Raw genomic sequence first — 71378 nt, forward strand, 5'->3', positions numbered from 1 at the left:
AGGTTCGCGCCACCGGAGCGGAAGCTCGAGCGGGGGATAATCGTGGCGGGACGGACGGTGTCTGCGTGAAGCGAATGATGAGATCGAAGAAGAAGAAGGAGAGTACCTCGGTATGGTTGCCGACGTCTTCCTCATCTTCCTTATTGCTCGAAGGTTTTCGCGAATCAGATCAAGGTTTATGTCTACCCGATCGAGCGATTCCTTCGACTGAGCTTGGTAAAAGGCGATCCGGCTTCGAGCATCGTCGACAGCCCACCTTTCTTGACGTCGAACGTCGTCGAACGTCAATCTTGTTTTGCGGCTTCGATCGTCGTCGACAGCCGACCTTCTGCAATACATCGATCTTCACAAGCTCTAGGCTCTGATACCAACTAATGTAGTGGATCGTCGGAAGATCAAACCTGCAAGAAGGATTTCAAGGAGTTTCCCAATCCAGGGAATAAGAATAGAGCTTTCTCAAAGCTTCAAAAGAGTTTATATCATTCAATGCCTCAAAAACCATACATTATACCTATTTAAGGGAGCAAATAGAAGACTCTAGACTAAAGGAGATAAACTAGTCCCTAAGCATAAGATAGACTAAAATGTTCCCACATCACAATCTATTTCCAATTGAAAGATCATAAAAGAATCCTCTTGTCTTTCTAGAATTCAACAAAATGATTGAGAGAACTTGAGCATGATTCAACATGCAACTAACTAATTATGGTCGGACTTAAATCAGCCTTGAATTGAAGCTTGTTAATCTTGAAGCATTTATTTGGGACGGGTATAGCTTTTTATAAAGTTGGTTGTGAACTTTCTATGGACAAAACAACTTAAATACTCTGGTTGTTTAAAAACTAGATTTTCAAAACAAAAATTTTTGAAAAGCAATGAAAAATCAACAAGAAAGTAGTAGTTAAATGAAATTATAGTAGTTGTTTAAAAAAGCAAAGCAACAAAAAAGTTATTCCAAAGATACCCTAAGTCACTTGAAAGCCTCATGCTTTATAGGGCAACAAATAATGTAATTGCATAAAAATGAACCATTACTCTCAACTCTTAGTATTGAGTTATTAAGGGCATCTCCAACCGAAAAACTCATTTTTCACTCCAAAATGCAGTAATACATCAAAATGCAGTAATTTGTCTACAACCGAACTCCATTTTCTAACACCAAAAAAAGAATATTCCTTAATCATTAATATTATTTATCGAATTTTTGAATTAAATCTAATATAATTAAAATAAATATTTTTTGCTCTATAAAATAATTTGGAATATAAATATGTCATAATTTTTAAATCTTTTATGTATGAGAATTTTATCTTAATGTTAACTTACATTAATTAATTTTGTAAAAAAAAATTTAGATTACTAAAAATAAGATATTTCTAATTTATTATTTTAATTAATAAAAAAATTCTAATTTTTAATTTTAAAATTAATAATTAAGTGGCGGGTGAACAAAAAATTTAAAACAAAAAATTCTAATTTATTATTTTAAACTTAATTTCAAATTAAAAAAAAGGCAAATGGCGGGTGAACAGTGCGACGCCAAATATGGCGTCGCACTGTTCATCGGCGACCGTTTGCCGTAGAAAATAGCGCTCCACTGGAGCGATGTCAAGCACGGCAAACAATCGTTTGCAGATCCATTGGAGATGCCCTAAACTCGTTCACCAAACTCATCCGCAATTTTTAATTATCAAACAATTAACTACATTTGATATATTTATTTAAAACAGTACGATATTTAATAAAAAAAAAAGAGAAATAATCAAATATTATCGCAAGATAAATAAGAATTTTGAGTTGAAAATTCTGATACTTAATTTCTAAATAAAAATTTTATAATTCAACCAAATATCCCATCCTCCTAAATCTAATAATACATTTTTGAACTAAAGTACCTAATGCATTATTTTTTTCCCCCAAAGGGATATTAGTGATAGGCCGAAATCTCAAAGCCATAAAATGAGAGGCCTAAATTTATCTTCTCATTTTGTTCCTCTTTCTCTCTCTTCTCCACTCCCCCCCCACACGCCCCCTCTGAATTCTAAACACCTAAAACGCAGAAGACCCCATAAAACCTTATCTTCTATCCTCTTCTCTTATCATCTGCCCTCTCCTCCCTCTTCCAATCCCCATATGTGAACTTCTCAGTTCTCTCTTCTTCCCATTGCCATTCCCATCTACGTATTTGCTGACCACCAAGCAGGAAGGTAAAAGAAGCAATTTTTCATGGCGCCCAAAGCTGGGAAGGCCAAGCCCCATAAGGCTAAGGGCGAGAAGAAGAAGAAAGAAGAAAAAGGTTTTTCTTTTATCGGCGCCTATTATTGCTCTCTGTTTTAGTTCCGCATATCTTCTCTCATTTGTTTTCCTTAATTTCTGCGCACCCAATTCGCAGTTCTCCCCACCATCGTCGACATTACCGTCCAGGCGCCAGACTTCTCTCACCTGACGCTCAAGGTACCTCTCGCCTCCGTTTCCCTCCCTCTTTTTCCACCGACTAGCAGATTTCTCTGCACCTGCCTCCACCTATAAAACTCAGTAGCGATAGCGATAGCGATGATGAAATTTGGGTCAGTGATAGCCTCAGACTATTAGTATTATGGAAGGGAAGATAAAGTTTGAATGTTCTCATTTAAACTCGATCAGAATTGCGTAATATAAATTTTATTTAATTGATTACGGAATGCTCTTTTTTTTTTTTTTCCTCCAAGTTAATATAATGATTTTTAGAATTATTCTGGTTGAATATTGGAAAAAAAATGTTCCTTTTTCTCGTCATAAATGCTAATTTTAAACGAGAATACGACTAAGGTAGTATGGTTTATTATTAAGCACACTGAATTTGCATAAAATATTGATGAAATAACAATTTCAAGGTTATAAGTTTTTTCTCTTTTTCTCTGTCTGTTATTAATGTCAAAACATCAAGATTTTTTTTTAAAAAAAATTTGGAAGGTATGAAGGTGACGACATAAAAGGAAGATATTATGGCCAAATTTTAGATTTATTTTTAGGTAAGTATAATTAGTTATATATTATAATCATTTTAAAATAAATTTAGTTATTTTAATTTTAATCATAATATCTTGATAATTGTATTTTAATATTATTTATAATAGTATAAATTAAAATTTGATATATTTCATTCATCTTCAATTAAATTTTAATTATTTTTAAACTCTTCAATTTGATTATCTTTTTTCTTAAATATTATTTATAGTAGCACAATAGCTAATCGATGCTGGTTGTTGGATGTTTCTTTGAAGGGGATATCTACGGACAGAATTCTCGATGTGCGAAAGCTTCTGGCCGTACACGTGGACGCTTGCCATGTGACTTGCTACTCCCTCGCTCACGAGGTAAGATGACCACCAACTCCCTCCCTGAGAAAATTAACTATGAAAGTCATGCCGTTGGGATGACGGAAGGTGATTCTAACTAGGTGCGGGGCCCGCGGCTCAAGGACACGGTCGAGATCCCCTTGCTGAAACCGTGCCACCTCACCATCGTCGAAGGTAATTCAATTCGGATCTTGACCGTTCATTAAATGAACTCCCGTGGATCGCGCGGTTGTTGCTTAGATTTTTAAGTTTTATAGTTATTATTTTAAATAATTTTAAGAAAATTAAGATTATTATTTTTTAATTGAATAAAGCTCAATTCCTCTCTTTTTTATTTTTATGCAGAATTATTTAAATAAAAAAGATAAAATTTATAACTTAAAGCCGAGAAAGCTTCATTTTTTAAATGGGCTCTCATATTTATTTTATATTTTTTATTTATTTAAACGGGCTTAAAAACTTATCATGTGTTAATTTTATCATATGTTTATTATTATTATTATTATATTATAAATAAATATCATAAAAACTTTATTATTCTATCATATATTTTACAACATCTATTTTTAATTTACTATTTTTTTATTAGGATGTCCTAACAAAAATTTTTAATTAAATTTATTTAATATATCCAATCTATTTTAATTACTTGTCATATTAAAAATATGTATTAACCTTTTCTAAACTTAATTAATATAAAAAATAAATTGAAAGCAATCGATCTTCTAATTTAACAATTAAAATGTTTAAATTAATATTGTATTTAATGTTAAATATTCTACATTTGACATGAAAGTTTGTCACTTTAATCATTAATTTAATTTCAAATATTAAATTTTAAATTGATTATTTTTTAATATTTAATAAAACTTTCATGCAATTAATTACCATTTTATAGAGTCGTTTTCTTTAATTTGGTATATCATAAAAATGATAACTTTTATCATTCAAAAATAAAATTTGTATTATCGATCATCATTTGCATTGAGGATAATAGAAGAAGAAGCAAATAGAGGGAAAGAAGTTTAAACTCCTCTAACCCCCAATGACACTGTAGCTATATGCAGAGAATGTACAATCTTTGACTGTGCTGTTGAAGTAGTCATGGATGCATAAACGCTTGGTTTGCATAAATAGAATTTTAGTTGCATTGGTGATGAGAAAAGGTGTGAATGTAAGGAAAAATTATTATGTCCGGACAAGAAATCAAAAATCTGGATGTAAACCGAGCAATACCGAGTGCTCGGTATTAGGACGTCTAACATGTCATCTGATTTTTCTGTAATTAGCTTAGTTCCTTACCTGCCTTGTATCTATTTATATCATGCCCTGTACAAGTTTGATATGCAATAATAGAGAATTTTCTTCTTCTTTACGTTTTCGTTCTCTGTTTCCTCTTCTTCCTCTCCGTTCGTTCATGGTATCAGAGCAAGGCTCCGTCCATGGCTGATCAAGAATCAGACGCTTCTCTTCCAGCCTCCCCCTCCTCCTTCACCACCTCCGGTAACACTTCCGATTTCACTATTCCCGCACCGCTTAAGTTCTTGATATCCAATCTCAAGAACTTGGTTCCCACACCCTTGTCCGCCGACAACTACGTACCCAATCTGGCGAATATAACTTCTCCAGCATTTCTCGGTGAACGGCTTCGCCGGACATCTCACTGGTGATTCTCATTGCCCGCCCGAATCAAACAACTCCAATCACTTTAAATGGAAGTTGATCGATCGTAATCTGATTTCTACACTTTATTCTACCATTTCCTCTGTCATCTTACATACGTTCTCCACTCTCATACCGCACATGAAATCTGGACCATTCTTGAATGAAGACTGCAACCTTCAAACCGTTCTCGAGCCATCCAACTCAAGAACGAGCTCCACAACATCCAAATGCAAAACTCTTCTATGCAAGATTACCTCATGAAAATCAAAACTATAGTAGACAACATCGTTGCCTCGGGTTCTACCATAGATACCGATGATATCCTCCTCTATATCTTGAACAGCCTTCCCTTATCTTACAATTTATTCAAGACTGCGATTCGCACGTCTCTCACTCCAATCGACCTCGACACCTTGTATTCTCTTCTTTGCAGCGAAGAAATAACTTTACAACAAAAATCTCACCGGACAGCTCTCGTTCATTCTGACTCCACCGCTCTGTACGCAAATCGCTCCAACTCTGATCGAGGTAAAGGTTCTTATCGTCAGTCCAAGAACCGAAACAACTACACTCGCACCCAGTCCAACATCACTGGTCGACCGCCCTCTGGTTTTGTTCCTACCGATCGTCCCATATGCCAGATTTGTGGGAAACTCGGTCACCTTGCCATAAATTACTGGCATCGGTGCAATCTAAAATACTCCCCAACCACTTCATCTTCTCAGCGTGCTCTTCTCACTCAACAGACCAACACCTCAACCCGTGACTGGGTTCTTGACTCGGGAGCCTCTACGCATCTCACTAATGATTTATCCAATTTCAACACGGCTCCGCCTATCAAGGCCAAGACACCATTTCTGTTGCCAATGGGGCATCCTTGCCAATCCAGAACTCCGATCAGGGGATCCTTCCGTTACCCGACTCCGCTCGTAAGCTTCATTTAGACAATCTTTTACATGTTCCAGCCCTCACACATAATCTTATCTCAATTGCTAAACTAACTTCTGATAATCAAGTTTCCATTCGCTTTAATGCTAATGGGTTTGTTATTGAGGATATTCAGGACCGCCGTCCTCTTCTTCTTGGTCGTCTATCTGATGGACTGTACAAACTGCAGCTCGCATCTCTCACTCAACCGCAAGCTCTCAATGTCACAACCTCTTCTACTCATCTCTGGCATGCCCGTCTCGATCACCCGCCAATTCATATTCTTTCGCAGCTTCAGCACCACTTACCTAATCTAGCTTCTTTAAATACCAAACTGTCTTGTACTTCTTGTAATATGGCTAAAAGTCATAATCTATCATTTAATAAAAGTATGACGAATTCTCCTCATGAATTTGATCTTATTCATTCTGATGTGTGGGGGCCTGCTCCGGAACAGTCATTAAACGGCTACTCCTACTATGCAATCTTTATCGATGACTTCACGCGATTCACATGGCTCTACCTCATGCATTCAAAAAGCAAAACGTTCTCAAAATTCACTCAGTTCTGCTCCTTAGTAAGAAATCAATTTCACAAAACTCTAAAAAGTTTTCGCTCCGATGGTGGGGGTGAGTTTACTAGCACGTAGTTTCAATCCTACCTACAATCTCAATGCATCTTACATCAACTCAGTTGTCCGCATACCCCAGAACAAAACGGCCTAGCAGAACGGAAGCACCAACACCTTCTTGAACTCACACGTACCCTTCTTGTGGCCTCTCAGCTACCGAAAATGTTATGGGCCGAAGCACTGTCTACTGCAAACTATCTCATTAATAGACTACTGGCATCAGCCATCTCTTATCAAATTCCCTACACCCGGCTTCCCGGTACCCCTCCAGCGTATACCCACCTTCGCACTTTTCGGTTGCTTATGCTTCCCTTGGCTTCGACCTTACGTTTCCGACAAATTATCCCCTCGCTCTCAACCGTGCATATTCCTCGGGTACTCCTCTCAATACAAACGCTATCGATGTCTAAATCTCATCTCCAACAAGATTCAAATCTCCACGCATGTCACTTTTCAAGAAGACATCTTTCCCTATAGCACTAAATCCACTTCATCATCCACACCAATATCTTCTATTTCACCACTTCTTCTAACACCCACCTACACCATTCGTAACACAACCGTGCCTCATTCATCTTCTGCTACATCTAACCTCTCCTCCAGCACTTCTCAAGCTGATATTTCCATCTCTGCGGTACATTCTCCTCCAGTAATTCTATCACCACCGCTTCCTAGTCAACCTGTCCATCATATGCAGACCCGTGCCAAGTCTGACATCCGCAAGCCCAAACAAATATTTTTTCTTGGTGCCACCATCTCCGATCCATCTACCTCACTCACTTATTCTCAAGCCTCAAAATCACAACACCGGCGTGACGCTATGTCTGATGAATTCCGTGTACTACAAAAAACAACGCACTTGGTCTCTCGTCCCCAAGCCTGAGAATACACCAATTCTTGGCTGCCGCTGGACTTACAAAACAAAAACTCTACCTAACGGCCAACTGGATCTCCACAAAGCTCGATTGGTCGCTCAAGGATTTACTCAAAAATTTGGCGTCAACTATACCGAGACCTTCAGCCCCGTGGCTAAAATGCCCACCATCAGAATTCTTCTAACTCTTGCTATACATCGTCAGTGTCCGGTTCTTAAATTAGATATGTCGAACACATTCCTCCACGGTGACCTGCACGACACCGTATACATGCGACAACCTCTAGGATTTATTATCGATTCTCAATTTCCTCACCATGTCTGCAAACTACACAAATCACTCTATGGCCTTAAACAAGCTCCTCGCCAATGGTTTCAGAAACTCACGGACTTTCTTCAAAATTTTAGATTCTGGTTTAGTCGTTCTAACCCCTCTCTCCTTATCTTTAGTCGAAATCACATTCAACTTTATTTTCTCACTTACTTAGATGATATTTTAATTACAGACAATGATCAACAGACTCTCGACCTTCTTCTCCAACAATTGCAATCTCACTTCGCACTCAAGTAGCTCGGGAACGTATCGTTGTTTCTCGGCATTCAGATTCTCAAAAGTTCCACGAGTTACTTCCTACATCAACGCCACTATGCTCTTCAACTACTACAAAGTTCGGAACTAGCTGACTGTAGCTCTGCTCCTACACCGATCGCCTTGAAATCTCCTACAACATATGAGGCAGATCAAGCTTTTCACGACCCGCATATGTATCGCCAGCTTGCAGGCTCTTTTCAATACCTATCCATAACTCGTCCGGACATCGCATTTGCTACAAATCGAATATGCCAATATATGCACGCTCCAACAGTTGGTCATTATCAAGATCTAAAACGTATTCTTCACTACGTTAAAGGCACATTACACTTCGGGTTACCCATTGATCCTGTAAATCTTCAGCTACGCACCTATGCCGATACCAATTGGGCATCAGATACAGTTGACCAGAAATCTGTATCTAGATTCTGCACCTTTCTTGGCAAAACCATGATCTCCTGGTCGGTAAAGAAGCAAACAACAGTTGCCAAGTCCTCCACTGAAGCCGAATATCATTCGCTCTCCGCCACCACCTCCGATCTATTATGGCTTCGCCGGCTGGTAAATGAATTCAAAATTCCCCAAACAGATCCCACTATAATTTACTGTGACAACACCTCGACAATTGCTCTAGCCAAGAATCCAGTTTTTCACGCACTGACTAAACACATTGAAATTGATTATCATTTCATCAGATAAGATATCACCGCCAGATCGCTCACTTTACAGCACATCAGCTCTTCCGATCAAATCGCATATATTCTCATCAAACCAGTACCCATTGCTCACTTTCAAAAACTCCGCAACAAACTGACCATTCAGCTACTGAATGATCAGTTTGAGGGGGCCTATTAGTGTCACGACCCAACCCGACCGGAACGAATCCCTTCGCGTTGGGCCCCGACAAATGTTGAAAATCCAGGATCTAGTTTTGGAATTTGCTTCAGACTTTCTTCCAAATTTCAGACATATAGAACAGAAAACACAGAGCTACTATAAACATCCAACTATACAGAACAATTCATCTATCATTTTCTCCTTTCAACAAAATAATCATGTACAATATAGTGCATGGCTACAGATAGAAAGAACAGAACAGAAAAGTCATGACTGTACAAAAATCAAAAGTACAAAATACCTAATATGAGATCAGACACAGAATTGCTAGTCCAAGACTTCATTCCCTTTCCCAGAACCTGAAAACCACGTAGAAACAAGGATGAGCTAACAGCTCAGCAAGACTACAATCGCCAATCAAAATCTCCAGAAATTCACAACAAAAAATACATCCGAATAGTAGCCGTAAAGAAATTAGATAATCGTACAGAAATCGTAGAACAGACAGAACAGATACTTGATCAAACATAAATCAAACCACTGAACATAACATAATAATTGAATTCATCATACATAACAGAATAATCAAGTCAGTTTTACAGAACAGACAGAATCATACAGAACAAACAGAAGTGTACAGAACATATTTTAAATCAGATAAAATCACATTTCACACATCAGAATCAGATATCCATGACCCAAACAGAATATCAACGGATTCTGACCCCTTATGCCTCCATTCCGTGATAGAGACAGAATCTCAACAGATTCTGGCCCTTTATGCTTCTCTTTGTGTTTATAGCACTAGAACATAACAGATATACAGAATTTTCAGAACATAACTTGTTTTTTTTTTTTCAGATTTTATTAACACAGACAGAATCTCAAAGGACCCCTTATAACTCCCTTCTGATATCACAGCACATCAAAGCATTCATTTCAGAAAATCAGATTTCGTCAGAAAATTCGTCAGCGGCATAACGGCAGTATACGGAATTTACACAAAATTCACAGATTCAGAAATATACCAAATTACCACAGATAATGCAAAGCAGCATTGTAAGGCTTTCATTGTACTGAAGCAACATTTTTCAACATCCAGATAATTCGTAGTTCGATTAAAACACCGCAGAATTCAAAATAACCGGTGAAAATCTTACAGAAAATACTCAAAACGTGCACAGATATCATCTCAGAAACATACCAAAAGTTACGCGGTAAAAAGTTCATCAATGCGAAACGAAACAAAATATTCACTAACGGAAATAAAATTCGAGACAGAAAAGTCGTCAAAATTACCGTTTCTGAAAATTGAGAAAGGCGGAATGTGCCTTACCTCGAGTCGGTCAACTTTTCCAACTACAATGACGGACGAAAACGGACTGAAGTCGTCCAAAAATCACTTTTATTCCTTTTTTCCTTCAATTTTCTCTCTCCTAGGCTTTCTCTCTCTTCAAAAAGATCTCAACCATTATATATGCATGCAGATCGTCCTGGACAATCCAAAGTTGTCCCGGGACGATTTGCCCACTGGACGAATTTCGTTCAGATGTGAACAGTTTTCGTTCTTGGACGGCTTGCCCTATGGACAAATTTCGTCTCGATGAACCCAACTTCGTCCTGGGACGAACCTCCTAGACAGAAATTCCTATACAAACCTGTACCGCATGTCCCAGGACGATCCAACTTCGTCCTGGACGTTCGTGGAAGGAAAACATGGACAACTGGCTCTCACAATTAGGACGTCTAACATGTCATCTGGTTTTTCTGTAATTAGCTTAGTTATTTACCTGCCTTGTATCTATTTATACTCATGCCCTGTACAAGTCTGATATGCAATAATAAAGATTTTTCTTTTTCTTTACTTTTTCGTTCTCTGTTTCCTCTTCTTCCTCTCCGCTCGTTCACTCAGTACCGAGCTCCAGGTGACGTGGCGCGTGATTATGGTCTCTGGACGCGTTTGATGTCCGAACACAATAATTACTCGAATGTAAGAGCTGTTAGCTCTCTCTATTCATATATCCTTTACTAATCATGTAAGGACAATGGAATACGTTTAGGTGGGAGGTCCTATAAGTAGAAAAGAAACTCTGGGTCGGAACGAACATGAGTGAGCCAGTGGAGAAGTAGACGAAATATCTAATGAAATGAAGAACAAGTGCGAGAGTTCATTTAAAAAAAGAAGTATGAGAGTTCATTTGGTGATCATATTTTTGCTCGACTTATTTTATTATTGTGATCTGGAGGGCTAGGAGGAGGACCAACTTGTCAATGGAGGAGCATAGAAAGCTGTGCTCTAGATTTCGTGCAAAACGAATGGTGGGAATGAGAAGAGATGGAAGTTTGGCTTCTAGCATTTAGAGGAGGCCAGAGACGGTTGTTCGTAATTGAGAGGTCTCATATTTGAAGTTTGTTTATGTGATACATGTGTGAATTTGTCTTAATTAGATTAAAAGTTGAAATAAAAGTAATATTTTGTAATTGTTTGGGCACTACTTAAGTAAATCAAATTGAGGTATCCTGCTCAGTAAATTAGTTCGTTCCTCTTCTCTATTAAATGGTTTTAATTAGTCTGCATCGGCATCGGCATAGTTCGATCATGGAGAAAATTTTCTGTCAATAATATAGCTGTAGAATTTATATATATATTATTGATAGTAAAATTTATTTCAACATTTTCCGCCATCGATCAATCAACCTTCTTATGGTTTTTACTTTTTACCTCAAATTCCCATACTTCCACCAGAGGAGTACACGGAGGAGCTCGCCGTCGCTCATATCCGCCGCCTCTTGGATATCATCGCTTGCACCACCGCCTTTAGCCATGCTCCGGCGAAGAATGCTGGAGCCTCTACGCACCCCGACGCAAATTCGCCGACGTCCGGTGCACCGTCTAGCGGTGGCGTATCAAAGGAGCGCGACGCCCTCCCGGCCGACACATCAGAATCCATTCTAAAGACCCAACGAGGAAGCGATAAATCCGGATCCCTTGCCCCTGCCGTCGGTGCTTCTGGAGCGAATAAGAAGGAAGAAGCTCCCATCTACCCTCCGCCCAAGCTTGGCAACTTCTACAGCTTCTTTTCCTTCTCCCACATCACACCGCCGCTCCAATGTTAGTTTCTCCAGTTTCTCTCTTACACTTTTTTTTGTTATCGTTATTTTTCGAGCTTCAATATGTGAAACCGGGTAGGCATGTAAAAGGTGAACTTTTGGTGGAATGAGATAACAAGTGGATTCTGGAACTGGGGTTTTCTAATTGCTTGCAGACATCAGAAGGTCGGTGCGGCCATTTGTGGACGATAAGAGAGTAGATGACTTCTTCCAGATCGATGTGGGTTTCATGCTGAAATAATTTTTTTTAAATGATAATTTGACGAGTGTTGCTCAAGAAAAGATACTTTTTTTGTGTGTTATTGATTCCTGCATATGTGACCATGAATAGGTGAGATTTTGCAATGGGAAGCTGGTGACAATAGTTGCTTGTCGAAATGGTTTCTATCCGGCAGGGAAAAGGGCTCTAACTAGCCATTCTTTAGTGGGATTGTTGCTGCAGATCAGCAGATCCTTCGATGGAGTGAGTGAAATATTTATTTTCTAACCTCTTATTTCATTTAATATTACTGCGAACGGTTTGGATTCAGGGAGAATTATGTGCACTTGCAGGCTTACAAGTCTCTCATGAAAGCTTTCGTGGAGCACAATAAGGTGAATTTCTGCTGTTGCATATACTAATTGAAGGATTAGTCATGTTTAGAAGATTGCTTTTTTACAATTTTTAATTTGTTTAGAAAGATAGGCCTTGAAAATTTTCATTGAAATTATTATTGTGGGCTTTTACAGGTAACTCATACTAAGATCAAAGAGGTCCATCCTGATAATTTTTTGAAGCTCACTTTCCTTTTATATACTTGAAAGGACTAGAGCATCTGTATGGAAACTATGTTCCCCCATCCTTCCCTGAACATGACAAGTCGAACATTCATATTCTTGGAATGATTTCACTATTTTGGTCTCAGAAGTATTTTCCATTAGAATAGCTGTTCCACTTTGTTGTATGACAACATATCTTATATTAATTTTCACATATAATTCGATACAAGTCCATCATTCCTTTAGTTGGAAAGTTCTTTCCATTTGAAGTTTAGAATAAAATCTTTTCGTGATAATGGCCAGCCCCTTTACTTCCCTTGAAAGAAAGTTTATATTATAAAGCGCATTATCTTCATTACATTTCTAATTAGATTTGTATGATCAATGACATTTTCCAACAATATTCCATTCAAGACGAATTGGGCAAGGGGAAAAATCCATTCATCTTTGAATAACCTAAGATTTGGTTCCAAAAGGAAAGCATGTAATTGTAACTGATGATTTCCTTTGTGATATTGTCCTCCTACTACAGAAGGATCTAATCCTTAAGAACTACCCCTTCCAATCCTTCCAGGTATTATCCAGACATTCTGTTGAGCTGGAGTTGCATTATATTCGATGTATCAAACTTTGCCTGGATAGAACTGGAAGAGTAATTTGGGAATCTCTTTATATTATGACCTAGCAAAAGCCTGACTCACAAGCTGGAGTCTCTTTTGAAAGGATCGTGGAAGAAACTGCTCTTGAGAATCATAGTTTTTTAAGATGTGCCCTAAAATCATGTTTCATTTTGGACGTCTTCCTAATTACTGATTTTGGGGTACCAGTCTCATTGGAATTAAATTTTACATAGAATATTAGAACACTTGCTATAAAGTATAGAAACCTCAAGTACCTTCTCTTGTCCCAGCAAATCATAATCATTCCATTCTTCTCTAATGTAGCCATGTTAATTAAATTCTCGTGACTTGAATAGTTTTAGTAAAATAATTGAACTGAAAAGTTTTTTTGGTCACTTTCAACCCGTTTCATTGCTGCAGTTTGGTAATCTTCCATATGGGTTCCGAGCAAACACATGGGTGGTCCCTCCTGTTGTTGCAGATTCTCCTGCAGTTTTTCCTCTTCTTCCTACAGAGGATGAAACTTGGGGTGGAAGTGGTGGTGGTCAAGGAAGAGATGGGAAACAAGACCATAGGAAATGGGCAAGGGAATTTTCAATCCTTGTTTCCATGCCTTGCAAAACAGCTGAGGAGAGACAAATCCGAGATAGGAAGGCCTTTCTCCTGCATAGCCTATTTACCGACGTTGCAGTCCTCAAAGCTGTTGGCTCTATTCAGGATCTTGTTTTTGGTCATAAACACTCAAATGAAATGCAAAATGACCCTGACGCAATTTTGCATGAGGAACAAATCGGGGATATGAATATTACAGTTAGACGAGATGCAGCTGATGCCAGTGCTAAATTAGATGTAAAATTTGATGGAAGTCAGACCTCCGGAATGTCTTCCAAGGAAGTTGCCATAAGGAACTTACTCAAAGGAATTACAGCTGATGAGAGTGTAATCGTTCATGTAAGCAGCTGCAGTACCATTTCTTTGTCTGCATTTACTTGATGAATACTGAATTATCATATGCATTGCAGGACACTGCTACTTTAGGTGTAGTTGTTGTTAGACATTGTGGATATACTGCTGTTGTTGAAGTTCCAGTTGAACCTGGTACCAGAACTCAACAGGACTTTGTTATTGCAGACCAACCGGAGGGAGGCAGTAATGCTCTAAATGTCAATAGGTAACTTTTGAGAATTCAAAAGAGTGAGCATTTTCACTATGTTTATAGATTTTCAAGTTTGCTTTGTATGCCTATATTGAGCATTTTTAACAATGATGTCATCTTAAGCTGCCTAATATTTATTCACTGATTTTTAACCATTGGAGAAATATTTGGTGATGAAAATTTTCCTGGTTTTCTTTCAGCTTGAGAATGCAGTTGCACAAGTCATCTGCTCAGTTGAGCAACGGAGCCCTTTGTTCTCAGTTTTCTGAAAACGGTAGTTCACAGTCTTCAAGATCTTTGGTACGAAAGTTATTATCAATCAGTCTGGCAAAGTTGGAAAAAGATGATCAATCACATAGAAAATCAATCAGGTGGGAACTTGGTCAATGCTGGGTGCAGCATTTGCAGCAAGATACAGGGAAAAGCCAGCCTAAAAATAGTGAGGTCACTAAAGTCGAGCCAACTATAAAAGGCCTTGGGAAACAATTGAAAGAAATAAAGAAAAAACTTGAAGAAAGGGCTGGAATAATTGATCCATCCAAGGACGGCTTCGTTGATGCTAGCAAACACCAAATGCTGGATGATTGTATTCAGCAAGAGCAGGAAGGGATATTGATGAAATTGCTTCCGGAGGCTGCATTCTTGCGGCTGAAAGAATCTAATACTGGTCTCCATGTTAAGGTTTTGATTCTGCTTCCTTCCAATAACTGTGTTCGATATGCTTCTGCGCATTCAGCTTTCCTACCTGTGCCCCCTCTCCTCAAACAAACTAATAAAATAAAAGACCAATAATAGAGGAGAAAATTTGAATCTTATTTTACTCAAACTATAGATAAGATACATATTTATAGGTGCTAAATAATATTAATTATTAGTCCTAAAATTAAGAACACAATTATAATAGAATTAATGGGAATCAAAAAAGGGAGAATGAGTTTTGAAGGATTGTAGAGGTGGATTATTATCTTATGGTTGATATAGTTAGAAAACATGAATTACATGATGAGAGGCCCGCTTGGGTCCCACGGATTGTGAAATTTCTAAAAAAAAAAAGAAAGATTTTTCTCTTCTAGATTCGAAGTCACACCATCCAATTTATATTAGCAACAATGATTTAGTAGATTTAGGATTTGATACGTTTAGAAGAGAACTAACGTGTTACAAGAATGAGTGCTGTAGGATTCATAAAACTAAGCTTAAGAAGTTGGGTAAAGGGCCTAGGCTAATGATGATTAGGGTGACATGTCTAAAAAAATCAGTCTAAATTTTGCCTTCATTATGTAATGAAGTATTGTTGTTTCACAATTTTCAATTATCTCACTGATCACTATATAGCTGGAAATCAGAATTTTAACTTTGTGAGAGACTCTTGAATAGGATTAGTAGTGGCAGATACTGCTAATGTCGCTGTGTTTGGTAATGATTTAACTATCATCCTCAAATGCACAATTCGACTAACAATTAACTGTGTGGTCTTCCAGTATGCAGTGTGCATTGTTGCCAATATAAACAAATGTAGTAATCACCGAGACTTTACTTTTTATTTACTTTGTTCTGCAACTATACATGATAGTAATGTTGCCCCATTTTATGCTATTTGGCAGTCACCTGAAGAGTTAATTGAGCTGGCACAGAAGTACTACGAAGATTCTGCCTTGCCAAAATTGGTACGCATGGATTGTCCGCCTTTTCACTTAATGTTTTCTATGTATTGATTTATAGTTCATACTACTATAACATTGTATGCTATTCTCAGGTAGCTGATTTTGGCTCACTTGAACTTTCACCTGTTGATGGGAGGACTTTAACGGATTTTATGCATACAAGGGGCCTGCAGATGCGTTCACTGGGCCGTGTGGTATAATTTAAATCCTCTAGTTGTGATAAACTTATAATGCTGGAGATGGATTAATTCCAGTTCAAATTCTTGATTTTTGTGAAACTAATGCATATACTTCAATTTGAACTGCACATAATAACAAAGTTTCATTTGCCTTTAACTCTTTACAGGTTGAGTTAGCTGACAAGCTTTCTCATGTTCGATCTCTATGCATGCATGAGATGGTAGTCCGAGCATTTAAACATATGCTGCAAGCAGTTGTTGCAGCAGTTAGTGATGTAGATGATTTGGCGGCATCGATTGCATCATGTTTGAATGTTCTATTGGGTACCTTACCATCTGAGGATGTGGATCCTAACATAGCTTCTGATCATCACCTTAAGCAGAAGTGGATAGAAATTTTCCTTTACAAGAGGTTTGGCTGGAGATGGAAGGAGGAAAGTTGGAAAGACTTGAGGAAGTTTTCTTTACTCCGCAGTCTTTGCCACAAGGTGATGATTGTCTTGAAATATACAGTTTTGATTTGTGTACATTTTCTCAAAAGTGAGTCTGTAATACTAGCTCTGTCATTCAGGTTGGGCTTGAGCTAGTTCCTAGAGACTATGATATGGATGCGGTGGATCCTTTCAAGAAATCAGATATCATCAGCATGGTACCTGTTTACAAAGTAAGAAACTTTTATTACTTAACAGATTTAGATTTCAATCACAGCTATCACGGTGATTGACTCCAGGCGTTTCTTATTGGCAGCATGTTACATGCTCTTCTGCTGATGGAAGGACTCTTTTGGAATCATCCAAAACTTCCCTGGACAAGGGGAAATTGGAGGATGCTGTGAACTATGGTACTAAGGTGCAAATAACTGATCTAGAGCTCTTTGTTATGCTGTCACACACAGAAAATTTGCCCCTAAGTATCTAATTCTTGATGCTCTACATACTGTAAACTCTTAGGCTCTTACCAAACTAGTGGCAGTCTGTGGTCCTTACCATAGAATGACAGCTGGAGCATATAGCCTTCTTGCAGTAGTCCTATACCATACTGGAGATTTCAACCAGGTGTGTATTTGAAGAAAATCTTAATGACATTTGTAAATTATGACTATTGACAAGTAAATTCCATTTTTTAATTTAATACAAATAGACCGTGAGGTTTACCATAGGTTCCGATAGCAACTCTTCCCTGAGTGCAGCAAAAATGTGGCTATTAGAGATAGTATTTCCCGTTAGCAAGTGCATGATGATGAGTCTTTTTATGTGCAAATTAAAAGGCATGTGATAGCATGCTTTAATAATGGGTATGAATGTTGCGGAATGATTCTAAATGAAACATAGTAAGTCAGGAAATAAGATAAATTTTAGCTTATATTGAACAGTTCGAAAAATGTGGAAGCCTAATTATCCTTTTTTCTTAATTGAATTTTCTGTTCCTTGCTCTTTATCACATATGTTGCCATTTTGGAGTATAGAAAATTAAAACAAAACTAATCTAAGTCTGAGTCACTAATTTGAAGGAATTAGTAAAAAAATAGTAGACGATTAATGACTATTGATGAAGGCCATCTATATATTCTTTGTTTTTTTTCTCCTTATATTTTTAATCTTTTGTAAAAAAAAGTAGGGTTATTTGTTTTTTTGTTCTGAATCATCTTTTATCATCTTGTATAACCAGTCCTTCAGAACGTTGCGGTACTGTGTGCTATGCTTCAAAGTAATTGATCTCATTTTCATTTGAAGCTGACAACCATCTAGCCACCAATTTTCAAAAACTGAGATAAAGATTTATTGTGTATAAAAATAGGGGGAACTCAGTAGAACTTCAATAATCTTGTAGGATAATCTAGTTTTTAAAGGGAATTTATAGCATTTTGTTCTACGGTCTCAGGTAATTGATTGATCTCATATGCATATCAAGCAGGCAACGATCTATCAGCAGAAGGCTTTAGATATAAATGAAAGGGAACTTGGTCTTGATCATCCAGATACAATGAAAAGTTATGGAGATCTAGCAGTTTTCTATTATCGTCTTCAACATACAGAATTGGCTTTGAAGTGAGTTTACTTTCAATGTTGTTAATTACGTCTTGATGTCTAATATTGAAAAAGGTGGCAAATGAAGTATGAAAACTTTGCTTGTGCTAATACGTCTTAGTTCATTTTAATTCTTGGACCAGATTGTTCATTATAAGCGCATTTATCATGGCATTTTGTTATGTTAAGTGCCAAACCATTGTTATATTTGTTCTAAGACCTGAAAGTATATATTCTTATAGTTTCTTTGACTAAACATATGCTTGTAAATATGCCTGTTAGATGCAGATTAAAAGGATCAGTTTAATTGAACATTTAATCTAGTCATCATTTGGTGCTTATTTGAATTGCCATGGGCTTTAAACATCCTAATCTTTGCTGGATATTTTGGGAGAGATAGATCACTACAATGATTGATGATAGACATTTTTTGCCAAATTATAAAAGACATGTAGCACGAATTATTTTATAATGTTGGACTTATTAGTTCGTTAAGTGTAGGAAACAAAATGTCATGCAGCACGCAACCCTTCTAGGTCGACATGAAGTTAATAGATACATTTACAACTAAATTTTTATACATGAAAGTTTTTTAACTCTTAAGGACTATAAATATTCACCCAATTCACTTTAGCAAAAGCATTTCTATATATATTTTTGTTTATTTAACTACAGAGCTTCTGTCTTGATTCTTTTGCATATCATCAAATTTTCATAACAGATATACATGAGTAAGTTTTATTTTACAGCAAAACAGTACACCCAAAGATTGAGGAGTCGATCAAAATATGACCCTTATTTGGGTTCTTCTTTGTCCATCTCTTTATCTAAAATAACATTCAGCGTAATATCGAGTTAAAAAATTCATTAAGATAAACAACTCTAGTACAAAAATCAATATCATAAAAATTCAATTATACTCATGAACTAGTCTAGTGTGTTACCTTTAATCCTTAAAATGAAAATACCTTTATAATGTATAATTTAATAGTAAGAGAAGTATCTAATTGGAAAGAAAATTTTTAACAGAATATCAGAGTAAAACATTGACAATGCCCCATTAAACATGTATACAGTTTCATTATGACAGGCTTATCTTTTCCTAATTCCTTTTATTACTTAATATAAATTTTTTTCTTTCAGCTTTAGAATATATCATATATGTGGGAGTAAATTTATTCATTATCATAAGCGCAGAAGCTACATGTCGAGGACCCTTTTACCCTATATGAGCTCACTTTTGTCGTCCTATTTGTACAGACTATAATATTGTCAACATATTCATATATGTGATCTTTTTTAATCTTATTCTATTACATTTCATTTTTGAACATCTTGTTTCATATATCATTTTCTTTTCTTAGAACATTAAAAAGAAATACTAAATTGAAATTGGCTAATAAATTTAATATGTTAATATAAAGAACGTCTCCATGCATTTAGTTTATGTACCGATCAAACATATACATTTATACTCAATTATTTCAATTGAATTTCTGAATAAAATTTGAGTATTCCACAGGATCAACTTGCTCTTACAATCAGTCAATCACATCAAAGTCTTGTTCTTTTATAAACAAACTATGAAATGAAATTTCTCAATTTACAAAATTTTCCTAAATTATAACTCAATTTAAGTCAAAATAATATAAAACATTTTCCTTAAATAACCCCTACTTAAATTTGAAATCGTTTTGCTGAAGAAATAACAAAAAATCAAATTTCTACAACAAAAGCCTAGTTTTTTTTTTTCCTTTTTTTTTAATTTGTTCCTTCTCCCTTCGGTTGCTCTCTGTTTTTTATTTTTGATTTGGCTGAAAAGTTGCGTGAATAGGAAATGGAATGGGAAGAGGATTTATATATCATCATTTATATAAATATGTATTGTTAAGCCTTTTATGAGTTAACCAATCAAAATTCTTCGTGCAAAGTAGCAGTACGTGCATGCGGTTTAAAGTGGAAATCCCTTCGAATGAACAGTAGATTGGTTGGACGCACAGTTAAATTAAACTTATGGATAGTATTATTAAATATCTTTGGTTAAATGATTTTTTTAACACAATAATTTATATAGGCTTCCAAATGATGAAAATAAAATATAGCATTTTATAAAATGTTACTAATTAATTTTTAGAGGTGTGAAAAATGTGGTATAAAAATTCAGAACTTGTTTACATTGCCTTTTTCAATTTTTTTGAGTATGACACAAAATGCATGGTCATATACTCTTTTACCAATTCCATATAAACCCTTTAGTATGTATTTTGTCTTAACACAGTCAGTGAGAATTCATAATTCTATTTTTGTCTAGATCATTTATTGAAGAACCGATATTTTCACACCATGTCCTGAAAGTGCCAATCATTAAATTGCTAAACTCTAATTAATGAAGTGATTAAATTGAAATGTTTCCCTAAAACTGTTGTATCAGATTGTGATGTAAAATTCATAAGTTACTTTCGAAAAAAAATTTAGAAGAAAATGGGAATATAACTTAAAATTTTGATTGCTCATCAACCACAAGCTGATGATCAGATAAAAAATCTTAGGAAATTTTTACGTTGTCAGATAAAAAATCTTGTATATTGGTGGAATTTAATTGCCTATGACTTAGTTTGCATACAATCTACTATTTGCCCAAGTTACAACTTGTTCCCATTTCCCAAGTAATAGACAATCTGTAATCAGAATCTTTATTTTGCTAGGTATGTCAACCGTGCCTTGTATCTTCTGCACCTCACCTGTGGCCCCTCGCATCCCAACACAGCAGCAACCTACATTAATGTAGCAATGATGGAAGAAGGCCTGGGAAACGTTCATGTGGCACTCAGATACCTGCATGAAGCCCTCAAGTGCAACCAAAGATTACTAGGAGCGGATCACATACAGGTTTCTTCCATTTATATCCTTTCATCATTGTCGGTTTGTAACATTACCTTAATTCTTTGTCAAATGTATATGTAGCACAGACTGCTGCCAGTTATCATGCTATCGCTATTGCTTTGTCCTTGATGGAAGCATACACTTTAAGTGTTCAGCATGAGCAGACAACCCTTCGAATACTACAGACAAAGCTCGGAGCAGAAGATCTTCGCACACAAGTAATATCAGCTTTCTTGTTGATTTCTCTACTTTGCTATTCTCAATAACTAGAGCACTAGGAACTTCTTTATGAATCCTTACAGGATGCTGCAGCTTGGCTTGAGTACTTCGAGTCTAAGGTACAAGAACAGCAGGATGCTGCACGGAATGGTACTCCAAAGGCTGATGCTTCAATTGCTAGCAAAGGTCATTTGAGGTAAAATAGATTATTTTTAACATTTTCTTAAGTATTCTACATCTAGGAGTATTATGTTATAGAAGCTTTCGCAAAAACCACTTATCCCTGACATTTTGTGCGTGATTATTGGTTCTTTGAAATATTCAACAGTGTTTCAGACCTTCTTGATTATATAAACCCAGATGAAGAGCTTAAACTAAGAGAAATTCAGAAGAAACAAGCACGGATAAAGGTATTTACTTTCCCATTCTATTCTATTTTGCTAAACCCTCAATCTGAGCTGCATTTTTTATGCGCTATATTCACAATACAGATCAAGGGCAGGCTTGGACAAAGTCAATGGGAAACAGTCGAAGATGAAGACATAAAGGAGGAAAAGAAAAAAATAGATTATCCACCGAAGAAGATTTCTAGTGATAAAGAGAATAATGCACTTTCTCAGCCCATGGAATCTAAAGATGAGAAACTCAATATTTCCATTGCTCCTATAACATCAAGCCCGCGGGATGATAGTGAGCAGGGTGAAACCTGTGAAGAAGGATGGCAGGAAGCAGTTCCCAAGGGGAGAAATTTCTCAAACCGTAAGCCTTCCAGTTCAAGGAGACCTAGCCTTGCTAGACTGAACACAAATGCCATAAATAATGGAGAAACTGGTAGATACAGGGGAAAAGTAGTCTCCAACTTCCCTTCCCCAAGAACCTCGCCCAATGAAACTAGTCCCACTAATGCCCTGAGTCCTTTTTCAGATAAGATAGTAAAAACTTCCAGCTTTGGTTTCAAACCTGCAACCGCCAGTATAGCTTCCAAGACAGTTCCATTAACAATTTCAACGAATGTTCAGTCCACTAGGAAAAACTTATCATACAAGGAGGTGGCATTAGCTTCTCCAGGAACCATAATGAAGTCTGCAGAACAAAAATCATCACGAGATGAGGATCACAATGAACAGAACGGTGAAGCACGCAGGGAGGTGACCAATGTGGAATTACTTCCCAATGGAATGCAAACTGAAGAAGATAAAATTATTCACTCTGCAATTGAGAAAGATTCCACTCCACCAACTGCATCCGAAACTAAATCGAATAAAATTCACGAGCAAGGGGTTCCAGAAGAAATTGATATTGCCAAGATGAAATCATTTACAGTAGAGGATTCACAATTTACATGTCCTGATATGATGGAGTCTATGAAGTTTGATGGTTCGAGTGATTCAAGGATGACTTCATTTGAAACTGAACTCTCCAATGAAATTGGAAATGATACAGAAAATTGCAAGGCTGGTCACAATGTCTTGGAAGAATTAGAGTTGTCCATAGCTAATAAAGATTCTGCCGAGAAGGAAAATGAGGGAGCTTTGGCTGCTCGGTATGAGCCACCTTACTCAGATAGAAATGTTCCTGCCTCTGCAGACAATGCTGCGGAGCAAGGAGATGATTCTTCTGACCTATCCAGTGGAGGGGAGAATGAGAAAGCTACCCCGATGGAAGGGGAAACAAATCAACAAACAAAAGAAACAAGCAAGAAACTTTCAGCCTCTGCACCTCCTTTCAATCCATCTACTATACCGGTTTTTGGTTCAGCTTCAATTCCAAACATACAGGAGCATGGAGGAATCCTGCCTCCACCAGTCATTATGCCCCCAATTTTGTCATCAAATCCGATTCGTAAGCATCCTCATCAATCTGCTACAACAAGGATTCCTTATGGTCCCCGTCTTGCTGGTGGTTTCAACCGTGCAGGACATCGAGGTGCAAGAAACAAGCTAACTATTCCAAATATTGAGCCCATTGCTGTTGATGGGACTGGCTTTAGTCCAAAGATTATGAATCCAGATGCTGCTGAATTCATACCTGGCCAGCCATGGCTTCCTAATGGCTATCCAACTTCTGTTTATGGCCTCCCTGTTTCTCCTCAGGAATCTTCAGTTTCATCAGGCAGTTTAGCAGCATCACCAACTGTTACTGCTGACGTTTCTGAAAATAATGAAGCTTTGCCTGAAGGAAACGATCATAGTAGCCATACTTCAATAAAAGAGAGTGAGAAGGCTGGAGAAGGTAAAGAGGGCGATAAAGTTGAACCTGAGATAAATGCAGAAGCTAAAGATACAGTTCCTGAAGGTACAACCGTGGAAGTAGAATCTTCAGAGTCGGCAATTGTTGAAAAATCTGTAAAATGCTGGGCTGATTACAGTGACAGTGAAGCTGAAGAAGTTGAAATTTTGATTTGAAAGACCAACTTGAGAAGGAAAAGTCATACAGGATTTGGTATTCCAAGAAAAATAATCTACTCTGGCTAAGGGGGGAGATAGGAAAATCTGAATTCATTCCTCAGTTTCTTAAAGACTAATTGGAATTCAAAGTTGTATCTCCTAACACTTTCTGAGATTGCAGAATCCTCTAGGGGTATTTTGCTGAGCTGATTTTTTGTTCATGGTTCATTTCTTCAGCAATTTTCTACTCGTCATAGAAGTTACTAAAGATTCAATCTCGGATGCTATCTTGCATGCATATTTATTTGATGGAAAGTACAACAAGTTTGTAAGGAGGAGAGTTATGTCAATAGTTCACCTAATGTTGATTACCTATGAAATGTTTGCATAAGCTGTTAGCCACTTTCTCTTTGTACTATGATTTCATTCCCAAAGGGTAGCGAGTGCTATGGCCTTCTTTGGTAATAAATCAAACGCAATAACAGCGATTTGTTCATTCTTGTTCTAATGTAATCCAGTATAAGTTTTTTTTTTTTTTTTCAAATCCTTCCAATGATTATCCATTCTTGTTTCTTGGATTTTAAGGGATAGCTGCGAATGCAAAAGAACAGGAAGCCTTTGTTTTTGTGAACATTAGATGGTGTACATACATATTAATAAGTAGATCAGAACTAATTACAATAAGTAGGTAATCTTTCATTATGAATGCATAATAAAAACAAGTATCATGTTTTGCTTATAGTTAGGCTAACTAAAGTTCTTTTTGCAACAAAAAATTAAAAGATTTTACAATAAATTTATTATTCACACTAAAAATATATGAGGAATAAGCATTCCTTATCAGATGTTATAGTTTCAATCAACAAATTCAAATGGATATGGTCATGCAAAATAGAAATATGTATGATCAAATGATTGCCTTAGGGGCATACTTATTAGGATTTTAACTTTAAAATATTAATGATAATAAAAATTATCATGAGTACCTAAATTTTTTATCGATCATGAGTTAGTGCGCCATGGGATGAATCGGGTTCGCAATTCAAATTAACAATTACTTTCAAAATTCTTACAATTCAGCTCTACAAATGCTCATTAGAATAGTAGATCAACGCATTGTAAATAAATAAACAATCATACAATAGCACAATTAATTGAGTGAAGGTGCACAATCAATAACGTGTGAGCCAACTATAAACACAATAATAAATATTCACTAAATTAAATTTATATGTCATAATTTTAAGGACAAAACATTCATTATTATGATAAGACTGATTAAATCTTATAAGGGTAATTTTCAACTCATTTTTTCCTCTAGTGATTGGCATACTTTTATCTCTATAACAATCAGGTTCCCTTTGACCCCTTAATATGGTTTAAAGAGGCTAAGCTTTGTTTTTGGCTCTTATGCTTAATGGCCTTCTATAATAAACCAAAATTGTTGATGCCTTAACTTCCCAGATGTGGCTTCAAAAATTCACCCCCCCAACCTCTTCGTGAGACTTTTCTTTTTCAAGTCGACGAGGAGAGTTTTAACGTTTATGTTCTGAGGTAAACTTTCAGAAGACAAATTGGGTTTTAGATAAGACATTACCTAGATATCTCGCCCTCATTTTTTATGAGGGTTGTGAAGTGCACTTTTGATATATGAAAATGTTTAAGTCTTTATCTCCCCTAAACAATGCTTAAGTTTTATCTGATATATAAAAATAACAAATCTCACTTAATATACACAAATATACGTGCCGAATCTAATAAAAAAATAATAGAGTAGAGTGTCGAACTCACAATGAAGTATGTCTTCTAGCAATCAACTACTAATGTTTACTTTAGTTGCAAAATTATTCTACTAAAAAAAATATTGGTTGTAAAGATTCAATCACTAAAAAAAAAGTAAAATAATAGATATAATACTTAAATAAAGTGTTTTGAATTGATGAATGTAAATTGCATATCTTTCCTAATGAAATTCTTATTTGTAATGTGATTTAGAGCATATGTATCCCTAGATATCTGTCAAGCTTATAAGCCTGAAAATGATATATGTTGATCTCTTACAGTTATATTATCTCCTTTAGAACCTAGCATATTTTATATCATATGTCTAGGTATGCAAACATATTATTTTAATATTTTTGGTTGTTCTTGCATTCCTCCGTCAAGGCTATACATCACACTAAGTTTTAAGTATATATATGGTCACTATTTGCATTAAATAAAGAGCGGGATAGTATTAAAAACATCATTTAATTTTATAGCCCAAGAATCTTCATTAGTACTTAATATGTTCTCTACATCATCAATCCAAAACTAAAGGATTAGTCACACATGAAAGAAAATATAAGTAAACTCATTTTCATTGAAACTATAGAACAAAGAAAATACAAGAGAATGATATCACCATGAAGGATCAATATTTCTCCTATGCACAACTACGTCCTTAATGTATAGAGTTACTCCAATAAATAATGATTATAACACTCCAATAATTGTATCTAATACTTCCCTAGGCTCCCTTAGAATTGATTGTAAGATAGATCTAAGAAGTACTATGAAAAGTACTGAAATTATATAAGTGACTAAACTCTCTTACAAACATAACTCAATGTATATTTATAGAAAAATACAAAGTAAGCAACTGGCGTTACTGCGCTTGAAAGATTGGCGTTGCAGCACTCATAAAATGAACAGACGTCGATGTACTGATGTTTTCGCTCCACCGCAACGCCTACTGATGTAGATTAGTTACTTAGTGAACAATCACATCGCTTCATTGGAAAATCATGTCATTTGGAAATTATAACTTCTACGCCATGACGTTGCTGGCTTTCGAATGCTGCGGCACCCGAATGGTAATTTTGTCTCCAAGGCGTGATAAGTTGTGACGACACGACGCTTGAAGAAAATTAATATGACCTGCCAAGCTGGCCATTTTGACACCGTGACACTGTCAAAAAGAAAAGTCAGCGTTGCCATGTTAATATTATGAAGCTCCAACAGTGTCCTTGATGCCGTTGTGGTGTGGATTCGTCTGATGTCGCTTCCCTAGATCATACTTAAAATTTTATTCTCATTTTATATTTTTCCTGCACAGCATAACAAAAACAACACATTTTTATTAAACATATAACACATAAAATAATACATTATTTACAGTTATCCATTTTGCGAGGACTTTATGATACGACTTCATGTTTCATATAGGCGCAAGCCCCTATAGATAATTATCCATCTCGATAATGAGAGAACTTGTGATTAAGGCTAGTCGTCAAATAGATACATAATATCAAGCATATAGTAGTAGTAGAATTTGATATTTGAAAATAAAATTTATCACCGTGTACTTAAAGCTGATGGTGGGGGAATGATGATGAAACATATCAAGATCTCATGGTTCTGCCATCCCAGATCATCATGGTTCACAGTTTACTTAAGTAGGAGAAGGTAGGAGACCCAACCTGACCAAAAGATCCTTATCAGTAGCCATGGGTTGTGTTATTCAAAGGTACATTATAAACTTTGAGTGATTATTTGCCTAAGGGGAGATATTTGATTTCACCTTAGTTAACATAGGGCTTTGTGTCATATTGTTCATATCATATCAATTCATTACTCAATGATTTAGAGTCGTTAGAGGAACATATCAGCTCTAACTATGACCATAATTTAATGGTATAATTTAGCAATAAAACCACTAAGTCAAAGGGTGCCCTATCATAACCATTTACCTATGATGTCATTTGACGATGAAACCATTGGTTAAAGGATATGTGTCACGTCACTACTAGCAAGAGATGATTTGAGAATCAATCCCATTGATATTCTTGACTAGACATTCGCTCTTTGTGAGCTGATGTGATTTTCAAACTTGCCTACCTCAGCATGTTATTACGAAGGGTGGATGAATTTTTTACTTTAAGTATTTAGATGATTTATTTCATATCTTAGGTTTTAGTGATTTTTGAGTTTTGAACTTTCATTTAAATTAAAGCCCCTTAATGATTGATTTTAAGATTTATGGGTATTTAAAAAGTATGAACCCCTCTAGTTAAGATTAACTATCAACACGGTCATCATCCGGGTGATGTTAAAGTCAAAATAGATGCTTGTATTTATAAATGTTTAGGATACATTTTAAATGTTTGGGGTCCTCTTCGATTGAGATTTTCTATCAACACGGCCATTATCAAGGAGTTATTGATATGTTCATTTCATTAATTGGACCATGTCGACTCTGTTTTCTTGCAAACAAAGGATCATGTCAATTACTAATGTTGTTAGTTATCATATGGATATTGAGAATAAAAAATTTTATGCTTTTAGTAATGAAACTTTCTTGTAATAGACATTGAAGGTCTAATATGAACTTATAAAATCAAATACTCCAGTCGGTACTACACCCGTATATTTATTCAGTAGTTCAAGTAGGTGTCAACTCTTGTCCGTTCAAAGGGGAGGATCAGTCTTGAACTCAGGTCCATTTTTTACCCAAGTAACATCTTAAGATGTTACATATGTATATATATATCATGCTTGTCGGGGGCCATACGGGTATATGCTTTAAATGCATGGATGATGTGTTAATATGTTGCATAGTGGCTTAATGTATTAACATAGTGTATGATATATTTACATATTAATCTATGTATAATGTATTTATGTATTGCCTATTTGTTTACATAATTCATTTGTATGATGATTTAGTACTTTCATGTAGTGCATAAAGTGTTAGCATGTCGACATAACTCCCTGTCGCTACACAATGCATTTTGTATGTTGGATAATATGCTTGCATAATGCATTTTGTATACTGCAATCTATAAATACATAGTCTAATTGCATGTTAGTGTAACACGCTATTACAGTGCGATATATTTTATTTTTTTGAATGATTTGTTTGCATGATGTGGCATGTATATTACAGACGTATATATATTATAAATTTTTTAATGTATACTTCAATGCATGAGGGGATATTTTTATAATATTCGAATATTGTTGATGATGCAGATGATGTTCTTTTAAAAGATGTACATATTTCTATTTAAGAGCCTATAAATGCCTTTTGTTCGATTGTACGAATGTTACAGATTTGGTGATGTGAAGGGAAATCAGGTTTTAGATATTGTATACGGGAGATATATTATTTAGTTTATGTAGCCACGTTGAGTTATCATGTCATCTAACATAGCTCGTATGAGATTTTTGTTCAATAGACATTAGGGGTTATGCTCATGTTTGTAGGAGAATTATCATTCTTTCTACAAGTTCCTCTGTTCTCCCCGTATGCTAGCTGATTTGTTCGATGCTAGTTCCTTGTCCTCGCCTGTATGCAGTTTATTATATGCATTACGAATTCACTGCTCTTGGTCAGTAGTGAATTGTAGTGTTCATTGCTGTCATTTATTGTTCCTTGTAAGCAAGCTATATGTGCTGCAAGCTCCATCATTAATGCCTCGTCCTTATAGATAAATTGTTTTGTCCACTAGAAGCCCCTCGTAGTCAAATGTAAGTAAGCTGATTTATTCAATATGAGCCTCTCGTTCCTGCTCATAGACTCATTATTATGGGCACTAGTGGAAGGTTTAACAATGGGCATAATTCATTTGTGATTTAATTTCTTCCAAGGATTTGCGGGCCTTCTGATGTTAGACAAAGGAAACTATTGCTTATTTTATGTGTTGGAGCTCATCCCAAGATGTCCCTATAGTCTTGTATTGCTTTAGAACACCATTCCTCCAATTCATTTAGACTAGCCTTCAAGAACTCGCCATTACTAGAAGAGTAACATTCTTGACGAAAAAGAAAACTATTAAAAAATTGAACCTTTATGAATGTAAACACTTTGTTGTAAACTCTATGCATTATAATGGAATACACATGTTTTCATGTAATATGATTTGAAAGTGGTCTAAGCTCTCAAGAATGCCTTGCCAATGTGTACTTGAAGCTTGTTTGATTATTACATTTGAATGAATGCTCTTTTATAAGACTTAAATGGATCTAATTATTGCAAACCTTGGTGCCTGAATTCCTTGTAAGTTGTAACAGCTCAAACTCTTAACTATCAAGATATTATCCGCATTGGCCTAAGGGCCTCATAGTTTTGTCATGTTGGTGTAACTTTCTAGTAGGTTTTACATACTTATTATTAAAGATGGACTAATCTTTTTATTTAATTTGTCACGGATCTTCCCATTTATCTTCTCTACATAGGAAATTAATTGTTCCTTGGATAATAGGATTTGGTATTTTGCATCTACTATGGACTGGCAATTAGATTGGATGGCCACTCTACTTAGCCACTAGCAATCTCTAATTTTGGGAGGGTGAACAAGTGATCCTTGTTGTTCTACCAAACAAACTGACTGAACTTCTTTTTCTACGATTTGCACCTGAATTTGATACACAACTTAATTTGAGGGTATTTTTGTAGAAGAAATAAAAGGGTCAAGGTTTTTTTAAAGCCTGTAAGAAAATTTTCCTGCTTAACCTTATGAATTATATTTAGTTATAAATTTAACTTAAATGTGCATTTAGGTTTGGTTCCATGTAAGTTTATTTAAGTCTTTATTTTTATTGCATTATTTTTAACTGTGCATGTCATTTATAATTTTCCAAGTCCGATAATAGTTTAGATAAAATTTTGGCAATCTCTCTGCATCTCCTCGGCATGGGGGGATTTTGGGATTATGCTACGAAAAATATGTATGGGTTTTAGAGATACATGCATGAAAATTCACAAATTTTCTCATAGTCATAGAAGCAAGTACACGGGTACTTAGGAAAATTCCGTCACGCTGTGAAAAACACGTACAATACCTATTTGCTTCACCGCTAATGTCAACTTCAAACTTCCTTTTAATGTGCTCCAAAAAGGACGTGTCAGAGGTTACATGTTGCTTCGTAAACTTTGCCAACAAGATTTAAGTTTTAAGATTTAGTGAGCATTAAGCCTTGACGAGCGAGGGCCGACGATGATGGTGAAATGGTGAGAGTTCGAATCAGACACTCCTTTCTCCTTCTATTTTACATGGCTAATGATAGATGGAGAAAGGAAATAAATTCTTTGTTTAGAAAGAGGAGTGAAAATGGTTTGGTGGTTGGAGGGAGTTTTGGTGGAAAAGTGAGGGAGTTGTGTTGGTTTTTTGGTCTTGATCAAATGAGTCGTTATAGGTTGTGTTTGGGTTGCAGGTTTAGGTGTTTTACTTGCTAGCTAGGTGAGTGATGAAGGATGGAAGAAAGGTGATTGTTGGGGAGTGATGAGGAGAACTAGTAGGCTTGCTATATAGGGAGTTGGAGGTTGAAGGTTATAGGGTTGTTTGGAGAGGCTCTATAGGAAGCATGAGTGGAAGAGGTGGTTGGGCTGTTGGAAAATGTATGTAGAGGGAGAAGTGTTGGGTTAATAGGAAGAGAAATCATGTAGTTGGAGCAGAGGAGTTGTTGGGGTTGTTTTTACTACGAAGGGGGTTGGTTTGATTTGGCTTGTTGGGTGCATAAGTTTGTGAAATGGGTGATTTATTGAGGAGCCAGCAGCTGGTTGGAGTGGGCTGTTGTAGTTGAAGAGGTGTAGGGAAAATGTTATGAGTGACATTCAGTTTGATGGGGGAGAGTACGTTTGCTATAGTAGGGGAGAGGAGAAGGTCTTTATATATGTAAACTGGAGTGTGGATCTAGGAGGTTGCATTTGACTAAGAGCCATAAGGACGTAAGGAGTAGATGGGTTGTGAGGTACAGCTAGAGCAGAGAACGAGAGATGTGGGCTTCTCTGCGTGAAACAGAGGAGGGAGTTGGGTGAGTTCAGTTAGGAGAGAAGAGGGGAGAGAGTGTGAAGATTGTGACTTGGGCTGATATTTGGTAGAGCTGTCGTGGAGATGCATGTTTGCTGCTGCTGTTGTGAGAGGAAAATTGTAGAAGAGTTGAATTCATTGCTTTGAGGGAGGAGTGGGGTTCGATCTGCTACTAAAGAATGAAGAGGATATTAGTGAGGGAGCAACTGGTGTGGATTGCTCTTACGTGAGGGGGAGATGCAGTGTGTGAATGAGAGGGGGACATGTGAGAGGGAGATAATATAAGATATAGTTTCTCTCTTTTTTACTTGAGCTGGGTGGCTCAGATAAGCATAGGGGCAGATTTGTTCCATGAATTTGAGGATGGATAAGGAGCTGTTCGAGGATTTGAGCAGGCTTTTTGGCAGGAGATAGTAGATTTTAATATAGTCATTCCTAGGCAATTTTGATGTTCTTGACTAAACGGTAAAGTTTGTTTAGTGAACGAACATCATTTGGGTAATGTCACATGATATTTTGTCCATCTTCTATCAATTTCAATCCTCTTCACTCAAATCTATCGTGAACGATTATTCCTTGGATAATTTTGATATTATGAGTGCAATGGTGAACTCCGCTTCGTAATGGGTATGTAATTTGGACAATTTTGTGCATCATCATTTTGAAATTCATGCCAATTTTGCTCGTTGAATTACCCATAAAATATGGTAGTCATTTTTAAATATTTTGAATGTTTTGGACACAATGATGTTTTTTTTTTTTGCGAACATGCTATATTTATGTAATGTTGTGTATTGAGGCTTTGTTTGATTTTTGGTACTTTTGTAAAAGGCATTTTTAAGAAACATTAGTTCAGAAAATGGAGTTTTCTATCGGAGAAACATATTTAAAAAGCTTTCTCAAAACATCAGAAAAATGAAACAAATTGAGTTATTGGGAACTTGATTTGACGAACCAAACAATAAATAATAGAATTCGTCGTTTCAAAACTGAATAAGCACAAAAAATTTCTAATCAAACGAAGCCTGAAACTCTTGTCGATTTTTCCTCTTTTCACTTGTTCAATAATCCTGACAATATTATTGTCAATTCTAGGTATTTATAAAGTTATGGATGCAATGTCAAAGTTTTTTTTTTGTAAATTGTTAGTGTTCGAGTAACATCTCACAACATTTCATCCTTAGTCCGTCGATTTTAATCACCTTCGATGGCATGTGCAAGATTACAATACTTTTTGTTGTGTCTAGGAGTATTCGCGGCGGCAGAGAAATATAAAGTTTATCATCTTAGCATTGTACGAAAATCCGGCACACAATCAGATAAGAGAGAGGGTCTAGCATTTATGAGACACCAAGATTTTTACGTGGAAAACCCCTGAAAAAATGGGGAAAAACCACGGGCCTAGCCCAGTTTGAACGAATCCACTAGTATTTGCAGTCGATTACAAATGAGGCCCTTCCTTGGGAGAAGGCCTTAGCTTGATGTACATCTTATAGAGTACATTACATGATGTAAATACAAAGAGCTACTATTGACATATTCGCTTTGTTGGAAGGATTGTAGTCGGCGGGCGACGGAGGTCAGGAGGGCCGTAGACAGGTGGCGACGGAGGTCGGAAGGACTGTAGTCAGCGGGCGACGTAAGTCAGGAGGACCGTAGTTGGCAGGCGACGGAGGTCAGAAAGACTGTAGTCGGCGGGCGACTTAAGTCAGGAGGATCGTAGTTGACGGGCTATGGATGTCGGAAAGACTGTAGTCGGCAGGCGACGTAAGTCAGGAGGACCGTAGTCGGCTGGCGACGGAAGTCAGAAGGACTGTAGTCAGCGGGCGACGTAAGTCAGGAGGACCGTAGTCGGCGGGCGACGAAGGTCGGACAGACTGTAGTAGCCGGGCGACATAAGTCAGGAGGACCGTAGTCGATGGGCGACGGATGTCGGAAAGACTGTAGTCGGCGGGCGATGTAAGTTAGGAGGACCATAGTCGGTTGGCGACGGAGGTCAGAAGGGCTGTAGTCTGACGACGAAGATCAGAAGGACAGCGTCAGGTAGAAGTCCAACAATGGAAATAAATCCATCTTCGCATAGACGTCCAGCGAAGTCTGATAACCGATAGAAGTCCGGCGCCGGGTAGAAACTTGGCGAAGAGTGAAGGTTCGATGTCGGGTAGAAGTATGACGTTTGTTGGTGGCAAAAGAGAACTCCGGCTTCATTTGGGCGGAGTTTCAGCGTCAGGAGGGAACTCTGTTGCAAATTGGGAAGAATTTTCAGCATCATGTGGAAATTTGGAAGAATTCCTGCGTTCTCCCGAATATCACGCAGAATCCCGGCGTGTTCGGGCGACAGAAAGAGCTCCAGCGGTGGTCGAGGATGAGGGGATTCTCCTTTTCCCCTTTCTCTTCTTCTTCCCTTCTTCTTCTCTCTCTTCACTTGAGTCCCATTTGTGTAGAATGAGGGCTCTATTTATAGTTTTTCTGGAGTGGCATGGCTCGTAAATAGGTGTGAGATCATGGGCGAATAGGGAGTGGCTTGAATGGACGGCTGATATTGAACCCTTCGATCGTGCATCGTCCATTGGACATTCGGAAACCTTAATGATGTCGGAATTCAGAGATCTTGGGCTCGTTGGATTCGTCTCGTCGAGCCGCTCGATTCGAGTATAAGCTCGTTAAAATCGGAGACCGTTTCGTAACTCAAATTGCGGTTTGAACCTTCCAACAGCTCTTCGGGTCCTTGATTCGGACTCATTTGGGCTCGGATTGGGTCGAATTTGGTGTCGTTGGATTCGTATTTCCGAGACGCTCAGTTTGACTATAAGCTCTCGAAATTAATTTTTGAAGTTTCTGAATTGATTTTGCCTCGAGATTCGTGCCCAATCAAGATAATTTTGTGATGACGTATCACTTTTTAATATGAGTTTGATGTTCTTGACACAACGGCGAAATCCATTTTGCAAACTTGTAATGTTCGGATAACGATGCGCAATATTTTTGTGTCTTGGTCGTTGATTTCGATTGTTTCCACCCAATTTGACTATGATGGGCTCCCTTTTAAGTACGTTCGTCGCTATGATCTTAATGACGCGGTACGTTTGACAATCGTAAATGACACGTCGCACCTGCCAACAATCACTCTGAGTCCCCTATTTTAATGTTTTTCATTATATATATATATATATATATATATATATATTAAACCTATGGCTTTGTCAGTTTGTCAATTGCTTTAACTTGTTAAACACCGGCGCTAACCATTTTCCTGATGAAGTGATAACGCCGGGGGCCCTACAGCCATTGTGATGGTAAAGCCCAAATGTGTGGTATAGAGAAAGTTGGAAGAGTTGGGAAGAAGAAGAAACTGTTGAAACACGAGTTAAATTGTCCACTTCTACTTCTATAAACAACTTCCACACGCCTCCTCTCCTCTCGACGAGCAAGCTGCCTCCTTTCATCATGTCTCTCTCTCTTCCCTCATCTCTCTTTCTCCTTCCACTTAGCAAAGCTCTTCAGCAGTCTTCCTCCATCTGTACTTCTCGATCTCTTCCTGTTACCCATGGATACAGAATCAGCCCGGTAGCTCTAGCTAAGAAGAGAACAAGGTTGAAACAGTGTCAGGTTGCAACTGTAGAGGATATCGCAGAAGATGTGTTACTTCCAAGAGAAGCAGAGGAGTTGAAGGAAGTTGAGGAGAAGTATGATTGGAGGGAGGAGTGGTATCCATTATACCTAACAGCAGAGGTGCCTGAAGACGCTCCTTTGGGTCTTACCGTTTTCCACAAGCAGATTGTTCTGTATAGAGACTTCAATGGTGTTCTAAGATGCTACGAAGACAGATGCCCTCACAGGTATGAGACCCAAACTGTGAGTGCATGTTAGTTTTGGCACTGAAACTTTTTTAGGTCTGGAAACTTTCTTTTTTGGATGACTTGGAGTATTTGCAAATTTTCTTGATTTTCATATTTAATGAATTAGATGAGAAAGAAGAGAGATCAGAACGCATCTATTTCCTCTGAATTTACAAAGTATGAGATTAAGCTGAAAATGGAGGAAAACATTATTTAAGAATTTATGTGGCTTAAAAAAACTGTTTGCCAATATTTAGCCTAATTTCCTATAATACATCTTGGCTAAATTTTTCTACCAAAAAGTTCTTAAATGTTCAGAAATCACTTGAACTTCTGAGATTAGAAGATCTGGATATGTTGTATCCAACTGATGTCTCAAACACTCAACATCACAGTTTTTTTCTGTCATATATGATAATTATTTTTAAAATTTTAGAACTAATGTTAAAATTGTTCAGTTGTCAACAAGTCAAGATATATAAGGATAGGAGACAAAGAACATTAATGTTGGTCGCATTTTCTTAAAATTAATCATGGACTTGTAAATTTAAAAATATTCAAGCAAGCACCAATGTTTCTAAATCACCAGATTCAATCTTAAACATGTTCTACTCCTCTGCTGTGAATTTTGAATACTGATATGTGGGCAAAAAGCCTCTTCTTTCAGACTAGCCAAGCTTTCTGAAGGCCAACTCGTTGACGGGCGGATCGAATGCCTCTACCATGGCTGGCAATTTGAAGGCGATGGAAAATGTGTCAAGATTCCTCAGGTTTGTAGTCCAGCATGTCTCATACTTCAACTACACGGCAAATCATCTTGTAAACTATCTAGGATGCTCTTCTGGATCCTTTTATCACAACTAGATCCCACCTAGACCTGGATTATCACCTCTTAAAACAGAAAAGTTGGAGAGCATGACTCTAACTCTAATCAAATATCTAGATAACTTGGCATACAATCTTATTCCTACATTAAAGAGAGTTTATTTATGTGATTAGAATTAATGGCCTCTAGATCACAAGTGGCCGACCTTCTTGTTACTCTAAGCCTGTTAAGTTGTGGAGCATAAGTAACACCCTATGAAGTCAAGCCTTGCTCAAACTTAGTGTTCTAATCTAGAATTTGGGAGTTATGCCGTTAAAAATACTTTGGTTGTCTTTAACCTTTTTCATTATAAAAGGGATGTCATTAAGAGAGATCACACAAAGGTACATAAAAAGAGAGGTTGTGAATCTTCTTTGTAAAACCTTCAGCATCATCATCATGGTAAAATTTGCGCACCAATAGCAAGTATCTATAACTTGAGTGAACCTTTATAACAATTATTGATGTGTTTTGAGCTTCTTTTTTTTTTTCGTTTATTTTCTCTCAGTATTTGCTTTTAGTTTTGCCTAGTTCCCAACAAATCCCACCTTATTATTCCCTCAAAAAACAAAAAACCTGTACTTGTCATCAATTTGTAGTTCACCTAAACCATGTTAGGATGATATTAGATCTAGCATGAATTGTAAAGTGAAGGATGATATGATAGTTTGAGTTAATGGCATTGAAATATTTGATTGTCATTTACTTCTTACTGCCCACATCCGCATTTGATGTTTATCTTTATACAACAGACTATGCTTTGTGCAGCCAATTTAAATATGGGGTCATTAACCATATTAATTTGAAATGACTAAGATGGCGCCATGACTACTTCTAATTCAAACTTATATTGCTTTGTATTCATTTTGTAATATGCATAGCTACCTGAGGGAGCAAAGATACCACGAGCAGCCTGCGTTAGGACTTACGAAGTCCGTGATTCACAAGGTGTTGTATGGGTCTGGATGTCTGACAAAAACCCCCCAAACCTCAGCAAGCTACCGTGGTTTGAACACTATGCTAAGCCAGGCTTCCTGGACACATCAACAATCCATGAGCTCCCCTATGACCACTCCATACTCCTTGAGAATCTCATGGACCCTGCACATGTCCCTATATCCCATGACCGCACCGACTGGACTGCAAAGCGTGAGGACGCCCAGCCCTTGGTCATGAAAGTCAAAGAGAGATCAATCCGAGGCTTTGCAGGCCAATGGGGCCGATCAAAGAACCCAGCATTCATGAATTCACTCAGCTTCCAGGCCCCATGTGTGCTTCAGAACAACCTCCAGATTGTGGACAAGAATGGAGTTCCCCAGTACTTCTCAGCACTTTTCCTCTGCAGACCAGCTGGACAGGGGAAGTCTATGCTCATTGTCAGATTTGGAGCCAGTTCAAGGCCTCTACTCATTAATCTCATACCAAAATGGTTCTTCCACCAGAATGCTTGTAAGGTTTTTGAACAGGACATGGGATTCCTCTCTTCACAGAATGAGGTGCTTATGAGAGAAAAGGTGCCAACCAAGGAGTTGTATTTGAATTTGAAATTTTCTGATACATGGGTTATGGAGTACAGGAAGTGGATGGATAGAGTAGGGAGTGGTATGCCTTACTATATTGGACATGAAACATTGTCGATGCCTTTGGAGGCGGCGGTGATAGAGCAGGCGCCCGTGGGGGCTGCTGCAGCAGTTTCGGCATCAATGCCAGCGAAGGGAGGGGTCGGGGAGCTGTATGCACCAAACCCAACTAATCGTTACTATCGGCATGTTATTCACTGCAAGGGGTGTAGGATTGTTGTGAAGAGGCTTGAGATATTGAAGAAAGTGATGAGGTTGTTGAGCTTAGCTGCTATTACAGCTGCGATTTTGACAGCTGAAAGGCAGTGGAAGGTGGCAATTTTGGCTTTGGCCGTTGTTTTGCTTGGCGCAGCTCAGGTTTTTTCAAGTATTTTTGATCTTATAACCAGGAATTTCATCAGGGAGCATAGGAGGCTGTGAGAAGAGATTGTTTTTTGTCTTTATTTTTTTTGCCGTGGGGGTGGGGATTGTGGATAGTGAAAGTTTGTTGTAAACGTTAATGTAGAGCTGTTACATATTTTCAGTAAGAATAGTTGGAATCTCTTTCAATAAAATTTAGGTTGATCTTATCTTGCAAACATCTACAAATTCTGCTCATAAAATAGAGGACTAAGGAGACTTTTTCAGCCTAGACAAGAGATAATTATGTTAGCTGAGGATGGAGAGAAAATCACCCAAGAGATAGAGCTGCATAGAGGATCCAAAAGAGTCTTATCTCAACCCCCTGAAGAAGAAAGCATAATTTAAACAGAGGTGGAAGAGCTACAATGCTTTTCTCAACTCTTTTTCATGGAGATAATAATGAAGGAAATTGTTCTGGCTATGTTCATGATTTCTCAATTAGATTTTGATGAAAGAATCATCTGGACATAATAGAACATCTAGCTGGTTTGAGGTTATGATGGCGCCTTCATGCAGTATTCAATGCAATCAAGCGGAAAAGTGTTTAGTCCACAACCTTAAATACCTCACACTATGGTGATTCTCCTAACTCTTGATGGGGACCATCCTGTTTTTGGATTAGTTAACATATTAGCTCTCGAAGAGGTGATAAATTTATGTGATCAAGATATATATTGTTTTGTTATTATCTTTTTGGTTGTAAGTATATTTCTATAAACTAACATCTCTTACTTGAAATATTTCTTATGCAATTCAGTCAAGAGTTTATGTCGAAATTTCGTCCTTTTTTCTTTCAAAAAGGACAAAATTCTATGGGGGATTTCATATCATGAATATATTTTAAAGTTCTCAAAAAAAATCTCAGAACTTTTTTTTAAAATTAAAATTTGTAATGTTTATGACCATATATTCACCAAGGATTGAAATTTGCTTGAGGTTGTAATTTTTTTTTTCAATTTGCTAATAAATTTAGATCGAGAACCCAAACAAGTCGTTGATCTCCCATGACATGGTTTCATACTGATTTACATCCTCTCTTTAAACTATTAAGAAAGTTAAAATAATTGATCACTTGAGCGCGAGCACATTTGCACTTTAGGTTCACGCATGAATTATGATGTTTTCAAGTTGTATTTACACAAACAATAATATATGATCTTAAATGTCATTTGTCTTTAAATTACAAAGCATAACATTTTTTGTCATTATAATCAACATATTTATATGCTTTGTGATTCTATCAATAGAGAGCACAATGAATATCAAACAAAGTTTTAAGAGGGCAAAATGAAGTCAATTAGCTCTTGGATGGATTTTAGCGAGGAGTTTCTTTTATGCAACTTCAACCATGAGAAAAAAAATATATTTTTTCAAACTAAAAAGTCGCTAATTATAAATTTCCAAGGGCTATATTAGTCATTATCTCTCATATTCCTTGTAAACAAGGAATGATGTAAATCACATTCTCTTATGATCAAATTTAATTGCGTTGTGGTTGCCTATAAATTGATATGGTTAGACACTTGAGCTCGCATGTATGCTCAATGTCGGGTTAGTAGTGATAACCATTAAAAGTCATCATCGATGATGCCTCAAATCAGTGATATGAACATTATAATGTATAATAAATGATATTATGAGTCATTATTTAAGAACATATCAATTTTAGCAAGTAGTGTGGTATGCACAATTTCAAGAAATCCATTCATTCTTGATTGGATTTATTAAAAAAAAATTATGATAATGCCTCATCATATTTTAGTGAATTAAGACCTCTTCAAGAGAGTAGCATTTAGAGAATAATGACAAGTATGGATCCTCCTATTGGATTTGGATAGTAATGAATGCACGCAAATGTGGCTGAATGTTGCTACGGGACAAATCTGGATTGGGCCATTTTTTGACATTTGAATAAGTTTAGGCAATCCTACATTGCATGATCAAAATGTTATTATATTTAGAATTTGCATAAGTTTATATAGAGTTTATTATGCTAATTTAAATATGCTTTGTCATTAATTCAATTAATAACACTGCACTAATTTGATAATTTTTCATGAGATATGCATTTCCTGTGAAAAATTATAGATGTTGTTTGCTTGACTAACAAAAGAAATGTACTGTAAAATCATATAATATAAAGTGAATATTTTGAAATTATTTGAATGTAGTATAAGGTATAAAAATAGTGGAAGCCAATAGTTGTGACAATCAAACGAGCTTGTTTGTCGAATAAACGGTTCTCTCTCAAAACTGATTGAGTTTAATTTATCTAAAAAAATAAATTAAAATTGTTTACATTAAAAATAACCCTATAATTAAATCATGATTTTTAATCCCAAAAATATATTGATTATTATGAGGTTAAAGCTAATATTTACATGAATGCTTTATTTTGTCCTATAGCTCTATATATATAAATATATATAGGGGTGTCAATATTAGACACGACCCGAATACGACACTAAAATTTCGGATTCGGCTTAGAGTTTTCAATCCGTTTTAAAAATCGGGTTGGGCTCGGTTGACCCGGAAACCCGGAAATGACCGAGCTACTCATGGCAAATCCCACTCTTGCCCCGCTTGCCCGCTGCCCTTCCCACGTGGTAAATCCCTGCTGCCCAGCCCCGCTTGCCCGCCTCTGCCCCGTCAGCCCGTGGCATATCCCGCTCCTGCCCGGCTGCCCCACTTGCCCGTTGTCTGCATCATGCCCATCATGTGAAAATAGGCAGGGCGGCACTGCGGCAGGTTGCATGTCCCGAGGAGGACCCGACCCCGTGTCCAGCGCCCGCGTGAGGGCTTGCTAGCTGCCGCGTCTAGGCTAGCGCTCTCATGAGGGCTTGCCGGCTGCCACGTCCAGGAGCAGCGTAAGGATCATATTCCTCAGGAAGATCTTAGCCGTCCGAACACCTATCAGAGATTTTTTTTTTCTTTTATCCGTGTTCCTTCTCCGAAGTCCAAAACTCCAAGCCCTAATATTGTTTCTGCTCCGACGCCGTTCTTCGGTTCTCTAGGGTAGAGGAATACTGGAACTTGATAGCCATGTCTCAGGTACTTTCTCTTTCTCTCTATCTCTCCGTGCAATATTTGTTCTTTTCGGTTTCCTTTTATATACTCGCTGCTTCCATGTGCATGTCGATTCCTTTTTTCTAGAGACCCAATGGCGATAAGAGGTGACCAAGCATGGTTCATCTCAAGCCGATCAAGATATTGTAGTATGTCAATTATTAGCGATGATCGCTGTGCTGATTATTTTGAGGTTTTAAGAATGGATCTTGTAGTTTTGGTTTCTTTAGGATTTTGAAACTCCGAGTATAATTGGATGTTTCAATTTTTTTAGTTTATTGTCATCTTCGTTGTGGTTTAGTTTTGCGGCGGGATGTACGGGAGTGTTAACTGGTGAAGCTGCAGGGGAATAGTTCCTTGTGCAATGTTGGATGGCCAAAATTTCGATTAATGATTCGACCCAACTGAAGCTATCACAGCATGGAGGAATTATGTGAATCTTCTTTATAATATTGTGTTGTATTTCTTGGCATTTTGGTATTCACTTTTTTACTCAGATTAGTATAACTAGCAACATTTTGGAGAATTATTTGAACTTCAAAGCTTCTCTACTAACAATGTTGTTTTAGCCTTTTAGGAATTGCACTCAGAATAAAAACATTGACATCACTTTGTGACTAAGCTATAGGGAATCTCATAAATTTTTATTATTAATAAAATAGTTGTAAACTATTGTCAATACTTGCATTCTGGTTGATGATAAGATCAAATTGACTTTACCTTATGATTGTTGTAATTTGGAAGATTTTCAAGATACATAGAAGCCATGAAAGATTGCTTTAGTCTGTCTGACCATTTTTCATATGCTATTTAGGCTACCGAGGAATGTTAAATTTGTCATTGATTCTAATTGTAACAGAAAAGGAAAAAAAAAAAACCCTCAGCATTACCCCATTTTAATGCATTCAGCTATTTTCCTGAGCAATTTTTCTATTATTAGTATTGGTATGGTCATCTGTATTAATGCTAAAAGATCTGTGCAAAATAAAGTCAATAACTTAACATCACTTGTAACACTAGATAGAAATACACGGAGACCGAGGATTTGTAAAATTAATTCTAAAGATTTGGGAGAAGGCTAATGATGATTTTAATAATCATGTTTGTAGGTACATGATTTTTGTAATTTTTTTGTTAATAGCTGAAACTTTACTTCAAATAAAGTAGAGGCAAGTACAGAAAGAAAATGCATTCTCCATTTCAGTTTCCACCCGTTTAGTATGTCTTATGCAGGTTGATAGTCGGAACTCCTTTGCTGGCAAGAGGGCTCGAACTGATGGTAATTCTTTTTTTCTCTCAAATATTTAGAATTTAAATTGTTACATAAAGGTGCTTTTAATTTAAGATATATTAATGTTTAAATCAGCTTTGGGTTGTTTATTCATTTAGTATGATGTTTTTCCATCAAATTCTCATTAGCTTTCTTTAAAAGTTGTATTGGCGCTTTCAAAATCTTCATTAGAAAAGCTTCTGCTTGTGAATTCACATAGGAAGTTAAGTTTTTGAATTTTTTTTTGTGATTAATGAACATGGTTTTAAATAATCTTCTGACTTTTTCTTTTTTGTTGGAGCTAGTATAACATTTAAATTCTTTGAGGATGTTTAGATACCGAAGGATAGAATCATAGAACTGAAGGCATATTCTCAAACTGAAGTTGATTTTTAATAGCTTATGCTTATTATCTTTTATTCTGTTGATACGAACTCCATGTATTTTTTTGGCTTGATAATACCCCTTTCTAGTCCAATCTGTGGACTTTAGACATCATGTGTCTGTTTTAAACCATCTTGATCTTTTTTGTTTACAGAGTTTCATGAACTTTCTAAGATGGAAAATAACATGCAAACTACATTCTAACTCATAGAAGTTAATATGTGGAATTCATGTGTTGAAATTAATATAGGCTATTAGACGACCATCCCTTTTTATCTTATATTCTATTCGAGATTCTATCTTAGATATTGTTTTTCAATCTTTTTTGTTCCATTGCTTTTCAAAAACCCAAATATATCACAATTTTATCTGTGAAAACATGTGATAACACTATATTGTACAGGCACTTTCTCAATGTTTCAGTTATCATGAAAACAACTGGTGGAAGAACTTGTCCATCCTTGTGAGGGTTGTTCACTTTATCTTTTACAAAGCAACACAACATTATCAAGCATCAACTTAGAGGTTTTTGTTTGATGTATAATTTGTATATTAAGGAATATGAATGCTTTGTGGTTTAGGCAGGTTTCTTTTGATAGCCATTTAGAATTCTGATTTCATTAAGCTGATTGGTCTCATGTAAAAGATGAAGCTTATAATAGTTGAATAATATAATGAAAACTATCTTATTTGCTTATAGGTGGCCGACGAGAAGATGATTGGACATGCCCCAGTTGTGGCAATGTTAATTTTTCATTCAGGACAACGTGCAACATGCGAAATTGCACACAATCAAGGCCTGTAGATCATAATGTAGTAAGTATATTGAGAAGTGCATTTTATTATCAAGCCTTGTGTGCAGTCATTGTATTTTCATGTAGATAGGAGAAGTTTAATTTTTTTTTTTTAACTTTTTTTTGAGAAGTTAGTTTTATTGATATATTTTTAGATGTAAGAGTAGTAACCTTCCAACTAGCAGGTGAATTCCCACTGTTAATGTGATATTTGACTTATTAGGTTCCTATATTATATATAATATAACATACGGTAGAAAAAGATGACCAGAGTTTTTGGTGAGTTGATCGATGCAATATTGTTAAAGGCGAGTAAGGTGCTTTCCTAGGCTCTTGAGAAAGGCGATGTGAGACAATGCCTAGCTTCTTGTACTCCTCCCATGTGGGCACCATTACTAAGACATGTAAGACATGCTTGGCTGAACATTTTTTTTAATGCATTGTGTATTCATGTGAGTGCCTTGCCTTGATTTTTTCTATGGATGTATATTTCAAAGGCTGAAGATGCGTTTATTTTGGATGTTCATAATATGCTATGAGATGTGAAAGATCATGAAGTTTAGGAGAAAAAGTTATGCACTTTTGAAAGAAGGTTGACCTAATATTGGTCTGAAAATTAAGTTATTGTATAGTAAATCTTAATGATGATTGATGCTGAGGATGAGTCTAAGAAAGCAATGTAAGGGCCGTGAGGGCTACAAATTTAGTGCTAAGAAGAGAGCATGGAGGATGAGTAGGTGGAATATATAATAGTAGAGAATAGATTATTGATTGACTTAAAAGTAATTTAATGATACTTGTTGAAACTTGAAAACAATCTTCTAACTATTTTTTTTGAACTTGGAATGTAATGGAATGTTAAAATTTGTTTTTTCTCCTCAACATAAGTTAATAGAAAATCTTTTCATTCTCTTAAATTTAGTATAATTATAAAGTTTTTAAATGCCATATTTTTACTTAGTGCCAACTTTGCTTGAGCATGCATCAACACCTCAAATATTGGGCAATCATATCATAGTATGTCTGACACTTTTAAAAACATTGGAGGGATGTAAACTACCTGTTTTAACTATCAACATTTTTGGGTGGAGACCAGTTTAAATTTCCTTGTGAACTTGGTCGATTTCACTGAGCAGAGTATATTAAATAAGGATTATAATGTAGCTGATAATATGAAGAAAATACGTTCTACCTCCCAACAAAAGGGAAATATATAAAATGCATGCAGCCTTGTCATCACTGTTGTTCATGACCAACAGTTTCTTCATATCTGCAATTTAAATGTTGTCTGAAGCATGTTAGAATGTTTTATATATCTGATTGATAATTAAGTAAACTCCCTTTCTTATATATAACTTCACATTCTAACGATCAGCGACCTAAATATTTAGTTTTGACACAACTTTTTTACAGTATATGTGTTATATTTGAATATTATAGCTTTAGAATGCAGAACAGAGGAAACTTTTCCTTGATGGGTTGAAATGTATATGAGGAAAGCTTAAAACTATTGAAGGAAGAGGAAGAGTTTTATGAGAATTTTTTATTTTTTATTTAGAACCAATAGCCTTTAACTATGCAGTGATGGCCGGGGTTAATTTATTTTGTGACTAAGCAAACTAAAAAAATGGATAAAATCTTATCCATAGTAACAACTTAATTAAGTGCAAATTGAACAATAATAAATGCATAAATTATCCTAGTTTTAAGTTGACTTCAAATACTTTACCCAAGTAAGTTTAAAAAAAATTAAATTTAATCTTATCTTACTGTAATTTGAACTTTGATCCTACAACATAGCTTTGAGAGCTTTGATCTCCCTCATATGATGTTGATTGACGATTTAATTGCGCCTATTTACCCCTTATGACATCCTCTTCAATCTGAATGGTGTAATTTGAGAATTGCAACGGTGAGCAGCTTCCATCAAAAGGTTTAGATTAATCTTTTCACAATGTGATTCCCTAATCTTTAGGATAACTTTGTGTTATGGACTGATTTGAGGTGGACATTCACATTGACATCCTGGATTAATTGACTGAAGTCAGCAATAAATATTTTCTCAGTAAACTTGGAAATACAAATGAAATTAAATCTAAATGAGCAATCAACATTTAAATCAAAATTGATTCCTGTTTAAATTTAATGTGTTTTAACTTAATATAAGATCAAATGGATAGTGCTAAGGACTTAGGAGTCAAATGTTTAGTTGAATTTTGGATCAAATGAATCATTGTGATTGGGTAGATGATTGCTTTATTTAATGATAATTTTCAAACATATTTAGATTCAATTAGATTTATCGCAGCATAGTATTAAGCTATAAATCACATATAGTTTTCAAAGTCAGATCTAATAAGAATCAATTAATTATGCTTAAACATATCAAAATTTGATTTGCCTCAGCTCATTTGCCATTTTAAACCTTAATTTACCCAAATATCCAGCAACCTTTTTTGTATCAATCATTCGTGGAACAACTACAAACTGACTGGCAGACACACTTAATCTGCTATATTGTGTTATACGATCTCTCCCTTAATTCATTTATCAGCAGAAGTATGTAGAAGGTCCTTCTTCAAATAGCTTTAGCCTCCCAGCTCTCTATATCCCTCTCCTATTTCAAGGACTGCTCTCTCTTCCTTACAAGAAAATTAATACAACCAAAAAAATCATTTATGATCAAAGTCATAATTGTAGTATCTGCTCGAGATTAATGAAATATATTTTGTTATTCCTAACAGCACAAAGCACATGCTCTGGTAGCTCTTGCTTTTGATAAACTATCCTATGCCTAGGTGGGAGGGGTTAGGCAAAACTCCAATTGGTTTATTTCAGAAGCAAAATTAAGTACAAAAAATTAGAAGACCAGCATAGGCACATACCAATAAATAAAAATTGCAACATGTTATGATTTTCTATAAGGAAAACATCACATTTATATCTTATAATACCAATAAGACAGCACCGAATCTCCTGTGGTGAAAGAAGTTTGCCTTGGAAATATATCCTTTATTCACGAGATGATTAGTAGCAGCAACATTGTCTTGCTAGAGTATGTGAGCACACGAAGTATGAAGTGTCTTATAATGGTGTTTTATTTTACTATGGATATGGTGGAATTCCCAGTAAGTAGAACCAGCATAGATAGCAATATATACGAAGTATGACATAAAATTCAATAATCATATTATAAATGTCATATCTCTTGCAACACTTAAGGCCATGTGGAAGATCCCAAACTATTACGCAATATCTCAGAAGTAGCTTCACCTGGGTTTCCCTTAGAGCTTCATTTGGGTTATGCAAGATCTTACCACAAGCAACTACTATACCTAAGTAGGCATATCTAAGTTGTAAAAGAAGTTTATTAACCATCTGGATAATATGACGCCAATCAAACTTAATTATTCTATTTTTAACATTATTTTACTTTTTAACAGTTGTGCTGCATGATAAAGATAAGAATAAAAACTCTAATATGACTTTTGTAAATGAGCTCGCTGAAGGATTTTCAAACATTAAAATGTACATGAAGAGAGTCTGGAAATTTGATTTTTACAGATTAACAAAGTAAATCAATACCTTGTTGATAATATGACCTAAAAAAAAAATGATGCGTAGCTTCTTCAGCATGGCAACAGAAGCACCTTAACACAATAAAGAACCGTTTTACTTTCAGTTTTTCATTATTTCATCCATACTCCACACAAATCAAATCAAGAAATAATCTCTAAGCTAAGAAAGATATTGGTTGAGTTATTCATTTGTGCAGCAAAATAAAAAGATGATTCCCAAGTAGATTCTTTGTATACAGCTCTTCCATGTAGTTTTAAAAGAGAGTTTACATCAGAAAGTATGCAAATAGACATGCGAAGCACATTAGCTTGCAAAGGAATATCATTAATAGTATCCATTAAATGCTTTGTTAGAAGCTTATTGAAAGAGGAGTTAATTCTGCCATCAGAATAAAAGAAATTGCTAGCATTTACTGAAGGATGAAAAATGGAAGGACAAAAATCAGCCATAGTAGATTCACCAAACCATACATTATGTTAGAAGAAAAAGATTCCCTCGGTCAAGCCCCAATCAATCCGGTTTTTGACTAAACGAGCATGCATAACCTCTTCCAAATAGTGAGATCGTGCAAGATAACTGCTACTTTCATAGGATGATTTTACCTTTGTATTATTTGTCAATCATGAAGAACAGAAATTTATTTGAGCATAAAAAATTCCACTACACTTTAATAAAATAGTTAGAGAAAAGATCATTTGTATTTCTAAACTTTTTCTATAGGTTTATCTTATTATATTTTTATATTAATATTAATATTTTTTGGCTTTTATGAACTGTCATATTTGATATTTTACTGAGTTTATTGCCGTGTTTCACTCATTTGATTTATATATATATATATATATATATATATTGCATGCTACCGTTGATTTTAGCTGGATATTTTCTTAATATCCTTAATCATTTATACGCTGATAGAATAACGTAAATATCCTTATGCTTCAGGTGGGATGTATGGCATGCCTCCACTAATGGACAGGTATGGCATGGGAATGCATATGGGTCATGGACCAATGGTAAGCTAAGTTTTTTTTTACATCGTTTTACATACTAAGTTTTTGATTCATTTTTTGAGATTTCTTTGGCCATTAGTAGGCGCTTGTATTTCTATTATTTGCCAACATATTGCTTTCAAAGGATAATAGCCACTATTCAATCAATATATCTTTAGTTTTTGGTATGTTTCATTTTGTTGCTTGACGCTTTCCCCACAAATTTGATGTTTTGATTTATATTATTAGGGGCCATCAAGACCTATACCATATCATGACGAGGACTTCCAAAAGAAGCCTGCAGGTATGTTTTTTGAGATAATATTATCTTTCTAAACTTCTAATCTTTGAGCTTGTTTAATTCATTGGTTAAAATTCTTAGATGCAAGACATGACAACGATTGGATTTGCCCAAATTGTGGTAATAGAAATTTTGCCTTCCGAAATATTTGTAACATGAGGAAATGCAATACTCCGAGGCCTGGAAATCAGGTTTGTGGTTATATTTTTATGCTGAGTATCTTTAAATTTTTTCTTGAGCTTTAGTAGAATATACATGCTCGCTCCATGTTTTGCTAGCTAACTAGAAACTCATGCATATGCATCTGCAAAGTCGGGTTGTCAAAACGGGTTAATGGGTCGGGTTCGGATCCGATCCGAATCCAATCAACTCAAACCCAACCCATTTAATAAACATGTCAAAAACACCAACCCGAATCTGACTCGTCAGCAACCAACATGATCTGCCCCCCTGTTAAACCGTTTTGGTGCAAAGTATGCCGTAGAGCCATAGCGCATAGTGCATGGCATGACGCATGTCATTTTAAACATGGTTCAAAACATAAAATAATTAATAAAAAATAGACATTATTTAATTAAATTGAAAGATAAACTATCATAATAATAAAAGACAACCAAAGTCATACATAAGATTAAGTAAAGAACACCTCAATCTCTCATAATTCAAAATATTACAATTATTTTTTTAAAGTATAATGATTTTGTAAGAATTTAATCTTCTTTTTTTTTGGAATCATCATCATCAACAAATGTAAAAAAAGTTTCATTATGTTCATTAGCATTGTCTCCTATTTCATAATCCTCTTCATCACCCTTATCATTCTCATTCTCAATTGCAGTAATGTTCTGCCTAAATGAAGATTACTTTTTTTGCCATTAGATCACTCTTGAATGTTGTAGCTTTTTTCATAAAGCCAGTGACCTTTGCAACAGTGTTCCATGTCAAATCTTCTTCTCCAACAACGAATTCATTTTTTTCATTAGACTCGTCATTCATTTTTTATGTTAGCCACTCATTTGCATCATCCATGTCAATTAAAGAAATATGGTCAATCACATCATGATGATTGTATCAATGAATCAATGCTCTATTATATTTTACATAAACTTAATCCTTGAGGCAACCATGATCCATTATGCTTCTTTTGCTATGAAGTTGTAATTGAAACATCATTGCATTACTATACTAGAAACACTTATAATAAGCTAATATGTGGAATATCCTCTATTGAATAGAAAGTAGAAAATAAACATAGGCGGCATGGACATTTACAATGTGGAATATCATTTACTTGCTTGGTGTATCTATTAGTTTTTATAGATAGGAGAATATCTTTGAGACTTGGTAACTTTTATAAAATTGGAATTAGGTAGGCTTTGTTATATGAATATGAATGTTGAGCAGCAGAAAAAAATCATTTATAGCTAAATAGATTGTGTCAAAAATGAGAATGCTTAGACAAATATATGGTTATATAAGAAAGTATTGATTCATAAGTTATTATAGTAGACACACAGCAGGAGTAGCATTTTATTGAAGAAAATTTTGTAGAAGATAGTCTAGCTGGCATGGGCATGGGCATGTGCGATGAAAGTTAAAAATGCATCAATATGATGGGCTGGTAATGTTTTGTTAAAGGAGTGAGAGGGAAAGAGGGAAAGAGGGTTATGTCTATTTTTTCAAAAACCAAGGATCCTTTAGGCAGTATGGTTGTGTAATGCTCATTTTGCTAGATGCTACCATAGGTTCTTGTGTTGAATCATGTAGTCAAGGGGAGGCCATGTCAGCAATCCGAGGGCTGCAATTGGAGATTCGTGGGAAGCAATCCAAGGGTTGCGGCTGGAGATCCGTGGGATATGTTTATTATAATTATTTAGATTATTTGTCTTTCTTTTTTCTTTTTATTCTCCTAGAATGTATATATATGTAATAATTTCAAGGAATAGAATATAGTTTGAATTTTCCTCTAAACAATTTGTACATGGTATCAGAGCCTAGGAAAATCCTAGGCCTTCTCTGAGTGTCGGCGGCATACCTACCTCCCTTTCTTCTAATCAATTTCTGCAAAGAGTAGCATTAAAGAACAACAATATGTATACTCAAGAAAAAGAAAAAAAATCAACATATGCCGAGCAGTGAGACACATCTTGTACCTGTCAACTCTCCTTCAATGGATCCAACAACTGTAGAAATTCATACGGAGGATAAAAATGAGAAAGTTCAAAAAGAGATAGAGTCATCAAATGGCCAAAAAGAATCAAGCACATCCAATCGAAAACTCTCTCCTATAACATATTATCAGATGCTTATCAAGTATTCCTTTCCAAGTTGGATGATGTACAAATTCCAATCAATATTCAGGAAGCCTTGAATCACCCAAGATGGAGACATGTTGTTAAAGAAGAAATTACGGTCTTGGGAAAAAAAATCAAACATGGGCGATTACGAATCTCCCACCAGGAATGAAAGTTGTGACTTGCAAATGGGTGTTCACTCTAAAGCATAAGGTGCATGGTAGTGTTGAGACACTAGAAGCTAGACTTGTTGCAAGAGGATTCACTCAGTCTTATGGAATATAATATCAGGAAACTTTTGGTCCTGTTGCAAAGCTCAACACTATCAGGATTCTTCTTTCCTTAGCAACAAATTTAGATTGACCCCTACATTAACTAGATATCAAGAATGCATTCTTGAATGGGAATCTGAAATAAGAAGTTTACATGGGATTCAGAAGTCTTATGGAATAAATAAAGTGTGTAAATTGTTGAAATCCTTGTATGGATTAAAGCAGTCTCTAAGAGCATTGTTTGGAAGATTCTCAAAGTATGTAGAAGGCCATGATTTTAGATAATGCTAGACATATCATACCTTATTTGTGAAGCAATAAGAAAGAGACAATGTAGCAGTACTAATTGTATATGTAGATGAAATAATCCTGACTATAAATGATATAGATGAAATAATGAAGATCAAGCAAGCTTTGTTATAGGAGTTTGAAGTTAAAGATCTTGGATCACTTAGATACTTCCTTGGTATGGAGGTAACTTGATCAAGCAAAGGTATATTTGTTTCCCAACGCAAATATACCTTAGACTTACTAAAGGAGACCAGCATGTTGGGATGCAGACCAGCCAGTACACCTATGGATCCTAAGAAGAAACTCGGGATAAAAAAGGAGGGAGTTCCAGTAGATAAAGGAAGATATCAACATCTGGTAGGAAAGCTTATATACCTCTCCCACACCTATCTAGATATTGTGTTTGTTGTGAGTATGGTAAGCCAATATATGAGTAATCCTTGAAGGAGCACATGGAGGCAATATATCAAATCTTGAGATATCTCAAGAACACTCATGGAAAGGGGCTATTATTCAAGAAAATTGAAGATATTAAATTGATCATTTATTCTGATGTAGATTTGGTAGGAAGCCATGTTAACTGTCGATCGATCACAGGACATTGTTTATTTGTGCGGGGGAACCTAGTGACATGGAGGAGTAAGAAACAATATGTTGTTTCTAGAAGCATTAGCAATTGCTATTTGTGAAGGTATTTGGATCAGATAAGTATTGATTGAATTGAGAATAAAGATTGAAGGCACGATAAAGTTGAAATGTGACAATTAATTCGCAGTCAGTATGATCAAGGATCCACTACATCATGACAAAATAAAACATGTTATTATTGATAGACACTTTGTATATAAGAAAGCAGAAAACTCAGAAATTGAAGTAATATATATCTCAACTCATGAACAACTTGCCGATATTCTAACAAAAGCACTACCGGGCTCTCTACTTGAAAAGTTTGTTTGCAAGTTAGGATTGCACAACTTGTACAATCCAACTTGAGGGGGAGTGTTGAATCACACAGTCAAGGTGAGGTCACATCAGCAATCTGTTAGTGGTAATCCGAAGGCTGCAGTTGGAGATTCGTGGGTAGCAATCCGAGGGTTGCAGCTGGAGATCCGTGGGAAGCAATCCAAGGGCTATAGTTCGAGATCCGTGGGATATGTTTATTATAATTAATTAGATTAAATATCTTTCCTTTTTTCTTTATTCTCCTAGATTGTATATATATGCAATGATTCCAATTTCCAAAGAATATAATAGGATTTGAATTTCTCTTTAAACAATTTCTACATGTTGCTCTAGTGAAGGGTCACGCTAATGAAGAATTATTTATATCGCTTATATATTCAATTTAATTTTAAGGAATACATTTAAAGATTATAAATGCTATTTATTGCATTTAGGCCGGGTTGTACATTTGGGTTATTCGGTCTGTTTGGTTCACATATTAGAAAATCAAATTGTTTTGTTTCTAAAATTTTGAAAATTGAAACTGCAAACTTTTTTCCAAATCAAATTAAACCGAACCAAACTTTAGCAAAATCAATTATGCATTTGGTTGTTTGTTTTAGATCTAGATGAACCAAAATGTAATTAATTTAAACAATAAATATTAACTTAAATAGTATGTATTATCAAGTAAGATTTACTACAATTTATAATTTTGTCATGTGGAATAAATAATATCCACATTGATCTTTATGTCATTTTTGTATAATTCACGTATTTTATTGAATTAATATTTGAATAAGTTAGTATAATTTTTTATTTTTGTTTAATCGGTTTTATAAAAAGAAATCAAACCAAAAACTGAAGAAAGTTGAAATTATAACCAATAACTGACTTGATATTTTAAAAACCGAACCAAATAAGATCGGCTTGGTTTGTGCTTTAACCAAATAATGCACACCCCCAATCGAATTATGTTATATTAGGTAAACAAATATATTTATAAGCTCTATTAGAATTTTGAAATTAAAAACAAAATCTTACTAAACAGATTATTTTAAATCAGTACTAGTGTGTATAGCCCAATTATATTCTAATTTGGCTATACTATTCAATCTTCATCATTATTCTCTATCACTGTAATTCCTCTTTCCCCTTTTCCATTTTTTTTATTTTTACATCTCTAAATTTAAGATTGACTATAGAATGTAAATCTGAACTAACATTTGACTGACTAATTTCCAAGGGAACATGCCTATTTATCCAAATTTTGATGTTATTTTCACATCATCTCATGTTGAGGTATCATTATTAACTTATTCATCTTTGACATTTGAAGTATCAATATCCACCTCTCAAATCAAAGCTAGGCATGGCTTTTGCCTTACTGCCTAGCATCTTAAGGCAACGTGTTCTTCTAGTTACACCTTCATAATGTTGCTCGTTGTGGAGGGGGATGATCTAAAAAACATATTTATGATTTTTAAGGAATATTTTTTTCTACGGATCTGTGCATATGATGTTAATTATCTAAATGAAATTTTAAAATTTCATTAATTGTTATTAAAAATCTTCTCTTGCATTCCTTGAATGTTGGGTCCATTAATGATTTTTAATTTTTATTTATGATATTTAATGAATGTTGGGGCCATTAATTATTATTTATGATTTTTAATGAATGTTTGGGCTATTAATTGTTATTGAAAATCTTCTCTTGCATTCCTTGACATTTTTTTTTTGATTGTGCAGGCTACCAAATCTGAAAATTTAAAGGGTTCTAGTAAGTTCTAATTTACACTTTTTTTTATTTAAAGAAATCACGTGCTCAAGTGTTGTAGTGATTTTGTTTGTTTTATTTTATTTTTTTCCTATAATCTTGTGTAGAATCAATTATTAGCTTTTGACCTAAAAGAGATATGTTAAAACACTCAGCAGATGCAGCTTTATTTTCTAGATGCTAGTAACCTTCCTCTTAGACCTAGTTCACAGCATGCTTCTTGTGTGTTTTTGTATATTTTATTTATGTTCTTGTTTCTAATTTAAATACAGAGAGTTATTTGTTCTATTATACCAACTAAGAAGTAGAATTCTGGATTTCAAATTCGTGCTTTCTCGGCATCGTGCTTTTTGCTGTTGACTTTAATGATTTTTTTTTTAATATTATCACTCAGAGTAAGTAGCCGGGGATATGAGCAGTGGTTGACTATAAATAATCTTACATTTTGCTCATTTGTTCTGCAACTAATTCCGGACGGGCCCACGTTTGCTCTGCAACTTTTGAAATGCCTACAAAGGATCATAAAATCATCAGTTTCTCTTGATGAATGCTTTCCTTTCTTGGTAACATTGTGATGTATTCACTGTCAAACAACAGTGAATTTGAGTTTTTCTGCGGCATCATCGTTAACATGAACCAATTTAAATTGAGGTGTGATGGGGAATAGGGGTGTGAACCAGCCGAGTTGAGCTTCAATCACTCCTAACTTCAAGCTTGAGCTCGAGCTTAATGCTACGCGTTCAAGACTGCTTGTTTATAATGAAAGAGAAAAAATGATAAATTTTAAAATTTTTTAATAGATTTATACTTGAACTCATGAATTCTAATAACAAGGCAAGTTGGCTTATTAGCTCATCAAGCATGGCTCACGAGATATTTATTGATTCAAGCTCGAGCAGGTTTATGAGTCGGCTTGACTCACTCACACCCTTAATAGGGATTGGATTTTGCATAATATTCTCCAAAGATATTAATTGACACCTCGCGAGCCGGAGCTCAGTTTAGGAGTACCCTTTTAGACATTCTGGTACAAGCGGTTCTTAATTGGGTCGAGCACCCTAGCATTTATATGGAGTTCAAAGACTATCCGAAGAATGTGTTCATCTCAAACAGGAAGAACTTCAACAATTTATAGGTGGATTTTATGGTACAACACCCAAATTTGTTGGGAGCAGCAATGATGGCGTCTCTTCATTCATGTTGGGGATAAACTCTTTTGCTTTCCTCATGCCCAAAGATGGGGGATTTGCTTGTAGTGATTGAGTAGATCTTTGCACATTGCCAATGCACTTTGTGGTGGAGTCAAAGAAAGTATCGATATTCATGGTTGAGTTGCCGAAGGCCACGACAATGAATTAAAATAGGGAATTTGATATCACTGGTAGAACCATAGAAATCTTACGCCTCTAGAGAATATAAGTAAGAATTCAACCACAACCTATTATGGCAATTGAAATAATCATTACCTAATACCAATTATGCCAACACTACAAATTTCCAAACAAGGAACGGAGATCATTCTAGTTTGTGTTTAATTGGAAAAAGGGCCTAAAATAATCTCTTGATTATTCATATATAGCCAGTTTAGTTTAAGAGTGATATTTCTCCAATATAGTGTATTGACTACAAAATTGATCCCAATTTTAGACATCTTTTACATGAGGGACCATTTGATACCTTTTTTGTGTAGGCGAGGGGTTAAATTGGAGTAATCTGATACTTTTGGATTAAAGTAGCCACATATTAATAATTCATGGGCTATTTTGGATTTTTTATGGTGTTAATAAATCACTGCACATGTTAATTCCATTTGTTACTTTCTCTAAGTTTGCCACATTTTTGCATGATGATAATATGGTGGTGGTGGAAGCATCTCGATGGTTCTTATGAGGCCATAATGGTTGATCATTAGGCGGAAGTGGTGGTGGGTCTAGTGTGGACAAAATGGCATTAGTCTTCCATCGAGTATTGTATTAGACTATTAGTTATCATAGGAGGGAGTTGAGGCCTCTATGTCCTTGATGGCGATGATGTACGGTTGACAAGTATGAGAAGAGGACTGGAAAGGTGAAAAGAATTGAGGTGTACTGACATCTTCACACATGTATTTTTTTTTTATTATTTTGAATTTAACACAGTTTAATGCACTATTACTATTATTGTTTTTTCAATTCCCTACGTACTATTCTATTATTTTTTCATCAATGTTCCATCTTGATGCACTTTAAAATATTATTTGGTTTGTTATCTAATAATGAAATCAAATACATTATTCTTTAATATTAATGATATCAAAAATTGTAAATTATGTCTTATATATTTAAAATGAAATATTTTTTGTATCGCTTACAAAATATTGGTTAATAATCATCATCATTACCACTATCTAAACTATTTGAAATCACTTATATGAATCAATTTATCTGCTAGTCCCAAGGAATTAACTCTCTTTTTTCCAAGTTCTTTCTCCAACATGTAGCCTATGTTATTTGTGATCTATCAATTTTCCTTCTAATCTTTCATTGCACCATTTTTTTTCCACTTGCCTAGTTGAAGCGTCTTAATGTCTTATTCTCTTTATTTTTATGCGATTTATTCATGCACAAACAATGTGAAGTTTCCTTGCTACTATGACCTTATTTGATTGATGCCTACTCCCACCGTCTCTTAAATATGGCCATTTGTCTGTGTATCCATTTCAGTTCTCTCTAGCATTCTTTTAAAGAGTTATATTCCCACCAGACAACTCGAGATTTTATGTTTCCAACATCACAACATGAGATTAGTTTAGCATATATAATAATCAAATTATTATTATTATTATTTTTTAATTTCCTTAAGTTCTCAATGTATTATGATTGTATGGTACGATCAAATTTCTTCATGGTAATCACCTAGATTTTACTCTAGAAGTTAACTCTCACACATCTATCACTTAAGTTTTCATGAAACCATGATTGCCTAGTAGTATGATGATTCTTCTTCATCATGATAACCACCTAAATCTATCTATAGAAGTTAAACTAACTGCATCTAGAGGTTTAACTGAGTCGAGTTGAGCTCAAGTCACAATTAGTTTAAGCTTGACTTGCCAAAGTAAGGGTGGGCTCGAACACAAGCTCAACTCAAATTGAGCTCTTGTATTTAGCTCAAACTCGATGTGTCAAAATAATTTTAAGCTCAAGCTTGACTTGGTAGCTCATCGAAGATGGCATTGAATTTGTGTTAGCTTGCTGGAGAAGACTTTGCAGTGGGAGTTTGTCGAAAAGGCATAATCAGTATTATAATGGGAGCTCGGTGGAAAAGGCATCTAGTTTGCTAGAAAGCATCGATTGCGTGGAAGCTTGATGGAGAAGGCATTGCAATAGGATCTTGCTGGAGAAGGCATCGACGATGCAATGTGACATATTGACATGAGATTGCTACAAAAAGCATCGACAGCTTGTTGGGAGCTTGCTGGAGGGATAATATCTAGTAACAATAGCTTTATCTCCTCCAACTCTAATGATGAGACCTCTACTGTAGTTACCTATTCATTAATTAATGAGACATGTTTACGTTAGGCTTTATTTCCTTCTTTAGTATCTACAGAGATTGATCCAGGAGAGCAGCACATCAGAGAGAAATGAGATTTAATGGGTCTAGTGGATGTGAGAGAAACACGAGCCAATGATCTGAGCCCACTCTAGTTGGAACTTAAGCTCGTATATTATGCCAGCTATAATCTGGGCTTGAACTTGGGCTTGTGACTCAATAAGCTCTACTTTCATACTCCTTAACGAGCCAGCTTAGCTGTTAGGCGCTCTTACACCTTTACCCACGTCTATCACTTAATCAGATGCTAGATTCAAGCATTTTGATATACTATACAATATAGTAGAACAAGGGTAAGATTGACAGAACACATTGAAGGAATTGGTAGTTATTGTATCTCCGTTTATGATTTTGTCCTCATTCATTTCATCTCACACTTCATATATATATATATATATATATATAAATTTTCGGTTATTTTGTTGTTTGTATGCCTATGCTTTAGATTACTTAAAAGTGGAGGTTTTTAGTTTCTTAGAAGATATCATATTTTTATTTGTAGTTGAAAGCATGTCTTAGAAATTGATGGTTTTGTTTTCACTCTATTTTTTGTGAATTCTCATTGTTTAGGACTTCGGTGGTGTTTGTAAAGTTTAAAATCCATATCAATTTCAAACAGTATCCAACCAAATGCTGGAACTACAAAATTCATCTTGTTTTGGAACATTTCTTCTAACTTCAAGCAACCAAATGGCCCCTAAGAAAAGAGTAGATGATTATTCCTGAGTTCTGACACTTAAAAATTTTAACCTCACAAATTATTGAACGTTGAACAAAGGCTTGTTTTGAAGGCGGCTCTTCACATTGAGATACTTGATGCATTATTTCATTGTTACGCAGAGCCAAAAATGCCAGACGGAAGCTGGAAGTGTGAAAAATGCAACAATATAAACTACCCATTCAGGACCAAATGCAACCGCCAAAACTGTGGCGCAGAAAGACCTTCTGAGGGAAACGAGGCTCGTGGAGTAACATCTGATGAGGATGAACAGGTCTGTAAATTTGTGTTCGTGTCATTTTTCTATTCAATGTTGTTGCTGTCCTTACACTGTATACATGTTAAGCTTTTCTGTCACGGAGATGAAATATTTATTCTGATTTTATTCAAACCTTTGATGGAGTTATATTGTTTCTCTCTTTTACCATCGCGCATCCATCCTGCATCGATTGATTTGTAAATATGCTACTGTTACAGTGAGTCCTAAAACAAATTGTCTGGGTCGAGAAGGTTCAGTTCAGTCATCATCGGCGTCACATGTCTCAGAGGTCGGTCCGTCCGTCCGTCCGTCTTTTGTCAAGTTGTCTTGATGGTTGTTGAGTTTCTCTACATACTTATCACCATTTGATGTTAGTCTGTCAATTCGCAAGTGGTGAGTTGTCATTAGTACTTTGTGCAACTGTTAGATGATGGTGGTTCTTGGTTTGGTTGTCCCATGGTTGCAGGACCAGGTAGACTCTTTTTAACTTTTTAAGTTGAAGTTTGTCCGTTCCATTATATTGCCTAGACCATTATGTATTGTGTGCTTATGGTTCAGTAAATCTGAATCAATTGGTGATCTAACCGTTAGATATTTGGAGTGTCTTTGTTGGTGTTAAACCAGATTTTTTTCAGTGTCATGCGTTGGTACAGCTTCTATTTCATACAGTTGGGATATTATCTTTATCTTGATTATCCTTTTTTTGATGCTGATGTGAATCTGAAAAAAAATAATGAAAGGTAGTGTGGTCTGTCAGGTGAGTTTAAGTGCAGGGTCAGCCTCACCCTCACCCTCGCTTGCCATTTGAATTTCCAATTTGGTGCTCAAATTGACAAACTTTTGATGAAAGAAATATGGGTCAGGACTCGACTTTGCTAAAAATGAGATGAGTGTAATATAAATTTTGATTGATTAGTCTTTTCGTGTTGCAATCATCTCATCTCAAAATAAATTTGATAATTATAAAGTTTTTTTTACGTATATTTTGACCCCCCACATTTTTGTGTTCATATTGTTAGAGGCTGGGCTTTTTGTTATTTGAAGTCCGTCTTCACATATACCCCCTTAAAATGTGAACATTTTCATGCAATATTTTATGTTATATGTGGTGGGGTTATGAGTTGATATAGATGAACCGACTGGGCCATGTTTGGTGGTGGGTTTGAAGTTAGTGACGAGAAATAATATTTATTAATTTAATATTTAATATTTAATATTAATTTCAGCTTCTTTAGGTTTTTAGATTCATTTTAACGATAGAATAAGTTATTCTTTGTAATAATGTTTAGGCTTAATTTGAAGTTGAATTAGATTTGTTTGATCTTTTTGTAATCATATTACTTCTCAAAATTTATTGGAACATGTTAATGTGGAATTTTGAGCTCATGTTGTTGGGTATGAAGTTCTATTTGAGTGAGTTGTTTTAGTCAAAATTTTCATTTTAGATCTCTATAAATTGAGATCTTGGTAATTTTAGTTAGGGTCATAATAAAGTGTTTTATTAAGTTTGTAAGTGATCGGTCAGATGATCTTAATGCTGTAAATTAAATTTTATACTACAAGGTAATATATTCTCAATTAGTTGCCAAAAAAAAAAAAAAAGAATAGTAAATTATTATCTCTATATAACGAAGTAAAGATTTATTTATTTATTTAAATCGTAAAAGATTTTATTTATTGATAGTAATTAATGGCTCGAATAATTATTAATATTTTTAAATAATTTTATTTTGTTTATTAAATTTAATAATAAATCCTAAAATATTAAATTTAAATATTTAAAAATTATGCCTAAATTTAAATAATCCTGTTAAGACTTTTAAGATGACTTGAACTCATTTATATTGGGAGGAGCTTGATTTCAAGTTCGTCTTTTGAGTTTGAATCGATTAAATATTTGAGAAGCTGAGTTTGGTAAGGTCATTACTTGGCTCATTTAGCCCCTAGTATGGGCCAAGAAAGTCTTAGAAGAATGGTAGAGATTATTCTACATTTTATAATGTTCTTATTCTTAGTTTTTTGGTGTCTTAAAGTTGGGCCAATTTCGTATCTTTATTTATGATTGGAATTATTAGTAACCAATTGATCTGATGATGTTATATCCACCTGCATAATTGAGTCTCCTATTCCTATAGTGTGGATGCTAGCACTCTCAAGCAGGGGAAATCAAACACACACAGCTTATCGTTCGGAGATCAATCATATGCAGCCATGTTATTCAATATCGAGCAATATCAAGCTCGGTACCAAGTATTATTGAATTCGGCACGGAGCAGTACCGAGCTCGGGACTGCTTGGCATTGCTCAATATCAAGATCAGTATCGAGTAGGAGGTGATGTGACACATTTTCATTATGCTTTGGACGACATGCGGTATCCGAACCCAATAATTTCCCCTCAGTTAGCCATTGGTTTCTTTATACAATGAAAAGGACAATACAGTACTCGTTTATCTCTAATTAAAATTGTAGAACATTTTATGACGAGCTCTATTTTTTCCCCCAGATAAAACAAATAAAATTATGATTAGCTCTACATAAAAAAATAATAATAATAAAGCTGAATTATTTAGGATGCTGACTGCTTTTATTGAAGGCCAATAATATGAGGTTGGAGCATCTTGCAATTACTGAATTATTTTTACATCCATCTAAACTTGAAAGACAATTATTACTACTGTGAATATTTTGATATGGTAAAATTATTTGTTTGTCATAAAAGACTTATTGTTGTTGTATATAATTGAAGGAATCCTTCAACAGCCTTCTCAGTATCTTTCCTGATGGTGATTTTGGAATGGAGTTGAGGAATCTGACCACCCTGACCTTCTTGTAGGATGCCACATTGGACGCTATAAATCTCATAATATCCTCCTCAGTCTCATTAACTCCAGACTTTTTCACCACGCACGCAGCTGGAATCTCCCCAGCTTCCTCATCGGGCAAGCTGCATATTCATTTTCTTTTAATCTTTCTCCAATACAATATTTGGAGGAGCTTAAAACATGAGAGAAATTAGACGTAAAAGTTTTGAGTTTAACTAATGGAGCTCTTACGCAAAGACGGCAGCATCAACAACAGAAGGATGTGCAAGAAGAATGGCCTCTAATTCTGCAGGAGCCACCTGTAACCACCAAAAAACAAAAAAACTCCTCTTATTAGATGATTACTATAGTGGACCAATAACCTAATGAGTAAACTTTAATCATGCATGATTTCAATGCCTTATAAGATATTAATCTTTTGTTAATTGAGTTTAATATTAAACTCACCTGAAAGCCTTTGTATTTTATGAGCTCTTTGATGCGATCCACAATGAACACATCTCCATCATCATCAATATATCCAATGTCACCAGTGTGAAGCCACCCATCTTGATCTACCGTCCGGTTTGTTTCCTCTTTATTTTTGAAATAACCTTCAATTTTTAAAAATCATGGTTCAATAATGTTAATTACTTTTGAGTTATAACTAAATAAAGCCACTTGGTGATTTTGCATTTATAACTATAATGCATTAATTAAATTAATAGAGTTAAGTTGTTAAAATCAATATTCATATAAATTTTATACAATCTCAATTTGCCTAAAACTTTATTTTACTATCTCAATTTATGGGAATGAAACCAACACATAACAACGCTTCTTTTAAATGATTGTGACACAAGATTAGTTCAAACCAAAAGTTCAAAATTCTTCTTTTTGACTTTCTAACAACTTTAAAGTTAGCTTAAATGCATATAACTCCTGATTTCTAAACATCTTGTTTAAATTTCAAGTTTTGAGAAACTTTCCAAGACACAACATTGCTTTTGTGAAATAAATCCTAAACATATTTCAATCTCAATCAATTAGATCTGTGAAAAACCAATAGATATAACTTAGATGTCAATAATGATAGATGAAAGTTCTGATATCCATACCTTGCATGACACATTCGCTTCTAACGCACAGCTCACCGGGCATATTTTTGGAAAAAGACTGGCCACTCTCAGGATCGATGAACTTGACCTCAATGTTAGGGAGAATGAACCCAACTGAGTGCTTCTTGGCGTTGCGATGACCTTTCCTTGGATCACAATGAGTCAATGTAATGCAGCTGTGCTCTGTCAGCCCATATGCCTACACTTTATCCTCATACTTAGTTTATACATATTGATAGATACTCCAGAATGTGATAATTGTAATATTCCTATTGTTAGATACTCCAGTTATTTATGAAGGAAAAAATTATATAATATCCACACAAATTTTTTAAAACTCTCCTATTGCAACTACAATTTCATAACAAATTTTATACAGAGTTGCAGCAGTCCCAAGCATGCTCTTAAGGTCTATTTTTGATGGTTGCAGCATTTTAAAAAATTAGTATTGTGGGAAAAATAATTTAGCTAGTCTTATTGTTAAAAACAATTTTACATTACATAAAATTTTAAAAATCAGTGAGAAAGCATTATCTAAATGAAATTTTGGTTGCTAGCTAAAAAAATGAAACAACAAAAAGTTGTGACAAACGAACTCTTAGAGTTCAATGTTATAACTTATAAGTTTAAATATATTGAATCATTTATTCTCTTTTTCATCATTAAACTAAGTGACATACCTGAATATAAGAACTTCGAATATCATTTTATGATTAATTAAATGCATTAGAATCATTATGATCCTCATAGAAAATTTCTCTCACAAGTGACTGTTTGATGGTCTTATAGATGTTAGTATCTCATAAATGCAAACTAACTAGATATGAGAATAGCTATAAACTAGGGTTTACCCAAAAACCTAACTTACGGCCCTGCTGGACCGATTGAATTTGATATAAGCCATTCAACGCCAGAACAGAACGCCTAGTTCTACTCTCAAGTTGATGCATACCTCTTGTACCTCGACACCAGGGAACTTCTCCTCAAAGGCTGCCCTTAGCTCCGGCGCCAGCGGCGCGGCAGCCGTCATAACCGAGCGTAACTTGAGCCCTCCGAGATCAAACTCATCGACGACCGGATTCTTCACCATTGCTAACATGATCGGCGGAACAATAGGGGCGAATGTGACCTCGTGGTGAATAAGCGCTTGGAGGAAGCCACGCAGCTCGAATCTACGGAGTACAACGACCCTGCCTTTGTTTCGGAGGGCGGCGCAGCATATGCCGGTGATGCCGTAGATGTGGAAGAAGGGCATTAAACCGAGAATGGTCACTTGTCCTTGCATCTCCGGTGGAACGCTGAAGAGGGAGGAGCAGAGATTGGCGATTAGGTTTCGATGTGTGAGCATTACTCCTTTGGACGAGCCCGTCGTGCCCGAGGAGTAGGGTAATGCGCAGACGTCGCTCTGTTCTAACTTTTGGTCCTCCTCCTCCTCCATAGCGGTGGTCGGGCCAGCCCTCTCAGATGCCTCCAGAAGCTCATCCCAGCTTATGCCACCATTGATCGGATTCTCTTCTCCTATATATATTATTGGAATTCCCAATTCCGTCACCTGATTTAAAAACAAGGTTATATATAAATATAATATTTTATTTTTAAAATTATTATAAATATATTTTTTTAATCTTTTACATCAAATTAAAAAAATTATATTATGATTATTATTTTATGCCTTTGCATATTTTTTAAAAAGATTTTTAAATTTTGTATTTTATATAAATTTCTTATATATATGTACATATTGTAATATTTTATTTTGAAAATTATCATAAATGTTTTATTTTTTCAGTCTTGCATGTTAAATTAAAACAAAAGTGTTATAATTGTAATTTCCTTAATTTTTATTATAGCTTCAAAATTATTATAATATTTATTAGTCAAAATTTTATATAATTTAATTGTAATACATATCACAAAAATGAGTTAATCTCAAAATTGTTCTAATTTTTTTTATTATCGTTAATTAATAAATCACCTTGCGATAAGTGGTAGCATCCGCTACTATCAGCTTTGCTTCAGAGTCCTCCACCTGCTTCCTTATCTCCGCCGGCGTGGCAAGGGGATTAACGCCAGAGAAGACACCGCCGGCTTCCATAATGCCAAGCGCCACCACCGGATATATAGCGAGGTTGGGGAGCGCCACCACCACAACATGACCCTTTCTTAGCCCGAACGACCGGAGCGCCCAGGCGAATCGCCGCGTGTCACGTGCGACCTCGCCGTACGTGAGAGTCTTTCCGCCGGAGTCGCCTCCCGCCTCCACCAGCGCCACCTTGTCAGCGTATTCTTCGGCGCCGGCGAGGACGAATCCCGGCAGGGTCAGGCTCTCGGGCACTGGCACTGAGGGGTGCTTGCTTCGGAAAATGTGCTCCTCTGCCTCCATTGCTACTTCTCCCATTTTTGCCTGTGGGCAGAACTGAGGGGCTTATGATTATATATAATGGAAAAAATATTGTAAGAGGGGCATTTATGTAATAATATTACATAATGAAATAAATTTATATGATTTTCATTTATAGATAATATAAAAATAACAATTATATTTATTATTACATTTATGATAAATTAGTTATACATTATACTATTTAGTATTTATCTATAGTCAATAGAATGATTATCATAAAATATGATTTTATTAATAAAATATAATTTTATAAAATTATTTATTGTAAAATCCACAATAAAATAGTGTCTATTTTTTTTTTTTTTTTAAGATAAGAACAATTTTATAAATGAGTTAATAAATGTTGACAGATTATAAGCATTTTTATTAAAAAAAAAAAGAAATTTTATTGATCAAATATTTATGTGCTATAAAATTTCAAATAAATTTTCTAAAAGTATATATATTTTGAATTTGGTTATAGGTAGGAAGGGGGTGAGAGTCGCACCTTGTGATTGTGATTAAAAATGTGACAATGGAGTTTGGTGGGTTTCTGTTGGGCCGCATGGTTTAAGCCTATGGACTTAGGAAATCTTAAGGGCTTTTGAGTGCTTAAAATTTGATAAACATGCTTAAATAATATGTTCAAATTATATATATTGTTTTAATATGATTTACTTTGGTCTCTTTGGTTTTATTTGTCTCAATGAAATTTTTAAATTTTAAAATCTAAAGCTTAAGGGTTCAGTTGAGATGTTTTTCTTACTGTTTTCTAAAACAATTTTATAGTATAAAATTTTCTTGAAAGCAACGAAAAAGCAACGGCTAGAAGCTGCTCCAATCTAACTCTAAATGATATAATGAAGTTAATTTATGTCCAAACAAAATTATATAATAATGACTAACATGTAAGACGTATCATCCGAAATATTCTCTTTGCCGAAATTAGATTTTCAAAAATGGTGTTATGTAGCCAATCACAGTTTGATCGTTGAGAGCCTAGGATCCAATCAAGAGGTATTTGATTCATGACTTGCAAATATAGTGTGAGTTTGAAATTTAATTTTCTCAAAGTGCACAAAAATGAAGTTAGGAAGTTTTTAAGTTTATGGTGGAATTTTCATGAGAAGTCATCATTCTATCATTTAGACTAGTAAAAATTGACTTTTTTTATATTTTATTTGAGTTTACGAAGCAATTCAAATACTTTTAAGCTATAAGAGTTTGATTGAGAATCATTGTTATCGTTATAGTAATAGATAATATTAATGGCTCTATGCCTCTTTTCTTAAAGTGTTCACAACCAAAATATTTTAAAAAAAAATTTGAGCAAACTCAAAAAAATCTTAAAGTTTATGCACCTAAATCTAAAAAAGAATTTGGTTATTTCTTTTATTATCATAAAATTGATATTGTTAATTGTTGCGTATAGGAGTATTCGCGGCGGTAGAGAAATATAAAGTTTAGCGTCTTAGCATTGTACGAAAATCCGGTACGCATACACATAGGGAGAGGGTCTAGTATTTATGAGACACTAAGATTTTTACGTGGAAAACCCCTAAAAAGGGGAAAAAACCACGGAGCCTAGCCCAGTTCGAATGAATCCACTAATATAGCTGTTGATTACAAATGAGGCCCTTCCTTAGGAGAAGGCCTTAGCTTGATGTACATTTTATAGAGTACATTACATGATGTGAATACAAAGAGTCACTATTGACGTGTTCGTTTGGTCGGGAGGACCATAGTCTGGTGACGGAGGTCAGAAAAACTGTAGTATGCGGACGACGTAAGTCAGGAGGACCGTAGTCGGCTTGCGATGGAGGTCGGAAGGACTATAGTTGGCGGGTGACGTAAGTCAGGAAGATCGTATTCGGCTGGGCGACGCAGGTCGGAAAGACTTTAGTCGGCGAGCGACGTAAGTCAGGAGGACCGTAGTCGGCTGGCGACGGAGGTCGGAAAGACTGTAGTCGACGGACGACATAAGTAAGAAGGACCGTAGTGGGCTAGCGACGGAGGTCGGAGGGACTGTAGTCGGTGGGCGACGTAAGTCAGGACCGTAGTCGGCGGGCGATGGAGGTCGGAAAGACTTTAGTTAGCGGACGACAAAAGTCAGGAGGACCGTAGTTGGCGGGCGACGGAGGTCAGAAAGATTGTAGTCAACGGGCGATGTAAGTTAGAAGGATCGTAGTCGGCTGACGACGGAGGTTGGAAGGACTGTTATTTGACGACGAAGGTCAGAAGGACGGCGTCAGGTAGAAATGCAACAATGGAAAGAACCCATCTTCGGATAGATGTACAGCTAAAGTCTGATAACCGGTAGAAGTTCGGCAATGGATAGAAACTTGACGAAGAGTGAAGGTCTGGCATCGGGTAGAAGTCCGACGTCTGTTGGAGGCCGAGGAGAACTCCGGTATCATTTGGGTGGAGTTTCGACGTTAGGGGGATCTCTGTCGTTACTTGGGCAGAATTTCAGTGTCCCATGGAAGTCAGACAGAATTCCGGCGTCATTTGGAGTTCGGGCGAAACTCCGGCGGTGGTCAAGGAGTCTCTTCCCTCCTATTCTTCTCTTCTCCTCTTCTTCTCCTTCTTGCTTGGGTCCCCCTCTCATGAGAAATGAGGGGTCTATTTATATATATTATGGAGTGGCATGGCTTGTAAATAGGTGAGAGATCAGGGGTAAATAGAGAGTGGTCGGATGGACGGCCGATATTGAATCCTTCGATCAAGGACCGTTCTTCAGGCATTTGAAGGCCTTAATGATGTTGTAATTCAGAGATCCTGGGCTCGTTGGTTTTGTCTCGTCGAGCCGCTCGATACGATTATAAGCATGTCATTTTTGGAAGCCGTTTGGTAACCCAAATTATGGATTGAACCTTCCGAATGTGCTTTGAGTCATCGATTTGGACCCATTTGGGCTCAGATCGTGTTGAATTTGGTGTCGTTGGGTTTGTCTTTCCGAGACGATCAGTTCGACTATAAGTTTGCTGAAATCGGAGTTTAGATTATCCCAAATTTAATTTTTGAAGTTTTCAATTCGATTTTGGCCTCGAGATTCATGTCGTTCAAGATAATTTTTTGATGATATATCATGAATAAACAGTTTACTAATGTGAAAGATAAGATGCACATCATATCTTTACTTATTTTGATGACGAAGTCAAAATATTTGTGAACATAAGGCTTAATAGATTGGATTGTGATTTTATCCTAAGTTTAGTATATTAGGCTTTAACATTATCTTATTTAATGATATTTAATAGATTTGATTATAATTATGCTAGGTGGGATGACAAATAATTAATTTTGGATAATTAGTTCTTATTAACATGGAAACTCAATATCACTCCTATCATTTAACAAATCACACCAAGTTGGATTTAATAGATGGCAATCACTAATCTAATAGATATAAAAAAGTATTATTTGATGAATAATTGATTTATGTAATTTTAAATGATAGAAATGCCCACAAACTAAAGAATAGAGAGAGAGAGAGAAAAAAAAAAAAGAAAAAAAGATGAGAAGATAAGGGATGGAGAATCGCAGGTGAGAGAGGTGTAGGATGGAAACTCTAAGATGCTTTGGAGTCTTTAACTCACCTTCTTCGACGCCATTTCTCCATCGCTCCCAGCATAATCTCAGCTCGATCAACAATCTCCCATCAACAGCCAAAAGGGCAAACTGCAGCTGCTTGCCGGCTTTCCTCGCGGCCGCCGTTCTCTTCTCTTCCCCCGTTCCACCAGAAGAAACCCTAGCCAATATCCCCCAAACGCTTTCCGGTAAGAAAAATACTCACAAGCTTCTTTATATGGAGACACCTTCGATCTCCTCCTTACTTTTGCAGCATTTCATCGAACACTTGGTCCGCGCAGGGGAGGACGCGAGGCAAACGCGAATTCAGCGGCCGCGCTCCAAAAAGGCCGAGTCTTGTACTGCTAAGTGCGTTGGCACTTGCGTCAGAGGCGGTGCCGGTGAAGGCATCCTTAATATCAGGAGGTGAATTTCGACATCCACCCTCCTTATTTAGGAAAATTCCTGTAAATCTCTTTTACTCCATCTGTGCTATCTAAACACTTTTATGCATTGCAACTGCAGGCCTCTGGTTGTTTTCAAGAAAGGATTTAGAAGCCGCCATTACTGGTAGAAATTTTCTTCAGCATATTTTTTTCCATATGCCATGATTAAACACGAAGATTCTTTTCAAATTATTTTTATTTGATTAGCCTGGTGGAATGCTCAGACATTTGCAATCTGATCAAAGATGGAGACGACGGTCCTTAAAAATCTCAACTTTGCTGCGTGGTCAGCTCCTGGTGTTATCAGTTTATCATTATACTTTTGTTTTTATAGTAAAATTGTTGTAACTCTGAGTATTATAGATTTAAAAAAATGTTGAGATGCATCTTTCTTATGAAAATCTTATTCTCATTATAGAAATTTTAAAAAATTGTATCCAAATAAAATTATAATATCAATATGTGAGTCATATCAAATAGTAAGAAAGACAAGTTGTAATTTGATCCTTTTTTTATTTCTAGTTCACAAGTTATAACATTGCAAAATTTATGCGATCCACGACCTTATGTTTCTAAAGTTTTTTTTTTTTTCATGCCTTTGGGTTGCTGATTATGTTACTGATTTTCCCCTTATCCAAAAAAATATTACTAAGTTTGTAGGTGGCTTACCTCATTGTAACAAAGCCCTACATGGGGTCCTGATTGGGTACCTATGCTGTACTCGAATGGGCTTCGCCCACCCACGCCCACCCATGGTGACTTTCAGGATGTCGTACCCACCTATACCCACCCACTTTCCATACTTTTTGAACGCAATTTGTCATGGACTAATGACCTTGAGGCTTGTTGCCCTTTGTTATGATTGCAAACTTTCAAGCCACATATCAGAATTTATCGTAGTCGCAACGTTGTTAAGTGCTGCACACTACGCAGTGAGGATTGCATTAATATAAGATATACGGTAATTAATATTGTAAATCAATTTATCCACCGATGTTGAGTATCCACTCATACCCACCCACAAGGTCATGAGCGTACCCATACCCACCCATACCCCTTGGGTATGGGTGGGTACATGGGTGGGTGTGGATATGGGTACCCAATGTAGGGCTCTGCATTGTAATCCCCGGTATGATTGTTCATTTGATGTTCACATGGATTGCGTTATTGGAGAGATTGAAAAGAGAGGCGAGGCACGAAATGGTGACTTATCACGGTCTGGGCGAAGAAGGTGTGGGAGGAGTGTCTGTTCGTGAGGCTTTGGCTTTCATTTGCAAGAAATCCTGAACCAGGAGGGAATTGGTTCGGGTTATAACACTTACCCAATTGGTTCACTCACACCTAAGCTAATCATAGTTGGTTTATGGCTGCTGCCAATGATGGTCGTGACAAATCAAAATTTAAAAATTCAAATGAGTAGGAACAATTTTGAAATATTCAATTGCATCTTGAGCAAATTTGATAGAAATCAACAAAAATGTTTTGTTAATAAATTCCTCTTCAGAAGGGTATTGTTGTGAGATAGAGCAATTATGTTACATTCCTGTTTGCTCGACTTGTACTAGTTGGTATCTCGTTCACAATTCCATCCTACAAGGAATACATCTGCGACTTCTAATCACACCACCCTCTTTTCATCCAAATGAATGCATGAAAGTTATCTATTATGTAGCTACTTAATTTACATGAGCATGCCGGTGTGCCCGATCTTCATTATCTAGCTCCTGAACTTAGTCAGGTCAGGCGACTAGAAAAATTTGTCCTAACTTGCGAGATGCTAATCTAACTATGGCTTGTCTACATAACTTTTGTCTCATGATAGACAAGTCGACTTCACAATAGTTAATTATTCAACTCTGACTGATCAACTAAACCTCCCAAATGTAAACTATTATACTAACCATTCTATATCATTGGCCTTGACCCTAAACTCCTAACGGGTCAAGTGTTAAAAGCAGGGATGCCAAAATTTACATATATTAAAAATTTAATAAAGATAAGTGCATGTGCCCTCTTTAAATTTATTCTTGATTAAATATGTAACAAAATTTTCTTATTATAAAATTGGGTTAATATAAATGGATATGTGTAACATTTAAAGTTTTTAAAGAAAAAAAAAATAATTATCTTTTTAAAATAATATCTATATATGTCAAATAGTGTATATTTTTAAATCT

At 35.7% G+C, this 71378-nt stretch overlaps 6 protein-coding genes across 7 annotated transcripts; 5 read left to right on the plus strand and 1 right to left on the minus strand.

The window, feature by feature from the left end:
* The first annotated feature begins 2009 nt into the window (after positions 1-2009).
* Positions 2010-24249, plus strand: LOC110092425 (protein TSS). Its single transcript, XM_020816968.2, has 23 exons — positions 2010-2296; positions 2393-2454; positions 3264-3356; positions 3440-3512; positions 11611-11976; positions 12131-12195; positions 12307-12438; positions 12528-12569; positions 13775-14305; positions 14377-14525; positions 14711-15191; positions 16115-16177; positions 16267-16368; positions 16521-16841; positions 16925-17017; positions 17101-17202; positions 17304-17408; positions 18268-18401; positions 21086-21269; positions 21350-21481; positions 21566-21678; positions 21811-21892; positions 21974-24249. The coding sequence occupies exons 1-23, from the start codon at positions 2227-2229 to the stop codon at positions 23885-23887; spliced, it is 5409 nt and encodes a 1802-aa protein (XP_020672627.1). The 5' UTR covers positions 2010-2226; the 3' UTR covers positions 23888-24249.
* A 10767-nt stretch (positions 24250-35016) lies between these two features.
* Positions 35017-38526, plus strand: LOC110092435 (protein TIC 55, chloroplastic). The gene is made up of 3 exons (XM_020816992.2): positions 35017-35501; positions 36169-36271; positions 37248-38526. Exons 1-3 carry the CDS (start codon positions 35110-35112, stop codon positions 38364-38366), a joined length of 1614 nt encoding a protein of 537 aa, XP_020672651.1. The 5' UTR covers positions 35017-35109; the 3' UTR covers positions 38367-38526.
* A 2718-nt stretch (positions 38527-41244) lies between these two features.
* LOC114579176 (ranBP2-type zinc finger protein At1g67325-like) lies at positions 41245-43968 on the plus strand. Its single transcript, XM_028693016.1, has 3 exons — positions 41245-41399; positions 42648-42693; positions 43769-43968. The coding sequence occupies exons 1-3, from the start codon at positions 41391-41393 to the stop codon at positions 43951-43953; spliced, it is 240 nt and encodes a 79-aa protein (XP_028548849.1). The 5' UTR covers positions 41245-41390; the 3' UTR covers positions 43954-43968.
* A 4407-nt stretch (positions 43969-48375) lies between these two features.
* On the plus strand, positions 48376-59567 carry LOC110092441 (ranBP2-type zinc finger protein At1g67325). The gene is made up of 6 exons (XM_028693013.1): positions 48376-48457; positions 48683-48737; positions 48816-48925; positions 54283-54313; positions 58745-58896; positions 59100-59567. Exons 1-6 carry the CDS (start codon positions 48392-48394, stop codon positions 59100-59102), a joined length of 417 nt encoding a protein of 138 aa, XP_028548846.1. The 5' UTR covers positions 48376-48391; the 3' UTR covers positions 59103-59567.
* A 1914-nt stretch (positions 59568-61481) lies between these two features.
* LOC110092440 (4-coumarate--CoA ligase-like 1) lies at positions 61482-65199 on the minus strand. The gene is made up of 6 exons (XM_020816998.2): positions 64778-65199; positions 63755-64354; positions 62803-63001; positions 62153-62298; positions 61937-62004; positions 61482-61827 (listed from the first exon to the last, which is right to left on the minus strand). The coding sequence occupies exons 1-6, from the start codon at positions 65183-65185 to the stop codon at positions 61605-61607; spliced, it is 1644 nt and encodes a 547-aa protein (XP_020672657.2). The 5' UTR covers positions 65186-65199; the 3' UTR covers positions 61482-61604.
* Positions 65200-68654: 3455 nt separating this feature from the next.
* On the plus strand, positions 68655-69758 carry LOC110092436. Of its 2 annotated transcripts, none has more exons than XM_028692965.1 (4): positions 68655-68964; positions 69058-69181; positions 69281-69325; positions 69426-69758. In XM_028692965.1, coding segments are annotated over exons 1-4 (387 nt in total). In that variant the 5' UTR covers positions 68655-68747; the 3' UTR covers positions 69427-69758. The 2 variants fall into 2 exon arrangements, with proteins under 2 accessions (XP_028548798.1, XP_020672652.1); XM_020816993.2 differs by having other exon boundaries at positions 69409-69716.
* Positions 69759-71378: the final 1620 nt, after the last annotated feature.

The sequence above is a fragment of the Dendrobium catenatum genome, unplaced genomic scaffold (assembly GCF_001605985.2).
Source record: "Dendrobium catenatum unplaced genomic scaffold, ASM160598v2 fragScaff_scaffold_29, whole genome shotgun sequence".
In the NCBI taxonomy this organism is placed as follows: domain Eukaryota; kingdom Viridiplantae; phylum Streptophyta; class Magnoliopsida; order Asparagales; family Orchidaceae; genus Dendrobium; species Dendrobium catenatum.

What these genes read in the sequence shown, in the direction of transcription:
- LOC114579176 (XM_028693016.1), top strand. An exon ending in CAAGAGGGCTCGAACTGATG is followed by an intron (nt 42,694 to 43,768) that starts GTAATTCTTTTT and finishes ATTTGCTTATAG; the next exon opens with GTGGCCGACGAGAAGATGAT.
- LOC110092440 (XM_020816998.2), bottom strand. Translation starts at nt 65,185, where the DNA reads ATGGAGGCAGAGGAGCACATTTTCCGAAGCAAGCACCCCTCAGTGCCA. An exon ending in CTGGTGTCGAGGTACAAGAG is followed by an intron (nt 63,002 to 63,754) that starts GTATGCATCAAC and finishes GATAAAGTGTAG; the next exon opens with GCATATGGGCTGACAGAGCA. An exon ending in AAGCGAATGTGTCATGCAAG is followed by an intron (nt 62,299 to 62,802) that starts GTATGGATATCA and finishes TAAAAATTGAAG; the next exon opens with GTTATTTCAAAAATAAAGAG.
- LOC110092441 (XM_028693013.1), top strand. Translation starts at nt 48,392, where the DNA reads ATGTATGGCATGCCTCCACTAATGGACAGGTATGGCATGGGAATGCAT. An exon ending in ATATGGGTCATGGACCAATG is followed by an intron (nt 48,458 to 48,682) that starts GTAAGCTAAGTT and finishes TTATATTATTAG; the next exon opens with GGGCCATCAAGACCTATACC. An exon ending in CTTCCAAAAGAAGCCTGCAG is followed by an intron (nt 48,738 to 48,815) that starts GTATGTTTTTTG and finishes TAAAATTCTTAG; the next exon opens with ATGCAAGACATGACAACGAT.
- LOC110092425 (XM_020816968.2), top strand. Translation starts at nt 2,227, where the DNA reads ATGGCGCCCAAAGCTGGGAAGGCCAAGCCCCATAAGGCTAAGGGCGAG. An exon ending in CTTTCGTGGAGCACAATAAG is followed by an intron (nt 12,570 to 13,774) that starts GTGAATTTCTGC and finishes TCATTGCTGCAG; the next exon opens with TTTGGTAATCTTCCATATGG. An exon ending in TGCGTTCACTGGGCCGTGTG is followed by an intron (nt 16,369 to 16,520) that starts GTATAATTTAAA and finishes AACTCTTTACAG; the next exon opens with GTTGAGTTAGCTGACAAGCT.
- LOC110092435 (XM_020816992.2), top strand. Translation starts at nt 35,110, where the DNA reads ATGTCTCTCTCTCTTCCCTCATCTCTCTTTCTCCTTCCACTTAGCAAA. An exon ending in GAAGACAGATGCCCTCACAG is followed by an intron (nt 35,502 to 36,168) that starts GTATGAGACCCA and finishes CTCTTCTTTCAG; the next exon opens with ACTAGCCAAGCTTTCTGAAG. An exon ending in AATGTGTCAAGATTCCTCAG is followed by an intron (nt 36,272 to 37,247) that starts GTTTGTAGTCCA and finishes TAATATGCATAG; the next exon opens with CTACCTGAGGGAGCAAAGAT.
- LOC110092436 (XM_020816993.2), top strand. Translation starts at nt 68,748, where the DNA reads ATGGAAACTCTAAGATGCTTTGGAGTCTTTAACTCACCTTCTTCGACG. An exon ending in GGCATCCTTAATATCAGGAG is followed by an intron (nt 69,182 to 69,280) that starts GTGAATTTCGAC and finishes TTGCAACTGCAG; the next exon opens with GCCTCTGGTTGTTTTCAAGA. An exon ending in TTTAGAAGCCGCCATTACTG is followed by an intron (nt 69,326 to 69,408) that starts GTAGAAATTTTC and finishes TTATTTGATTAG; the next exon opens with CCTGGTGGAATGCTCAGACA.